General features: G+C 37.3%; 1 protein-coding gene across 1 annotated transcript; it reads left to right on the top strand.

Annotated features, from left to right (window-relative positions):
* Positions 1-28820: 28820 nt before the first annotated feature.
* On the top strand, positions 28821-35559 carry LOC149208993 (uncharacterized). Its single transcript, XM_089396240.1, has 8 exons — positions 28821-29622; positions 29762-30791; positions 30984-31376; positions 31468-31740; positions 31878-33014; positions 33187-33795; positions 33888-34379; positions 34538-35559. The coding sequence occupies exons 1-8, from the start codon at positions 29090-29092 to the stop codon at positions 35285-35287; spliced, it is 5217 nt and encodes a 1738-aa protein (XP_089252366.1). The 5' UTR covers positions 28821-29089; the 3' UTR covers positions 35288-35559.
* Positions 35560-72089: the final 36530 nt, after the last annotated feature.

Raw genomic sequence — 72089 nt, 5'->3', positions numbered from 1 at the left:
CTTGGATCTCTTACTCATCCCTAGGCGAATTCAGGGAGGCAAGTGTCATTGGAGAAGTTTCTAGAATATTCCATGAGCATCCACTCAGCAAACTGTCTCGGACATTTGTCCATTCTCGCTCATCGCACCCCACAAAAGGCCTCTTCAGTATGCATCGCACCCTGACAGTGGAGTAGTCAGTATGGTCTAGTTCTGGCCAGATCTAAGTGGTTTTTTAGGTGGAACTTTTGGGGAATGATGTAATCAGTTGACCATGATCCTTTAGGGTATGAAACAACACTTTTAGGGGTTAAAGAGCCCTTGGTTTATCGACATATAAGATTGGGGTTGAAGTGCCCAAATATGTCTATAACACCTAGGTATATAAACGCTAAGATAAATATTATAAACCCTAAAATAAACATGGTTGACCATGGTGGATTTCCATATTGAGATAATCCTTGTCACAATGCAACGTAAGACCATGGTTGACCATGCTTTACCATCATTGATTTTCATATTGAGACAATCTTTGTCACCATGCGACGTTGGACCATGATTGCTATTATAAACCCAAGGGATTGATATTATAAACCCAAGGGATTAATACTAAAACCCCAAGAGATTATGAACCCAAGGGAATAATATTATAAACCCATGGTATATAAATCCTAATATAAATATTATAAACACTAAAATAAACATGGTTTACCATGGTTGATTTTCATATTGAGACAATCCTTGTCATAATGTGATGTTGGGCCATGGTTGATTTTCATATACTAAAAACCCAAGAGATTATAAACCTAAGGGAATAATATTAAACCCTAGGAATATGAACCCTTAAATTAATAAACCCAAGGGTTTGATAATATAAGCCCAAGGGATACAAATTATAAACCCAAGGTATATAAACGCTAAGATAAATATTATTAACCATAAAATAAACATGGTTGACTATGGTGGATTTCCATATTGAGATAATCCTTGTCACAATGGAACATTGGACCATGGTTGACCATGCTTTACCATGATTGATTTTCATATCGAGACAATCTTTGTCACCATGCGACATTGGACCATGGTTGACCATGGTGGATTTCCGTATTGAGATAATCCTTGTCACAATTGAACGTTGGACCATGGTTGACCGTGCTTTACCATGATTGATTTTCATATCGAGACAATCTTTGTCACCATGCAACATTGGACCATTGTTAACCATGGCTGACCATGTTTGACTGTGGTTGGTTATGATTGACCATGGTTGACATTATAAATCCAAGGGATTAATATTAAAACCCCAAGGGAAAATATTCAGCCAAAGGGAATAATATTATAAACCCTAAGAAAACATGGTTGACCATGGTTGATTTTGATATTGAAACAATTATTGTCACAATGCGACGTTGGACCATGGTTGACCATTCTTAACCATGGTTGATTTTCGTATCAAGACAATCTTTGTCATAATGCAACGTTCGACCATGGTTGATCATGATTGACCATGGATGACCATGTTTAATTTTATAAAACATGGTTGACCATGGTTGACCAAGTTTAACCATGATTGACCATGGTTAACCATGATTATCATATTATGACAATCTTTGTCATAATGCGACATTGGACCATGGTTGAGACAATGATTGATTTTCATATTCAGACAATCTTTGTCACAATGCGACGTTGGACAATGTTTGAGCATCATTAACCATGGTTGACAACGATTGATTTTATAAAAAATGGTTGACCATGATTGAGCATGATTAACCATGGTTGATTTTTATATCTAGGCAAACTTTGTCACAATAAGGCAATCAAACATGTTTGACCATGATTGACCATAGTTGACCATGACTGACCACTGAGTGAACAATGTTGACTATCATTGAGTATGATTGACCATGTTTGACTAAGGATGACTATGAGTGAACAATGTTGACTACCATTTAGTATGGTAAACATATGGTTGATTATCATTGACCATGGTTGACTATTTATACATTGACTGCAAATGTTAAATATCTTTGTCTATGTCTATGTCATCATGATGACTCTAGATATGTGTATATGCTTAATTGTAAGAATTTTAAACATAATGTCTATTAATTATCATGGTTCAACATGATATTCATGTTCACTATCTTTGACCAAATTTATTATGATTATAATGTATGAGCATTTAAATTAATATAGAGATGAGTTGAGCTATTAGTTGCTCTTTTCGATCTAAAGGGAAGAGGGAGCAATTAAGACGGACGGGCCTAAAAAACCTAAATTCACAAAAACTCAAACAAACTTGCATATCTAGCCTAAAAGATATTCATTGATAAAAAATTTGAGAGATCCCTCTCTGGGTCAGTAGGACTAGTTACTGATGAAGAAAAGCAGTATATGTCTCATGTACCATATGCAAATGATGTAGGCAACTTAATGTATGTGATGGTATCTACAAGACCTGAAATTTCACATGCAGTTGGAGTTGTAGGCAGGTTCATGGCAAATCCAGGTGAAGAACGTTGGCGAGCAGTGAAATGGGTGCTTCGATATCTAAGAGGCACAAGTGACCATTGCATCATCTTTAGTGGTAGTGAATGATCAGTTTGCGGATATGTAGACGTTGATTATGCAGGTGATTTAGACAAAAGAAGATCTACTACAGGTTATGTCTTTACTCTTGCAGGTAGAGCAATTAGGAGCCTTTCATAGAAATTGATGTGTGTATTGTATTAATGTTATCAATGCATGCATGTCATATTGATGTTAATGGAGATTACTGGGGTATATCTTTACATATAATTATATATTTAATTAAGTACAAAATGAGCGTGCATGTGTATTCCCTTTCATGGGGAAGAAAATTGTAATTTAAACTAAATAAATAATAATATTGAACGTTCATCGTGCTCTCACTGTTAACTCCAACTAATAAAAACATTTATGACGTCGATGTAATATCACGCATCAGGAGAAAACTATATCATAGGTAACTATATATTAATTAAGTTCAATTAAGCTCAAAAGCGTGCACATGTATGACATTTCAGTTAGGAAAAATTAAATAAATAAATAATAATGAAGAACGTTCAATGGGCTCTCAGTGTCAACTCCAAATAATAAAAGCAATCACCAGGTCGTGTACTATCACGTAACGGAAAAAAAAACTATATCAGAGGAATCCAGTTAGGTAAGGAAAATCTCGATTATTTAAGGGCTTCATAAAGTCGACCTCCATTTTGTCCACGCCTGCTCTCCACAACTATTTGATATTTTTCAAAGTTGGTTTAAGTTGCGTATGGAAATAAATATCAATATCTTAATGCATGAGAGGGGGGGCTGGTGGGCAATTTTCTGGTTTTTTTTTGTTTCACTAGAGTGTTTTACCAGTGGACGAAATGAATATTTTAAGGCGTTCGGCATAGACATGCAACGTTTAACAAACTGACAAGAAGGGATGATGCCACCCTTATCAATTCCCAACTGTAACTGTTTTCAGACCTAAGTAGTATTTATTTTCACGTCATTAAGATTTTGTAGCCCAATCAAATGGTTTACATAGTGAGTTAAATCTAAAAATGTTTCATAGAAAATTGGGAAGAAAAGAGAACAGCATTTTTGCAAGATGACAATGAATGTCGTACTCAAAAGTTCACTTCTGTTTTTTTTTTAAATTTAGTTGATGCATAGTGACTTACAGACAATTTGTATAATAAAGGGATGGATAGATGTTTCGGCCTTTGTTGGAGTCACGATTGTCGTTACACCAAAACCCGCAGGTGTTAGTAAACAGACACATCGCTAGATTTAAGCACATGCCACGAAGCACACGGGGAGCGTTGACCTTCTACACCACCATTAACGGGGAGCCAACAATCTCCCCCCCAACGTGAGCCCAGCGTGTTTCAAACTCGAGACCTCTGGCTCTGATACCACTTTTTGGAGTCATGATTGCCGTTACACCAAAACCCGCAGGTGTTAGTAAACAAACATATCGTTAGATTTAAGTACATGCCACGAAACACACGGGGAGCGTTGACCTTCTACACCGCCATTAACAGGGAGCCAACAATCTAGTATCAGAGCTAGGGTCAAATATCCACTGCGCAAGCCGCTTAGTGCCATCGCCTTACTCTGGCAGCATTCGTTAAAATGTTGGTTGTTACCCCTGGAACTGTCGAAGGATCTGTCCAGGAAATAGCTGAGGAACGTTGGAACTAAAAGACAGTTGCTGCAAGAAAAACAAGGGCATTGACCTATATTGAAACGTGGAGATCCGTACGTGTTGTTGGAGTTTGAAAAGTGGAGATCCGTGGAGATTGGAGTTGAAGGGGAGCGTTGACCTTTTACACACATAACACACAACAGATTTATACTTAGAGACTTAGAAGACAAAAACAGAGAATAATTTCAAAGACAGACAAATGGAGAAACAACAAGATTACTCAATCAGAAACAGCGGAATAGATAAATCAATCACTGGAGAACAGAAATCACTTTGCATTACATAACAGGCTTGGGCCTTGGCTTGCTTTCCTTGGCCAGAGAAATTACAAATTTATAGAGGCAGAAGAAGGATCTAGAATCCTATATGTGATTCAGATGGAGATCTGGAATGATCTAGAAACTAATGGCAGTGTTGAAGAATCTAGAATCCTGCATGTGATTCTAGAAACTACTGGCGGTGTAGAAGAATCTAGAATCCTGCATGTGATTCATGAATTTGGCTTCACACTTAACATTCTCCCACTTGAAGCCAAATAAGAGTCATCAAGTCACACCGAGTCCTACCATGCCTCTACATAACTCATGTTTATTTTGTGGTAGAATCTTAGTGAGCATATCAGCAGGGTTCCTATCTGTATGGATCTTTTCCAAGGATAATTGTTCTTCCTCCAACACATGTCAGATCCAATGGTACCTTAGTCAATGTGCTTGGTTTTTGAATGAAATGTTGGGTTTTTTGCCAAGTGAATGGCAATCTGACTATATTGAAAAACAAGGTCGTGGACCTTTATTGAAACGTGGAGATTCGTACGTATTGTTAGAGTTTGAAAAGTGGAGATCCGTGGAGATTGGAGTTGAAATGTGGTGTTTGTAAGTTTTTTTTACGTCAAGCTTGCACGTATACATCAAGAGTGGAGATCCGTGGAGATTGGAATTGAAATGTGGTGTTTGTAAGTTTATTTTACATCAAGCTTGCACGTATACGTCAAGTTTTTTCTCAAACCAACATATGTATGTGTGAAATGTGAAAAGGTTAAAACATTATATATGTTTTTATATTTATTATGAAACATATATAATTATATGTTGGAAATTTGAAAAGTATATTTTAAAAATGAGCAGGAATTTTGAAAAGGGTATTTTAAAAAGGAGGAAGGTCATTATTACTAAATTTTAAAGAGTAATAATCAAAATTTTATTTTTAAATGGAGTTCTTGTGTTTTGGGGCGTGAATTTGATTGAAAATGGAGACAACAGTTACAAATATGGAGAAGTTGAGCGGGGCTAATTTTGCCCTATGGAAATCACAGATGGAGGATATATTGATTTTAAAGGATCAATATTTGCCGATTGAGGGCATAACAAAGAAACCCTCATCGATGACAAATGAAGAGTGGAATAAGCTAGATAGAAAGGCGATTGCAACAATTCGCCAATATTTAGCAAAGAATGTTCATTTCAATGTGTCTGGAGAAAAGACGGCAGAAGGATTATGGAAGAAGCTCCATGATCTATATGAGAAAAACACGACATCAAACAAAGTGTTCTTGATGAAGAAGCTTTATAATCTCAAAATGAAAGAGGGTGCTTCAGTTGCTAAGCACTTGAATGCATTTAATATTATTACTAATCAACATTCCTCTGTTAAAATCATTTTAGATGATTAAATTAGATCCATATTGTTGATGTGTTCTATGCCAGACAGTTGGGAAAATTTAATTGTAGCTATGAGCACTTCAGCAACTATAGGGACCCTGAAGTTTGATGATGTCAGCAGCAGTTTAATGAATGAGAAGTTGTGACGCAAGTCAATTGCGGAATTTTCTTGCCAATTTCCAGTGAAAAATTTGCCATTCGGACAAAATTGTGGCCTCCATAGACAACGCCCGATTAAACACATACATGACATAGTTCATCCATTTGTAAGTGTGCAATATATGTAAGGTTCCACTTGTCATATGTTTCGATGTGTGCGCACTCGCATGTGCGCAATATGTGCAACCAACCCCATATAGAATGCATATTATATGTAGATGTCGCCCTGCGAGCATTGCGAGATATTACACTCGTCTCCACATACGAATTGATGAGTTTATGTATGTGTTGTTTTGTGAGAATTGTGATTTTATAATACCTTTGTTTCCATGTATAGTTTTACAGTTTTACTTATGTGTTTGGCTTCCAATTATATTGATCAATATACTAAATTTTTTACATATATGTTCTTGGATTACATATTCCTTTGTTTATATTTTTTTTCAAAAAAAAAAAACCAGTTTCTATTAATATAAAAGTTGTTTACATATGCAATATTTCTAAATTATATCTTATATCTCATATAAACTTAATCATGGAATACCAGAAACAAGATCGCAGGGCATGCAGTCCTACCCAAGATCCCCATAGGGAGCACCACAGATGACTCAACAAACATGAATATATAGGGTACATAGGCCCACCAAAGAACCCCATAGGGAGCTCTAGAAATAACCCAAACAACAGGGAACGAAACATTACAATGCAGGTCTGCAAAACCCAACAAAAATCTAATGGCGGTGTTGAAAGAGAGACTAACAAATTGTTGAAGTGTTTAAGAACAGATAATGGTGGAGAATATTGCTCAAATGCATTTAAGGAAAATTGTAACAGGTTTGGCCTAAAGCATGAGAAGACTGTGCATGGTACTCCTTAGCAGAATGGTGACGCAAAAAGGATGAATCGCACCATTATGGAAAAGGTGCGAAGTATGTTGTCTAATTCCGGTTTAGAAAAGAATTTTTGGGCTAAAGCAGTCAGGACCGCTTGCTACCTCATTAATAGATCTCCAACTACAGCCTTGGATGGCGGTATCCCTGAAGAAGTTTGGACTGGTAAGAATTTGAATTATTCTCACTTGAAAATCTTTGGATGTGAAGCATTCGTACATATTCCCAAATAAAATAGAACTAAGCTAGATGATAAATTTATGAAATGCATTTTTTTGGGATATGCAGATGAAGATATTGGTTATCGTTTATGGGATCCAGTTAAATATAAAATTATTAGAAGCATGGATGTTATATTTAATGAGTCAGAAATGTTCAAGAGGACTGTAGGTGAGTTGGAGGTCAAGAAGGTTATTGACAGGTTTGAAAAGCAGCAAGAAAACATACCACCAATACAAGAAAATGAATAGCAAATTCAGGGGCATGAAGAACAACAAGTGGAAAATGATGAACAACAAGAAGAAGGAATCTTGCAGGACCCTTTATAGTAGATTCACCCTGATAATGCACCACTACAGTGGGTTCACAGATCTTCTAGGCCTCATAAGCCTTCACAAAGGTATTCTCCTTCAAACTATATTTTGTTGACTGATGAAGGTGAACCTAATTGTTTTCAAGAAGCTTGTAAAGTGGAGCATAGTAAAGAATGGAAGAAAGCAATGGAAGAAGAAATGAACTCTTCGCAGGAAAATAAAACTTGGGAGTTGGTAAACCTCCCAAAAGGTAAAGTTGTGAGAATATGCCCAGTTTCATCAACGCAGGTTGGTGGTGGCTGAAACTGGGTTATTATCAACAATGTACAGATGGAATGATATAGAGGGGTGGGATGAAACAAAAGGGACAATTATCGAGAAAGGGAGAATGCCATTCAATTAGATTTATTAAATTAAAAATCAAAGAGTGAAAACAGATAACTAAAACATTAGGATTAAGAGTATGAAGAATATTTCGTAGAGATTAAATTTCGACCCAAATTTAAAAATAAATATTTAATATCAAATTATTTTTAAAATAATTTTTAAAATTTTATTATTATTTAAATATTATAGTGTACTATATTAAATTTGAATTATATATAAATAATAATAATATATTCATTAATTACATTGAAAATATTAATATGGTTGATATAAATTAAAGATTTCATTTATATTTATGAAAATATTAATATAGTTGATATAAATTAAAGATTTCATTTGTATTTATATTTGATAAGTATATAATAATAAAAATTATTATTAATATTATTATAATTAATAATAATAATTATTTTTTAATAATAATTAATAATTATTATTTTATTTAATTTTTAAGTCAAAGAATTCTTATTAGTCAAAAAACATATACAAAGATGTCAAAATGCATGTGGTGTCACCCCAACCAGGCTTATTGACTAATGTGATAACCATACATCATAAAAAAAGCAAAATGCCCAACTAAGAGGTCCATAGCTTTAAAGGCCTGACATACTAGAAAACTAGAAGAACAAGAAAGACAAGAGTGATCATAATCAGTGGTCTAAGGTAATTAAAGCAGGATTATCTGGCCATGCACCTAGAGGAGGAGGAGGGCGATACATGCAATTGACATGATGCTCAAAGTAAGCAAGCCAAGCTTCAAACTTTTCAACTTTCTCTGTCAGCAAATTTTCCCTGCGCTAGACAACCACAACCCTTTCACGAACATGGCACTGGAAGTATTGGAGTTGTTCAAGTTTGGCCATGACAACCTCATGCTCCTCCCTTCAGGCTCTATCAAGAGCTTCTAACTGCACTATGACAGATTAAACCAGGTCTATGATCGTCGTGGAAGTCTTGGAATGCGTGGAAGGAGCACGACCTACTAACCTTGGACGACCTTGACTGTTGTGCCAACCCCGAGAGGACATAGCACGACTGCGACCATGTCCTCTTCCACCTCCTCCAACGCCACAACCGCTCTGAATTAACATATTGTTGCTTTTTCCCATCATGGACACGGTCGAAGACCTGAGCCCCCCACGGGTACCACGACCCCCATGCCCAACACCACGCACTGTACCCGTGCCCTGCCTGGAGCTTCCACCTACCATATTTTATGCGCCACCCCGAGCACCTACAAGAGCAAATGAGCCTTCCACCTTTGCTTGGGCCAGGGCACGCAAGGAGCGAGGACTAGGCTTCATGATGTAGATTAGAAGGAAGTCGAGGCCCCAGAGGCAATATCTAAACTGAACCAAAGGCCACCGTAATGAACCCAACACTGAATAGACAAGAATTGGGAGCCCCAACGAACAACCACCTTCCACTAGAAGCCAAGAAGACCTCGCCGTAGATTGAGATTGGAAGAGAATCCAACACAACAATTTCTCCCACAGGAAATTCACCATAAGACAAGAACCGAGTCAGACCAGAACAAACGAATGAATCAACGACAAAAAAGGCGAAAAGGTAAATAAATTAAGCAAAGTCTTTTAGTAGAAATCACATAAGAGAAATTTTTTGGCCGACACGTTTCAAACCAACAAGTGTGGTTCATCATTTAAGGTTAAATGTAATTTATTATAATTTAATTTTAAATTATGTAATAGAAATCAATTATATAATAATAATATCTATTTGATAATAGTAGTAATATTAATAAATAATAATAATCTTCATAACAATAATTATTTATTTAGTAATACCTTGGTAATTTTAAAATACTTATAATAATATTTAAATATTAAATATTAATTATTATTAATTATTATTAATTATTTAATTATTATTATTATTATAAATGCTAAGATAAATATTATAAACCCTAAAATAAACATGGTTGACCATGGTGTGTTTCCATATTGAGATAATCCTTGTCACAATGCAATGTTGGACCATGGTTGACCATGCTTTACCATGATTGATTTTCGTATCAAGGCAATCTTTGTCACCATGTGATGTTGGACCATGGTTGACCATGGTTGATTTTCATATTGAGACAATCATTGTCATAATGCGACATTCGACCATGGTTGACTACGATTGACCCTGGTTGGCTATGATTGACCATGGTTAACCATGGTTGACCATGGTGTGTTTCCATATTGAGATAATCCTTGTCACAATGCAATGTTGGACCATGGTTGACCATGCTTTACCATGATTTATTTTCGTATCAAGGCAATCTTTGTCACCATGTGATGTTGGACCATGGTTGACCATGGTTGATTTTCATATTGAGACAATCATTGTCATAATGCGACATTCGACCATGGTTGACTACGGTTGACCCTAGTTGGCTATGATTGACCATGGTTGGCTATGATTGACCACTGTTGACCATGATTGATATTATAAACCCCCAAGGGAATAATAAACCCAAGGGATTAATGCTGAAATCCCAAGGGATTATTAACCCAAGGGAATAATATTAAACCCAAGGGATTATGAACCCAAGGGAATAATATTAAACCCAAGGGACTAATATTATAAACCCAAGGTATAAACCCTAAAATAAATATTATAAACACTAAAATAAACATGGTTGAGCATGGTTGATTTTCATATTGAGACAATCTTTGTCACAATGCAGCGTTGGACCATGGTTGACCATGTTTAACTATGATTCATTTTCATATCAAGACAATCTTTGTCACAATGCGACGTTCGACCATGGTTGACCATGATTGACCATGGATGACCATATTGGATTTTATAAAACATGGTTGACCAAGGTTGACCATGGTTATCATATTATGACAATCTTTGCCATAATGCAACATTAGACTATGGTTGAGACAATGATTGATTTTCATATTCAGACAATCTTTGGCACAATGCAATGTTGGACAATGGTTTACCATCATTCACCATGGTTGACAACGATTTATTTTAAAATACATGGTTGACCATGATTCAACGTGATTAACCATGGTTGATTTTCATATCTAGACAAGCTTTGTCACAATGCGACAATCGAACATGGTTGACCCAAAGGGAATAATATAAACCCCAAGGGACTAATATTATAAACCCAAAAATAACAACAAAATAAACATGGTTGGCCATGGTTGATTTCGTATTGAGACAATCATTGTCACAATGCGACGTTGGAGCATGGTTGATCGTGCTTAATTGTGGTTGATTTTCATATCAAGACAATCTTTGTCTCAATGCGACGTTTGACCATGGTTGACCATGTTTGACCATCGATGGCCATGTTTAGTTTTATAAAACATGGTTGAACATGGTTACCAAGGCTGCACATGGCTACCAAGGTTGACCATGATTATCATATTGAATAATCTTTGTCATAATGCGACGTTGGACCATGGTTGAGACAATAATTCATTTTCATATTGAGACAATCTTTGTCACAATGCAACGTAGCAGCATGAATGGTCATGATTAAACATGGTTGACCACGATTGATTTTATAAAATATGTTTGAAAATGGTTGACTGCGATTGAATTTATAAAACATGGTTGACCATGATTGATATTATAAACCCAAGGGAATAATAAATCATATGGATTAATATTAAAATCCCAAGGGATTATAAACCTAAGGGAATAATATTAAACCATAGGAATGTGAACCCTTAGATTAATAAACCTAAGGATTGATATTATAAATGTAAGCGAATAATAAACCCCAAGGGATAAAAATTATAAACCCAAGGTATATAAACACTAAGATAAATATTATAAACCCTAAAATAAACATGGTTGACCATGGTGGATTTCCATATTGAGATAATCCTTGTCACAATGCAACGTTAGACCATGGTTGACCATGCTTTACCATGATTGATTTTCATATCGAGACAATCTTTGTCACCATGCGACGTTGGACCATGGTTGATTTTCATATTGAGACAATCATTGTCACAATGCGACATTCAAACAAGGTTCAACATGATTGACCATGATTGTTATTATAAACCCAAGGGATTAATACTAAAACCCCAAGAGATTATGAACCCAAGGGAATAATATTATAAACCCATGGTATATAAATCCTAATATAAATATTATAAACACTAAAATAAACATGGTTTACCATGTTGATTATCATATTGAAACAATCCTTGTCATAATGTGATGTTGGGCCATGGTTGATTTTCATATACTAAAAACCCAAGAGATTATAAACCTAAGGGAATAATATTAAACCTTAGGAATATGAACCCTTAGGTTAATAAACCCAAGGAATTGATAATATAAGACCAAGGGATACAAATTATAAACCCAAGGTACATAAACGCTAAGATAAATATTATTAACCCTAAAATAAACATGGTTGACTATGGTGGATTTCCATATTGAGATAATCCTTGTCACAATGGAACATTGGACCATGGTTGACCATGCTTTACCATGATTGATTTTCATATCGAGACAATATTTGTCACCATGCGACGTTGGACCATGGTTGACCATGGTGGATTTCCGTATTGAGATTATCCTTGTCACAATGGAACGTTGGACCATGGTTGACCATGCTTTACCATGATTGATTTTCATATCGAGACAATCTTTGTCACCATGTGACGTTGGACCATTGTTAACCATGGTTGACCATGTTTGACTGTGGTTGGTTATGATTGACCATGGTTGAATTTATAAATCCAAGGGATTAATATTAAAACCCCAAGGGAAAATATTCAACCGAAGGGAATAATATTATAAACCCTAAGATAAATATTATACGCCCTAAAAAACATGGTTGACCATGGTTGATTTTCATATTAAGACAATTATTGTCACAATGCGATGTTGGACCATGGTTGACCATTCTTAACCATGGTTGATTTTCTTATTAAGACAATCTTTGTCATAATGCGACGTTCGACCATGGTTGATCATGATTGACCATGGATGACCATGTTTAATTTTATAAAACATGGTTGACCAAGTTTAACCATGATTGACCATGGTTAACCATGATTGACCATGGTTAACCATGATTATCATATTATGACAATCTTTGTCATAATGCGACATTGGACCATGGTTGAGACAATGATTGATTTTCATATTCAGACTATCTTTGTCACAATGTGACATTGGACAATGTTTGAGCATCATTAGCCATGGTTGACAACCATTGATTTTATAAAAAATGGTTGACCATGATTGAGCATGATTAACCATGGTTGATTTTTATATCCAAGCAACCTTTGTCACCATAAGGCAATCGAACATGTTTGACCATGATTGACCATAGTTGACCATAATTAACCATGTTTGATTAAGGATGACACTGAGTGAACAATGTTGACTATCATTGAGTATGATTGACCATGTTTGACTAAGGATGACTATGAGTGAACAATGTTGACTACCATTTAGTGTGGTAAATATATGGTTTATTATCATTGACTATGGTTGACTATTTATACATCGACTGCAAATGTTAAATATCTTTGTCTATGTCATTATGATGACTCTAGATATGTGTATATGCTTAATTGTAAGAATTTTAAACATAACGTTTATTAATTGTCATGGTTCAACATGATATTCATGTTCATTATCTTTGACCAAATTAATTATGATTATAATGTATTAGCTTTTAAATTAATATAGAGATGGGTTGAGCTATTAGTTGCTCTTTTCAATCTAAAGGAAAGAGGGAGCAATTAAGATGGACAGGCCTAAAAAACCTAAATTCACAACAACTCAAACAAACTTGCATATCTAGCCTAAAAAATTTGTTCTTTAAAGATATTCATTAATAAAAAATTTGAGAGATCCCTCTCTAACTCAGTAGGACTAGTTACTGATGAAGAAAAGCAATATATGTCTCATGTACCATATGCAAATGTTGTAGGCAACTTAATGTATGCGATGGTATCTACAAGACTTGACATTTCACATGCAGTTGGAGTTGTCAGCAGGTTCATGGCAAATCCAAGGGAAGAACATTGGTGAGCAGTGAAATGGGTGCTTCGGTATCTAAGAGGCACAAGTGACCATTGCATTGTCTTTAGTGGTAGTGAAGGATCAGCCTGCGGATATGTAGATGCTGATTATGCAGGTGATTTGGACAAAAGAAGATTTACTACAGGTTATGTCTTTACTCTTGCAGGTAGAGCAATTAAGAGCCTTGCGTAAAAATTGATGTGTGTATTGCATTAATGTTATGAGTGCATGCATGTCATATTGATGTTAATGGAGATTACCGGGGTATTTCTTTACATATAATTATATATTTAATTAAGTACAAAATGAGCGTGCATGTGTATTCCCTTTCATGGGGAAGAAAATTGTAATTTAAACTAAATAAATAATAAATAATAATATTGAACGTTCATCGTGTTCTCACTGTTTACTCCAACTAATAAAAACATTTATGGCGTCGATGTAATACCAGGCAACCGGAGAAAACTATATCATAGGTAATTATATATTAATTAAGTTCAATTAAGCTCAAAAGCGTGCAGATATATGACATTTCAGTTAGGAAAAATTAAATAAATAAATAATAATGAAGAACGTTCACTGGGCTCTCAGTGTCAACTCCAAATAATAAAAGCAATCACCACGTCCTGTACTATCACGTAACGGAAAAAAAAACTATATCAGAGGAATCTAGTTCGGTAAGGAAAATCTCGATTATTTAAGGACTTCATAAAGTCGACCTCCATTTTGTCCACGCCTGCTCTCCACAGCCATTTGATATTTTTCATAGTCGGTTTAAGTTGCGTATGGAAATAAATATCAATATCTTAATGCAGTAGAAGTGGGGCTGATGGGCAATTTTCTGGTTTTTTTTGGTTTCACTAGAGTGTTTTACCAGTGGACGAAATGTATATTTTAAGGCGCTATGTGGTATAGACATGCAACGTTTAACAAACTTACAAGAAGGGATGATGCCACCCTTATCAATTCCCAACTGTAATTGTTTTCAGACTTAAGTAGTATTTATTTTCACATCATTAAGATTTTGTAGCCCAATCAAATGGTTTACATAGTGAGTTGAATCTAAAAATGTTTTATAGAAAATTGGGAAGAAAAGAGAACATTGTTTTTGCAAGATGACAATGAATGTTGTACTCAAAAGTTCACTTCTGTCTTTTTTTAAGTTTAGTTGATGCACAGTGACTTACAGACAATTTGTATAATAAAGGGATGGATAGATGTTTCAGCCTTTGTTGGAGTCACGATTGCCATTACACCAAAAACCGCAGGTGTTAGTAAACAGACACATCGCTAGATTTAAGAACATGCCATGAAACACACAGGGAGCGTTGACCTTCTACACCGCTATTAACGGGGAGCCAACAATCTCCCCCCCCCCGCAACGTGAACCTAGTGTGTTTCGAACTTGAGACCTCTAGCTCTGATACCACTTGTTCGAGTCACAATTGCCGTTACACCAAAACCCACAAGTGTTAGTAAACACACACATCGCTAGATTTAAGCACATGCCACGAAACACACAGGGAGCGTTGAGCTTCTACACCACCATTAACGGGGAGCCAACAATCTGGTATTAGAGCTAGGGTCGAATATCCACTATGCAAGCCGCTTAGTGCCATCACCTTACTCTGGCAGCGTTCGTTAAAACGTTGGTTGTTACCCCTTGAGCTATTGAAGGATTTGTCTAGGAAATAATTGAGGAACGTTGGAACTAAAAGACAGTTGCTGCAAGAAAAACAAGGTCATGGACCTATATTGAAACATGGAGATCCGTACGTGTTATTGGAGTTTGAAAAGTGGAGATCCGTGGAGATTGGAGTTGAAGGGGAGCGTTGACCTTCTACACACATAACACACAACATATTTATACTCAGAGACTTAGAAGGCAAAAGCAGAGAATAATTTCAGAGACAGACAAATGGAGAAACAACAAGATTACTCAATTAAACAGTGGAATAGATAAATCAATCACTGGAGAACATAAATCACTTTGCATTACATTACAGGCTTGGGCCTTGGCTTGCTTTCCTTGGCCAGAGAAATTACAAATTTATAGAGGCAGAAGAAGGATCTAGAATCCTATATGTGATTTAGATGGAGATCTAGAATGATCTAGAAACTAATGGCGGTGTTGAAGAATCTAGAATCATGCATGTGATTCTAGAAACTACTGGCGGTGTAAAAGAATCTAGAATCCTGCATGTGATTCATGAATTTGGCTTCACACTTAACATTCTCCACTTGAAGCCAAATAAGAGTCATCAAGTCACACTGAGTCCTACCATGCCTCTACATAACTCATGTTTATTTCGTGGTAGAATCTTAGTGAGCATATCAACAGGGTTCCTATCTGTATGGATCTTTTCCAAGGATAACTGTTCTTCCTCCAACACATGCCGGATCCAATGGTACCTTAAGTCAATGTGCTTGGTTTTTGAATGAAATGTTGTGTTTTTCGCCAAGTGAATGGCACTTTAACTATATTGAAAAACAAGGTCATGGACCTATATTGAAACGTGGAGATCTGTACGTGTTGTTGGAGTTTGAAAAGTGGAGATCCGTGGAGATTGGAGTTGAAACGTGGTGTTCGTAAGTTTTTTTTACATCAAGCTTGCACATATACGTCAAGTTTTTTCTCAAATCAACATATGTATGTGCGAAATGTGAAAAGGTTAAAACATTATATATGTTTTTATATTTATTATGAAACATATATAATTATATGTTGGAAATTTGAAAAGTATATTTTAAAAAGGAGCAGGAATTTTGAAAAGGGTATTTTAAAAAGGAGGAAGGTCATTATTACTAAATTTTAAAGAGTAATAATTAAAATTTTATTTTTAAGTGGAGTTTTTGTGTTTTGGGGCGTGAATTTGATTGAAAATGGAGACAACAGTTATAGATATGGAGAAGTTGAGCGGGGCTAATTTTGCCCTATGGAAATCACAGATGGAGGATATACTGATTTTAAAGGATCAATATTTGCTGATTGAGGGCACAACAAAGAAACCCTCATCAATGACAAATGAAGAGTGGAATAAGCTAGATAGAAAGGTGATTGCAACAATCCGCCAATATTTAGCAAAGAATGTTTATTTCAATGTGTCTGGAGAAAAGATGGCAGAAGGATTATGGAAGAAGCTCGATGATCTATATGAGAAGAACACGACATCAAACAAAGTGTTCTTGATGAAGAAGCTTTATAATCCCAAAATGAAGGAGGTTGCTTCAGTTGCTAAGCACTTGAATGCATTTAATATTAGTACTAATCAACTTGCCTCTGTTAAAATCATTTTAGATAATGAAATTAGAGCCATATTGTTGATGTGTTCTATGCCAGACAATTGGGAAAATTTAATTGTAGCTATGATCACTTTAGCAACTACAGGGACCCTGAAGTTTGATGATGTCAGCAGCAATTTAATGAATGAGGAGCTGCGACGCAAGTCAATTGCGGAATTTTCTTGCCAATTTCTAGCAAAAAATTTGCCATTCAGACAAAATTATGCCCTCCATAGACAACGCTCGATTGAACACATACATGCCATAGTTCATCCATTTGTAAGTGTGCAATATATGTAAGGTTCCACTTGTCATATGTTTCGATGTGTGCGTACTCGCATGTGCGCAGTATGCACAACCAACCCCATATAGAATGCATATTATATGTAGATGTCGCCCTGCGAGCATTGCGAGATATTACACTTGTCTCCACATACGAATTGACGAGTTTATGTATGTGTTGTTTTGTGAGAATTGTGATTTTATAATACCTTTGTTTCCATGTATAGTTTTACAGTTTTACTTATGTCTTTGGCTTCCAATTATATTGATCAATATACTAAATTCTTTACATATATGTTCTTGGATTACATATTCCTTTGTTTATATTTTTTTTCAAAAAAAAATCAACGAGTTTCTATTAATATAAAAGTTGTTTACATATGCAATATTTCTAAATTATATCTTATATCTCATATAAACTTAATCATGGAATATCATAAACAATATCGCAGGGCATGCAATCCTACCTAAGATCCCCATAGGGAGCACCACAGATGACTCAATAAACATGAATATATATGGTACATAGGCCCACCAAAGAACCCCATAGGGAGCTCTAGAAATAACCCAAACAACAGGCAACCAAACATTACAATGCAGGTCTGCAAAACCCAACAAAAATCTAATGGCGGTGTTGAAAGAGAGACTAACAAATTGCTGAAGTGTTTAAGAACAGATAATGGTGGAGAATATTGCTCAAATGCATTTAAGGAATATTGTAACAGGTTTGGAATAAAGCATGAGAAGATTGTGCATGGTACTCCTCAACAAAATGGTGTCGCAGAAAGGATGAATCGCACCATTATGGAAAAGGTGCGAAGTATGTTGTCCAATTCCGGTTTGGAGAAGAATTTTTGGGCTGAAGCAGTCAGGACCGCTTGCTACCTCATAAATAGATCTCCAACTACAACCTTGGATGGTGGTATCCATGAAGAAGTTTGGACTGGTAAGAATTTGAATTATTCTCACTTGAAAATCTTTGGATGTGAAGCATTCGTACATATTCCCAAATAAAATAGAACTAAGCTAGATGATAAATCTATGAAATGCATATTTTGGGATATGCAGATGAAGATTTTGGTTATCGTCTATGGGATCCAGTCAAACATAAAATTATTAGAAGCAGGGATGTCATATTTAATGAGTCAGAAATGTTCAAGAGGATTGTAGGTCAGTTGGAGGTCAAGAAGGTTAATGACAGGTTTGAAGAGCAAAAGGAAAACATACCACCAATACAAGAAAATGAACAACAAATTCAGGAGCATGAAGAAGAACAAGTGGAAAATGATGAACAACAAGAAGAAGGAATCTTGCAAGAACCTTTACAGGAGATTCAACCTGATAATGCACCACCATAGTGGATTCGCAGATCTTCTAGGCCTCATAAGCCTTCACAAAGGTATCCTCCTTCAAACTGTATTTTGTTGACTGATGAAGGTGAACCTAATTGTTTTCAAGAAGCTTGTAAAGTCGAGCACAATAAAGAATGGAAGAAAGCAATGGAAGAAGAAATGAACTCTTTGCAGGAAAATAAAACTTGGGAGTTGGTAAACCTCCCAAAAGGTAAAGTTGTGAGAATATGCCTAGTTTCATCAACGCAGGTTGTTGGTGGCTGAAACTGGGTTATCATCAACAACGTACAGATGGAATGATATAGAGGGATGGGATGAAACAAAAGGGACAATTATCGAGAAAGGGAGAATGCCATTCAATTAGATTTATTAAATTAAAAATCAAAGAGTGCAAATGGATAACTAAAACATTAGGATTAAGAGTATGACGAATATTTTGTAGAGATTAAATTTCGACCATCTTCACATTTAATTTAAAAATAAATATTTAATATCAAATTATTTTTAAAATAATTTATAAAATTTTATTATTATTTAAATATCATATTTTGCTATATTAAATTTGAATTATATATATAAATAATAATAATATATTTTTTTTTTCTCAGTAAAACTATGCTAATTGATTATATTATGTACATAAGAACATTACAGGCAGTAAAACAGGTTTCCCATGGCCATCTGTGGCACTGTGGGTTGGCGGCTGGCTTTACCAAAGAGATGTGTCCAAGCCGCCTCAAAACTCATCATAATTTTCCTTCTAGCACCAACATTACCCACGCAGGGGCTTTGACACAAAAATCTGCCCTCGCAGGGGCGACCGTGGACATGAGCAATCGCCCTGAAAAGATTTTCTGACTGAAACAAAGACACATAAAGACCTGCAGACGAACTAAAAGACCCAGACATAAACATATGATTTATCCCATACACAGAAAGCGACCGAGACAGAAGACCTTAAAACTGGACCTGAACAAAAAGATGGTTGACGGAGCTTTCCATTGTCTGCTACTCCTCCGGTTCCTCCTCAATAATCGGGACCCAACCATATTCTTCCGGGAGTCCTTCCCGTTCTTCTCCTGCCTTGGACGTCGACGCCTCCTGCGTCCGAGGATGGGCGGGTGCCTTCTCAGGTGCTCCCTCTGTCTTTTCCTCAGCCCTTTCCGATTGGTCATCGGAGGGCGATTCTCTGCTGCTCGACCCGGCGTCATCCTCCTCTGTGTCCTTGATAAATAGGACTGAAATGTGTGCGCTGAGGTTTCCCAGATTAAACACTGCTGTGCCAAACGCTGGAAGCGCGGGTGGTCCTTCATTTGGGCTACCCGTATCCAAGAACTGTGAAGCCTGCAAGTGGGGAGCTCCGGCTCGTCTGTAACAATAGCAGCAGCAACAATGGTGGTGGGCATCCGCTGCTGGAGGGCGTGAGGAGCCCCCTCGACCAGTGCCGCGTCTGCACGACTGTCTTTCTCTTGGCCTGCCCATGTTGGCAGTGGAACTGGCTGAGTGAAACAGAGCTGCAGATGCAGGGCAATAATAATATATTAATGTAATTACATTGAAAATATTAATATGGTTGATATAAATCAAAGATTTCATTTGTATTTATGAAAATATTAATATGGTTGATATAAACTAAAGATTTCATTTGTACTTACATTTGATAAGTATATAATAATAAAAATAATATTAAAAAAATTATTATAATAAAAATATTATTAATATCATTATAATTCATAATAATTATTATTTTTAATAATAATTAATAATTATTATTTTATTTTATTTTTAAGCCGAAGAATTTTTATTAGTCAAAAAACATATACAAAGATGTCAAAATGCATGTGGTGTCACCCCAACCAGGCTTGTTGACTAATGTGATAACCATACATCATACAAAAAGCAAAATGCCCAACTAAGAGGTCCATAGCTTTAGAGGCCTAACATACCAGAAAACTAGAAGAACAAGAAAGACAAGAGTGATGATAATCAGTTTTCTAAGGTAATTGAAGCAGGGTTATCTGGCCCTACACCTGGAGGAGGAGGAGGGCGATACATGCAATTGACATGATGCTCAAAGTAAGCAAGCCAAGCTTCCAACTTTCAACTTTCTCTGTCATCAAATTTTGCTTGCGCTAGACAACCACAACCCTTTCACGAACATGGCACTGTAAGTATTGGAGTTGTTCAAGTTTGGCCATGAAAACCTCATGCTCCTCCTTCAGGCTCTATCAAGAGCTTCTAACTGCACTATGACAGATTGAACCAGGTCTATGATCGTCGTGGAAGTCTTGGAATGCGTGGAAGGAGCACGACCTACTAACCTTGGACGACCTTGACTGTTGTGCCGACCCCGAGAGGCCATAGCACGACTGCGACCATGTCCTCTTCCACCTCCTCCAACGCCACGACTTCTCTGAACTAATATATCATTGCTTTTGCTCGTCATGGACACGGCCGAAGACCTGAGCCCCCCATGGGTACCACGACCCCCACGCCCAACACCACGTACTGTACCCATGCCCTGCCTGGAGCTTCCACCTACCATATTTTATGCACCACCCCGAGCACCTACAAGACAAATGAGCCTTCCACCTTTGCTTGGGCCAAGGCACGTGAGGAGCGAGGACTAGGCTTCATGATGTAGATTAAAAGGAAGTTGAGGCCCCGAAGGCGATATCTAAATTGAACCAAAGGCCACTGTAATGAACCCACACTGAATAGACAAGAATTGGGACCCCCAACGAACAACCACCTTCCACTAGAAGCCAAGCAGACCCCGCCGCAGACTGAGATAGGAAGAGAATCCAACACAACAATTTCCCCCATGGGACATTCACCAAAAGACAAGAACCGAGTCAGACTAGAACAAACGAATGAATCAACGACAAAAAAGGCGAGAAGGTAAATAAATTAAGCAAAGTCTTTCAGTAGAAATCACATAAGAGAAATTTTTTGGCTGACGCGTTTCGAACCAACAAGTGTGGTTCATCATTTAATATTAAATGTAATTTATTATAATTTAATTTTAAATTATTTATTTTGTAATACCTTGGTAATTTTAAAATACTTATAATAATATTTAAATATTAAATATTAATTCATATTATTATTATTAATTATTTAATTATTATTATTATTAATTATTATTATAAACGCTAAGATAAATATTATAAACCCTAAAATAAACATGGTTGACCATGGTGTGTTTCCATATTGAGATAATCCTTGTCACAACGTAATGTTGGACCATGGTTGACCATGCTTTACCATGATTGATTTTTGTATCCAGGCAATCTTTGTCACCATGTGACATTGGACCATGGTTGATTTTCATATTGAGACAATCATTGTCATAATGCAACATTCGACCACGGTTGACCACGGTTGACCCTGGTTGGCTATGATTGACCATGGGTAACTATGGTTGACCATGGTTGGCTATGATTGACCACTGTTAACCATGATTAATATTATAAACCCCCAAGGGAATAATAAACCCAAGGGATTAACACTGAAATCCCAAGGGATTATGAACCCAAGGGAATAATATTAAACCCAAGGAACTAATATTATAAACCCAAGGTATAAACCCTAAGATAAATATTATAAACACTAAAATAAACATGGTTGACCATGGTTGATTTTCATATTGAGACAATCTTTGTCACAATTTAGCGTTGGACCATGGTTGACCATTTTTAACCATGACTGATTTTCATATCAAGACAATCTTTGTCACAATGCGACCATGGTTGACCATGATTGACCATGGATGACCATATTAGATTTTATAAAACATGGTTGACCAAGGTTGACCATGATTGACCATGGTTGACCATGGTTATCATATTATGACAATCTTTGTCATAATGCAACATTAGACCATGATTGAGACAATGATTGATTTTCATATTCAGACAATATTTGGCACAATGCGATATTGGACAATGGTTTACCATCCTTCACCATGGTTAACAACGATTTATTTTAAAATATATGGTTGACCATGATTCAGCGTGATTAACCATGGTTGAGCATGGTTGATTTTCATATCTAGACAATCTTTGTCACAATGCGACAATCGAACATGGTTGACCCGAAGGGAATAATATAAACCCAAGGGACTAATATTATAAACCCAAAAATAACAATAAAATAAACATGGTTGGCCATGGTTGATTTCGTATTGAGACAATCCTTGTCACAATGCGACGTCAGAGCATGGTTGACTGTGCTTAATTGTGGTTGATTTTCATATCAAGACAATCTTTGTCCCAATGCAACGTTTGACCATGGTTGACCATGATTAACCATCGATGGCCATGTTTGGTTTTATAAAGCATGGTTGAACATGGTTACCAAGGCTGAACATGACTACCAAGGCTGACCATGATTGACCATGATTATCATATTGAAATAATCTTTGTCATAATGCAACGTTGGACCATGGTTGAGACAATAATTGATTTTCATATTGAGACAATCTTTGTCACAATGCAATGTAGGAGCATGAATGGTCATGATTAAACATGGTTGACCACGATTGATTTTATAAAATATGTTTGACAATGGTTGACTGTGATTGAATTTATAAAACATGGTTGACCATGATCGATATTATAAACCCAAGGGAATAATAAATCATAGGGATTAATATTAAGGTCCCAAGGGATTATAAATCTAAGGGAATAATATTAAACCATAGGAATGTGAACCCTTAGATTAATAAACCTAAGGATTGATATTATAAACGTAAGCGAATAATAAACCCCAAGGGATAAAAGTTATAAACCCTAGGTATACAAACGCCAAGATAAATATTATAAACCCTAAAATAAACATGGTTGACCATGGTGGATTTCCATATTGAGATAATCCTTGTCACAATGCAACGTAAGACCATGGTTGACCATCCTTTACCATGATTGATTTTTATATCAAGACAATCTTTGTCACCATGCGACGTTGGACCATGGTTGATTTTCATATTGAGACAACCATTGCCACAATGCGACATTCAAACATGGTTCAACATGATTGACCGTGGTTGACTTTGATTGACCATGGTTGACCATGATTGTTATTAAAAACCCAAGGGATTAATACTTAAACCCCAAGAGATTATGAACCCAAGGGAATAATATTATAAACCCATGGTATATAAATCCTAATATAAATATTATAAACACTAAAATAAACATGGTTTACCATGGTTGATTTTCATATTGAGACAATCCTTGCCGTAATTTGATGTTGGGCTATGGTTGATTTTCATATACTAAAAACCCAAGAGATTATAAACCTAAGGGAATAATATTAAACCTAGGAATATGAACCCTTAGATTAATAAACCCAAGGGATTGATAATATAAGCCCAAGGGATACAAATTATAAACCCAAGGTATATAAACGCTAAGATAAATATTATTAACCCTAAAATAAACATGGTTGACTATGGTGGATTTCCATATTGAGATAGTCCTTGTCACAATGGAACATTGGACCATGGTTGACCATGCTTTACCATGATTGATTTTCATATCGAGACAATCTTTGTCACCATGCGACGTTGGACCATGGTTGTCCATGGTGGATTTCCGTATGGAGATGATCCTTGTCACAATGGAACGTTGGACCATGGTTGACCATGCTTTACCATGATTGATTTTCATATTGAGACAATCTTTGTCACCATGCCACGTTGGACCATTGTTAACCATGACTGATCATGTTTGACTATGGTTGGTTATGATTGGCCATGGTTGATATTATAAATCCAAGGGATTAATATTAAAACCCCAAGGGAAAATATTCAACCAAAGGGAATAATATTATAAACCCTAAGATAAATATTATACGCACTAAAAAAACATGGTTGACCATGGTTGATTTTCATATTGAGACAATTATTGTCATAATGTGACGTTGGACCATGGTTGACAATTCTTAACCATGGTTGATTTTCGTATCAAGACAATCTTTGTCATAATGCGACGTTCAACCATGGTTGATCATGATTGACTATGGATGACCATGTTTAATTTTATAAAACATGGTTGACCATGGTTGACCAAGTTTAACCATGATTGACCATGGTTAACCATGATTATCATATTATGACAATCTTTGTCATAATGCGACAATGGACCATGGTTGAGACAATTATTGATTTTCATATTCAGACAATCTTTGTCACAATGCGATGTTGGACAATGTTTGAGCACCATTAACCATGGTTGACAACGATTGATTTTATAAAAATTGGTTGACCATGATTGAGCATGATGGTTGACCATGGTTGATTTTTATATCCATGCAACCTTTGTTACAATAAGACAATTGAACATGTTTGACCATGATTGACCATAGTTGACCATAATTGACCATGTTTGATTAAGGATGACACTGAGTGAACAATGTTGACTATCATTGAGTATGATTGACCATGTTTGACTAAGGATGACTATGAGTGAACAATGTTGACTACCATTTAGTATGGTAAACATATGGTTAATTATCATTGACCATGGTTGACTATTTATACATTCACTGCAAATGTTAAATATCTTTGTCTATGTCATCATGATGACTCTAGATATGTGTATATGCTTAATTGTAAGAAATTTAAACATAACGTCTATTAATTATCATGGTTCAACATGATATTCATGTTCATTATCTTTGACCAAATTAATTATGATTATAATGTATTAGCATTTAAATTAATATATTATTAATGTATAAATTTATAGATCAATATAATAATATATAATTATTATTATATTAAAATTTAAATAATATTATTAAAGTTTAAAAAGATATTAATAAATTAATAATAATATTGTATTATTCACGTAACAATATTAATAACTAATTATTATTATTATAATAATAATCTAAATCTATTAAAACTATGTATAAATTTATTTGGATTTTTCTTTAAAATTTTCAATATAATATTATAATTTAATCTTATTTTTGTCTAATTATTTATATAATATTAATTTTAATTGAAAAATATTTATATAGGAGGTATATTAAATCTTATTTTTGTCTCCGTAAGAAATACATAATAAATGTTAATAATTATTTATATAATATTAATTTTAATTGAAAAATATTTATATATGATGTATATTAATTTAGATATATTAAATATGATTTATAATTTTATTATGAAATATCGATTTTATTAAAAATAAAAACTTGATGATGATGATGGTGGTGGTTATCCGCTGAGATCAAATAATGGTCTATCGGACCTAAAGAAACAAATTATCTATTTTGATTTAAGATTTTATTCCTATGCTCAAAAAGGTTGGAGAGAAGCCTCCCGAGCTCACTATAATTTTGACATTGTAAAAGGCTAGGAAGGTCAGTATTGTAACAAAGATTGTGAAACTGAGATCTAATGTGGTTATAACGGGGCACTCTAAGAGGAAGTGGTTTTCATCCTCGATGTTCCTATTTTCACATATATGGTAGATCCTTTCCGTCCATGGCGTTTTAGGAACTGCCCAACGACCTGTTTCACTATGGAGCTCATGAGAATTCGTTTTAATCTTTGTTATATTATTTTTTGGTCTATGTAAAAAATACATAATAAATTTTAATAATTATTTATATAATATTAGTTTTAATTAAAAAATATTTATAAATGAAGTATATTAATTTAGCTTTACTAAATATAATTTATAATTTTATTAGGAAATAAATATAATTTATAATTTTATTATGAAATATTGATTTTATTAAAAATAAAAAGTTGTTAATACTTTAATAAATTAAAAATAAAAATAAAAACATAAAGATACAGTTAAAAATTTAGAGTTCAAGGTGAGAAAGTCTTATATATTTATAATTTATGAAAAATATTATAAATTGTCAATTTTAAGTTATCTTATCAATTAAAAATATAAAAAAGATCATTTCCTTTTCTATAAGTGTGGAGAAATTAACTACTTCTATTTGGCTTCAGATGGACAAACTTGTTAGTTTATATTATAAAAGCCTCCAACATATTTTTAAAGTAATTTACATTTCATTGAAATAACTAATTATTTTTAACAAACATTTTTATCACATTATTTATTAAAAAATAATAACCAATAATAATTATGTCGGTTCATTCGGTTGATTCAATAAATCAAAAGGCACACAAATACCATCCTGACATATATCTAGTAGTTAAAAGTACCCACCCAAAAACAATTATCAAATGTAACATAAATATATTTAAATATGTTATTTATTTTTAAGATTTTTTTTTTTATTTTTTTTTTTTATTTTTTATTTTTTATTTTTTTTATTTTTTAAATTAATACGATATAGTGGATTTACAACAAATTATATAATAATTAAGGTTAAAATTATATAATTTATTTTTAATGTGAATTTTTGGAAGTTTTTAAATTTAATTTCTTTAAAATCTGGAGGAATTTATTGAAATCACAAGTTTGATGGTAATCCTTGCATAATCAAAATTCTCTAAGAGTCTTTCAAGGTACTGAATTCATATATACAACGAAACAACTAGTTCAAATAACACAAATCAAAATTTCACCTTAATTTTTTTATAAAATCCAAACACCCAAAAATCCAAAAAATCACACTAAAAATAACTTCCATAATTATATACTCATCCCACGATTAAAAAACCAAATGCCGCCAATAGTCTTCATAAACTCTCTTACCGCTCATCCCTAAAATTTGCGTGCACAACATTTTCCACGTATTTTCCTCATCAAATCCGCCAGGTTTTAGGTGGCATATAGTAATGTGCCACATGGCGGAGACAACGCACAAAAGGAGATGGCGGAGAAGGCACAGACATCGATTAATTTCCTAGGAAGCATATTTGAAGGAATATCAAATCTCGACCATTGGTTAAAAAGTTAACCTGGTTAATCCACATGAGGTTAAAAGAGGGAGTTTTCATATTATTATTATTATATTTATTATTAAATTTATAAATAAACAATATATTATTATTTAAATTAGTGTAGATATATAGCTTAAATGATTAGTAAATTTGGATAAATATAAATTTATGATGAACATGAAAACACTTATTTTATTATGCATCTCACATTATTAAAATTTTAAAAAAATGATAATAAAAATTAACTATGATATAATTGTATTTTAAATTTATTATTATTATTAATTATAAAAATAATTAATTTATAATGTTAGATTTTAGACTTTTGTGATCTATAATAATAATGAGATTGTCTTTCAGATTAATCACACCATTAAAATTTGGTGGATGTTACAAACCATCAATGTGATTCATCCTAAAAATTAGATGGTTCGACACGTCCAACAAATCTTAATGATGTGATTAATTTGAAAAACAATATTATTATAATTAATATATAAATTAAAACTATATACATTTAAAGATATATATAGCAAAATTTTAAATTATGAATATTCATTGTATTTTACTAAATAAATTTTGTTACAATATAATGGATCAATATTATAACATATTAATATAACATACTAAAAAATCCCAACATTTTTTTTAATCTATTAATTTATTTAAAAAACAAAAACATACATACTTTTGAAATAAATATAATAATCTTTAATACTATTACTTAAAATCCCTATCATAATTTATCCATTATTAAAATAAAAATAAAATTTTAAAAATCCTAGTAACTTTTATAAATTGCAAATACAATGATACGTGCACCCTATTCACATTCACATAATATAATATTAAGAACTTTTATAAATCTCAAATACAATGATCCCCTATTTGTTCACTTCTAATTTCAAACAACACCAACCCAAAAAAATTGAAAAGGAGGAGTCACCCGGTTAACCTACCCTATTAATCCTGGATGATGATGTCACATTTCCATCGCCAATACTATTCACTTTTTATATCATGGTTTTTCAAAGATTATTTCCACTCGCGGTGGACAACAATAATGTAATATTTCCCATCACGAACAACTTTTACTTTATCGTTTCAGAGAGCGTACGGTTTGCTTTTACTTTTTTCATAATATTGTTTTCAACGGTTTACTCTTCCATGTTTGCAATGTCGTAGACAGATCGCTCACGGTGGAATCCAACCTTAACCCTAGATCAGTGGTCACTCGCTGATTCCTTGTCAGTGCGAGGAAGTGGGGTTGCAGGGTTCAAAGAATGTGGGATGCAGGACGCAGAAAACTACACTGACCATTCTCATATCTTTATATGCTTAATTTTCTCGCTTCACTTTGAAACACCCTGATTCGTGATCTTCGTTGGTTGTCTCCTTCGTCCCTGTGTACCAGTTCGTTTATTTTCCATATCCATGGCCTTGAGACCTTTCCAGTCTGCCTCCTTTCCTTCAACAGTGGAATTTCCATTTCCAAGTCCATCCGCCACAAGCTGTCAATCTGTATATTATGACGTTTACATCAACCACCATGGGGTCGATGTGAACAAGACGTTCGCCAGCTTCCTTTTCCGTTCACTCCGACGTAAGGGTTTGCGCGCGTTTCTCGACTTGGAAGAATTTGATATGCAAGATTCCCTATCAGATAAAATACAGCAAGCCATACTTTCTTCTTCCGTTCACATCGTCATTTTCTCCAAGAACTATGCCCATTCTCCTCGGTGTTTGAATGAGCTCGTTTTCATGTTGAAAACTAAAGCAAGGATCCATCCAGTGTATTATCATGTTGAACCAGCTGAAGTTCGTTTCTGTATTGAGGGTTCTTATGCTGATGCCTTTACCAAGTATGAAGTCCAGGGCAGGTACAGCGAGAAAGAGATTGGCGATTGGAAGAAAGCTCTCTGGGAAGCTTCCGAAATCGATGGATGGGATTTGCATGCGTTTAACCAGTAAGGATTAATAATAGCCGTCTTTATTTGATCCTCGATGTGGTGCTGCTGTTTGTCCTTTTATTTTCCCTCTTAGTCCCAAAGTTTTCTTTAAGTTTGCAGATAATTAGATTTCTGACTCTACATTTTAAATGTTCAGTGATGAGGGGAAGCTGTTGGAGAAGATAGTAAACAGAGTATTCAGAGAGGTGAAGCCAAAACAAATTGCAAAATATGCAGTTGGGCTGTTTGAAGCTGTTGAAGATTTTGAGACAAGAATAGCCGAGATTGCGCATGAGAGAAAGAAGAATGCTAAACTTGTGGCTATAGTGGGAATGAGCGGGTCTGGTAAAACAACTTTGGCCAAGCAATTGTTCCACCTCAAGAGCTCTGCATATGATGCCTCATGTTTTCTATATCATGTCCACAAAACATCTGCTATAAACCAGTTACCAACTCTCCAAAGAAAGTTGTTAAAAGACTTGCTGCAGCTGGATCACAAAATTGACAGCACGAATCAGGGAAAGGAGATTCTCAGATCTTGTTTTGCAGCAGTTGGGACGAATTCTAGGTTTCTTGTAATTTTAGATGACGTTGATCACAACGACCAAGTAGATGCACTCCTCGTGGAAAATCTCCTTCGAACTGATAGTCTGTTAGTAATTACGTCCCGTGACAGGCACCTGTTTGAAAGCCAACCTGAAACCATACTCTACGAAATGAAAAGATTGAACGAAAACCACGCCAGAGAGCTCTTTTGTTTGCACGCCTTCCACCGGCGCCGCCCAGTTAGGGGATTTGAAGATTTGGCGGAATGCTTCTTGAGAGCATGTGCTGGCTTACCTTTATGGCTCATAGTGTTCGGTAGACTTTTTTCTGTAATATTTGAAAGCTATGTATGGGAATCGGAACCTCATAAGTTGTCCAGGTCAGGACTTCAAAAAGAAATCGAAGGCTTTTGCATCGGCTACACGGGAAATACAGCCATACAGATTTTATGGAATGCTTTGCGATGGAACGGTGAGCAGGGCATTCAAACCCTTGAATACAGGAGCTTTAATGAAGTAGAACATGGACAAACCCTACCCCTAAGAATGCATGATCTGCTCCAATATTTAGCAAGCTACGTAGTAGCGGCTGATCTAAATGTTCCCCGGCGTCTGTGGAACCTCCTGGATACAAACCCTTCGGTATATTTCTCTTCTCAACGCTAAGTCTGTTACAAATAATATATTCGATACCTTAAATTTTCAGTCTACAGGTTTAATTTATTTAAAAGTTCGAAAGTTATTATATCGCTATGGCTTCAAATTCAATTCAGTTACCTGCCACACAATTCTACACTGTTTTCTGAGTCTGGTGGGTTACCTTTATCGCTCAAGGTGTTCAGGGGACATTTTGGGGAGATATTCGAGGAAAAAGAATGGGATATAGAACAGCGGAACTTGACCGAAGTGCCGAATAAAGAAATGAAACACAAATTTCAAATAGGTTATGATGTCCTGGACAGGGATGAAAGAACGGTGGTTCTTTCAGAGGATGCCCAAGACGCTTTTCTGGACATTTGTGCCTATTTTGGTGGCTGGGAATGGGAGACAGTAGCATCTATTGTGGGAGAGAAAGAGCTTCTTACCCTGGCAGAAAGAGATCTCGTGACAAGAGTCTTTGACGAAGTAAAGGTGCGCGATACGGCTGTAGAAATTAGTGCTAATGTAAGTAAAGGCCTCCGAATCAAAACCACAGAAGACCTGTCTTCTGTTCTTGAGCAAGAACAGGTATGCCCTGACTCCAGTGTTTGGGATTCAACTTTCAACAGTTATATTGATATATTCGTTTGATAATATAGACTTCTCTGATTTTATGTAGGACGTTGCTGAAATAAAAGGGATATGGTTGATGGATAATAAAGTTCGATTTGAACTAGCAGCAGAAAAACTAGATCAGATGCATCGATCCCTACGCGTTCTTGCGCTAGGCGATTGGACAGTCATAAAAGGTACATGTAAGAACAGATTCCAGAACCTGAGATTTTTACAAGCTGGAAATGTGCCCTATTTGCCATTCAATATAGCCAATCTCGACCAGCTTAGGCTCTTACAGAATGGATGTGGCCAAGAGATGGGTTTCAGTGCGGCAGAGGCAAGTCTTTTTAACATACGTTCGTGCTGTAGATGTATTGGTAATAATTATTATTTTAGGAGACTCAAAGTCTTGTGCTGGACTATTTATTGAAGAGGACTCAGGAGGTTAATGGCATTCATTGTGTGTGCTCACAGAATATACCTCCAACACTGAGAAAGCTCGAGTTGTGTCAAAGACATAATTGTGCAGGTCTCGTATTAACTTCACAGGTGGTTATAAATCTACAGAACCTGCGAAGTTTGGGGCTCAAAGAATTTGTAGGACAGTTCATGCTGCCAGAAGAATTTCAACTTTTAAGTCAGCTGACAAGACTGGATCTGACTGGATGCAGTGTGCTAAAACTTCCGAAAGGTCTTGGTCAATTAAATGCGCTTGAACATATGAATCTTAGTTGGTGTGTAGGGCTGAAAGAATTGCCGGAAAGCATAGGGCAACTGCAAAGTTTGAGGACTTTGAACTTACAATTTTGTACAAAACTGAGTCATATACCTGAGAGCTTTGGACTGTTGAAGCTTCTGAGAATTCTTAAACTTAAAGGTTGTCGCAGTTTACAAAAGCTTCCCCAATGTCTCGGTGGATTGAGCTGTCTTGAGGATCTTAATTTGTCCGGATGCGCAAATCTCAGGTTACTGCCTAGCACATTTTTCCTGCTTTCATCCCTCCGAACTTTGAATTTGAAGAAATGCCAGAGTTTACTTGATATCCCGCACAACATTGGTAACTTTCCCTTGATTTCCTTTAAGCTACAGAAATGTTCCAATTTGAGAAAGCTTCCTCGGAGTATGGGACTGCTTTCGTCCCTCCAACACCGCAGTCTGTCCTTGAATGGTTGTTCTTTATTAAAAAAATTGCCCGAAGAATTCTGCCAACTCAAATTTATCACAAGCCTCGACTTGAGCTGCTGTGCTACTTTAGAAGGGATTCCCCATCAATTCATGGAATTGGTGAATCTAAGATATTTGAACTTGGAAAAGTGTGAAAACATTGTCGATCTTCCGGAAGGTTTTGGCAGCCTGAGCTCACTGGAAGAATTATATTTGAATTCCTGTCCTAAGTTGAAAGAATTGTGCGGGGACTTCGAGTGTTTGTCATCGCTAGAAAAATTGATTCTGAGTAATTGCGAAAACCTAGAGGGCGAATGGATGGATACGATTGTCAAGATCAGGTCATTAAAATTGCTGGACATTACCGAAAGCTGGAAGCTGACCGAGCGATGGATAGAAATCGGATTGGAGGAAAATGAGTCGGATTTGATTGTCAAATTCTATCAGGTACCCATAACATCTCAGAATTAAAAAGTGCTTTTGAAAATTTGAAATTTCCGTGTCCTTACACAGGATCATCTGGCTAACAGCTATAATTAACCTTCTTCCTGTGCTTTTGTATTGTCATGACTGTTTACTTTGTTAATTCACCTGTTTTCTTTTTATTTGGCAATGAAAGGCTGATGGCGATGCTGAGGAAGAGATGATCAGAAAGGCAGCATCTATGTTTTTCAGTGACGAATGTCTCTTGTTAGATGCTTACGGCTGCGAAATTAGGCCATCCACTTTAGCTCCAAACACCACGTTGGTTGTTGTTGTTAACCGTCATCTTTCAAAGGATTTATGGAAACAGCTGGTGGAAAAGATTAAGGCACTTCAAAATAATTCATTAGACCTGCGAATCATTCACTATATCCCCAACTTATCCTACTCAGACAATCAAGAATACCTGCTGGAGCCTAAAGGCACAACCCTGAGTTTGTCTTTTAAGAGCAATGCAGTTCTTTGGGCTTTTCAAAGGATACTTTCTGCAGTTGTAGGCTCTTCTAACTTGCACGGTGACTACGTGGTCACTACAACTGTGGAGGCAGACAACAAGGGCATCAAGCATTTTTCTAGATGGAGAAATATATCAGGTTTGCTCAAACAAATCCACTGCAAATCAGAGAATTGTCTCCATATCAAGAAACAGCTAGACCGATCCCCACAGGAAAATAATCTTGAATTGCTAAGAGCATTGCTGGTGACCCATGGCAGAGATTTTCTTTTACATAATCATACAGAACAGGTAATTACTTGATTACCCTTAGATTTTAGCTAATTGAAACAATTTTTTTTTGGAACAGGACAAACAATGTTATTTATCTGATATAATTGCAGGTGGAGGTTGATGTTCTGAGAGGATTAAAATTGGTTCTGCTGTTAATCTCAAGGATCGAAATTGATGAAATGGAGATTTCGATTTTGAAAGAAATCTATACCAAAATGAGGAATAATCGATATGAATTCGAGGTGGTCTGGATGCCCATTGTAAATTTAGATGATGATGCTACATGGGGTTCGTATGTGAGATCTGCATCATCTATGCCATGGTTAGCAGTTGATGATCCCTGGTCAATGGCACCAGGGGTAATAGAATTGGTTAAACAAGATTGGAACTTCGGCCATGACAGCTCGTGTATCTTGGTAGCGGTTGACGAGAAGGGAACAATCAACAACAAAGACGCAATGGGAATGGTGTGGAGGTGGGGGGTGGAAGCATATCCATTTGCTGGAGATGCCTGGGACGACCTCGTGGAGACAGAATGGGAGCAGTTAAAGAAAAAATCAAGCCTAGAATTCCTCTTTCAAAATCTGGACAATTCAAGCACGGTCTGCCTCTGTTTTTCTAGTTAATTCATACGAAATATTGATAGAAATAGTAGGTTCTATTTTTTTAATTTAGTATAGTTTTTTAATGTGAAACTATTGATAGAAACATTAATGTTGGAGCTATTGCTAATGACAAACTTTAAATTAATCTTTTGCAGGTGGTGAAAGAGGCCATGCTTCATGGGCAAATGGTCTGGTTGTATGGCGGGGACCCTTTGGATATTCCAGTTTTCACACACGCGTTACATAGTGGGTTGAGAGAATTGGATGTCTGCAACATCCAAATCCTATACATAGGAGGGCCATCTTTTCCATCATCAATTGAATTAATGAATACCCAGGAAACAATATTCCATGAGAATAACTTGCAAAGCATATCTTGGCCAAGCTTATCGTTTCCGGATGCATTACGTTTCTGGCGCCGGGTTGAATGTCTGTGGTGGGAACTGAGAGATAAGGGAGGCCATGAAATGTTTAAAAGACTGAGAAAACTACTAGTCTCTCTTCTTTCTCTGAACAATATTTCACACTGTCAACCAGAGGCAACTGTGTGGATGGTTGCTATGGATGAGAATGGGGAGATGGTGACAGCCAGGGGAAAGGAAGTGATAAATACTTTAGCCAATCCTCCAATTCATTCTTTAAAGGAATTAGAAACGAGAGAAGAATTAATTGAAGCGAGTAAAAGAGGTGAATTGAAACAGGCAATAAAGAGAAGATTTCAAGATGGTGTAATGGCTTCTCAACACCACTCACAACATCATTTGCTCCCCTTCCAACTCGGACATTATCCATGGCCTGGTGTGATATGTGATGTTTGCGACAAGGAAATTATGGCGGCATTATCATTTTTCAAATGCACCATATGTGAAGATTTCAACGTCTGCGAAGCTTGCCTGCACCGATGACGTTTCCATGAAGATAATGCACATCATGTAACATTTTCTTCCCCATCCTTATAAGTGGCAATTATCAGTCACAAATATCAGATGTTAAGGACGCGGCAGCGTTTCTACCCTGTAGGGCACGACACATCAGAGCTGTTCAGGTTAATATTGGATTTGGTATACACGAGCGCTGACTATTGAAGTTAATCTCATACCAAATGTTCTCAAAGGGCACACCATTGTCCTCTCATATATCTTTAGAGTGTACTGGAATAAAATGGTGTCCTCTCATATATCTTAGAGTGTTTTATGCGTGTTACATGGTGCATTGATTAATTATTATCCCTGAGAATAGGGTATAACGCATTCAAAAATAGGTTGATGTTGTTGATTTTTCAATTAAGTTTATGTTGACTAAAAATCTGTGAATAACATGTAAGTGAACATTAGAACTTATAAATAATTTATTTTTTATAATTATTAATTTAAATTAATTTAATTTGTTTTATTTAAGGGATTCTTATTTAATAATGATTACTTCAGATCATTAAATAATGACAATTCATTTGCACCATGTAGAAAATGATAAATGACATAATATTTTATTGTAAATATTTTTTATAACTATTTATAAATAGATAAATATATGTTTTAATAGCTATCTATTTAAATATGCATAAATTTTATATACATTAGACATTATTGCACCATGTAGAAAATGATAAGTGACATGATATTTTATTGTAAATAATTTTTATAACTATTTACAAATAAATAAATATATGTTTCAATAGCTACTTATTTAAATATGCATAAATTTTATGTACATTAGACTTTATTGCTTCTTACTATGAAGTTAATCTTTAGTACAATTAAACAAAGTTATATAAAATCTATGTAAGATATAAAATTGAATTTGCAATGTGTGAAATCATATCATCGATTACAAAGCAATTAGTTTTCATTGTCGTTGGTTATTGCGAATTAGGTTCTGAGCATCGAGATGGATTTCAGCTGCAAGTTGTCTTTGGAGGTAATCAATTTGTTGATTAAATGCAACTCAAATATAACTTTCACACAACCAATCCAAACCATCTTCAATTTTTGCACCTCCTTAGCAAGAAATGAAGCAAATCAATGAAATCCGCTAACTAAGAAATTAGCACGAAAAAAGAGTTCGAAAGCGACTCGATTAAATAGCTGCGCATGTTTAGCAGCAAATGAAGCAAATCAATGAAATCCGCTAGTTACGAAATTAACAAGAAAAAAGAGTTCGAAACTTACAGTATCATAAAGATTTCAGGATTTAATGAAATGATTCTCCTAAACAAATTTGGTACAAAGAGTTCAAAATCTAGTGATGCAGTATCCTTAGAAGATTTACAACTTTAATGAAGTGATTCTCCCAATGTATTTCAGAGCATTGGAGGAAACAATTATTAACTTAATCATATGGCCATGTTAATATTTTGTCCAAACACATGGAATGCCAATTAATTGAGGTACATTACTCATAAATGCACTTCTTTGCTCTTTGTCGCCTCTGGATCACTGTTTATGGTTCCTCCTGTTTAGGTATACATATTGTTGGCTGAGAGAAAACCATGCTTAGAAGGAATTGGTGAACATTCCATTCCAAGCTGAAAGAACCTGGTAAGCGTTAATTTTATTTAGCAGCGGCCGAAAAAAATCCAGTAAGCATTCATTTTATTTAACAGAAAAAAGAGACGCATGGCCTCTTCCATTGTGGGTTATTTATGAAGTCTTTTTGGTTTTATATCCCATCCCTCTTTGGCTATGTATTTGAACAGAAAATTTGAAAGTGACGTTGAGTCTTCTGCATTGTGGGCGAGCAAGAATTTGGTAAGCACTCATTTTATTTAACAAAAAATTCAGAAGTAAGCACTCATTTTATTTAACAGAAAATTCAAAAGTGACTTTGAATCTTTTGCATTGTGGGTTCATTTATGAAGATTTTTTTGTTTTATATTGTAGCTCTGTAAAATATGTAACATCAAACAGAGAAACGTGGTCACGGATTGTAAAAAACTAGAAGCAGAAAAAAAGGTTTTAGGTGTTTACCATCAGAGCGTTTTTAGTCGAGTAGCACATAAAAGAGAGGATTATGATCCATTTCACATTAGAGAGATTTTTGTTAAATAGCAAATAAGAAGAAAGTTTAGTGTTTCGTTTACCATCACATAGTTTAGTGATTCGTTTACCAGCACATAAGAAAAGAGGATAGTGATCCAGAACCTTTGACAGGCTCAAAACAACAATTGACAATGCACATTCTTTGACTCGATTTGATTTATTGAACTCTTAGTCATAAATTTGAGGAAATGAGTTTTGTTTTCTAACATCAAGTCCCTTAATTTTATGGATATCCAATTTTTTTACAAGAAGCAACAATCATGGATGACTCAACATAAATTTAAACTTTCATGAAAAAGAAGGGTGCAATAAACCTAATATGAAATACATTCATTCTACGTCTCTACTGCAATATTGGTGCAACTTTTTTTAATGAAAACAAATCATAAATGAGCTGCAACGGTGGTGCCGTGGTCACTATATGGCGGGTAGTTATTGCATAATTATTTTTTGTAAATTATTAAGATGATATGCAGAGTTAGCTCACTCCTTGGGGCAACATGTAATTTCAAACTTTCTGGTATTTATGATATCAACGAGTTTTAGGGTCAATGTTTGATTTTGATTTAGGCATTTAGTGAGGACATAGAGAGACAAGATTTTTTTAGTGTCCCCAGCTTTTACATAATGGTGGTGTCCAATATTCCAGAGTATGCAGAGTATCTCAAGTCAATACTCGCCATACTGGCCAATAATTTTCCCACATTTAAACAAATTTGTTTTGCATATATTTTACACTGCGAAGTATAAGTGAGCTGAATTACTTGGCACACAAAGTACATACAACTCACTTGCATTCACAAGCATTTTTGATGATATGTCGTTCGAAGCACATTCTGGCACTAGTTTTCTTGATTGATTCTGCTTAATTACCTTCTTATATCGTGACTTTTTAAGCAACACCAAAACCACACAAAGTACTAAAGTCGCCACACCTCCAATAGTTGGCCCTACAATCCCAATTAAAATGTTTTTATTTTTATTGGTTCTAGGATCCTCCTTGGACACATCAGCAGCCTCTGCAGCCTGGCAATAGTAAGAATACTGCCGAGGTTGCACATTGGTCACTAAACAATTTCCTGCGAACTTAACATTCCTCTAACTGGACTTGGGCATTAGACACGAAAGTAACTATCCTGTCAAATAATTTGCAGTACTAGATCTTACATCTGGTATAAAGATTAGAGTGGGCAACGCTAGATGTAGACAAAGCCAAACAAGATGAACAGACTCACCAACTTGATAACAGAGGACTTTCAACTTCCTCAACAGAATAGCCGCATGGTTTAAGTGTTCAAGCTTTGTCTCTCCATTTTTTTAAGAAATATTGATGAAGATGAGCTCGACTGCTAATTCATTCTAGATGTATCTGCCACTGCTGCTTAACAATCACTGGCAACAAGTTTGAGCTCCTATATAACAAATTCCGGATTTCATCAATATAGAAAAGCATTCAAATCGATCGACGTAGCTGCTACTGATCAGGGTTGTGGATAACTTGGGACACTTGTGTTGTTCATGCAAAACACAAACTTGAAACTGTACACCTCATCTTCAAAGAAGAATAGCTGGCTCGTCTCCACTCACATAAAGATATTTACTTTTCGATTCCATTCAACAATTTTTTTTCTAGGACTTCATTTTGAGGTAAGTGGTAATTAAACTTACGAAACAAAGTACAAATGTAGTATATTTCGCAACTAATTTGGGACACTTATGTTGTTCATGCAAAACACAAACTTGAAACTGTACACCTGGTCTTCAAAGAAGAACAGTTGGCTCGTCTCCACTCACATAAAGATGTTTACTTTTCGATTCCATTCAATAGTTCTTTTTCTAGGACTTCATTTCGAGGTAAGTGGTAATTAAAATTACAAAACAAAGTACAAATGTAGTATATTTCGCAACGAATTTGATTAATGTTGTACTTGAAGTCAACATTAATACCAAACTGTTGATATTTCATCTTTATATATATATATATATATATATATATATATATATATATTAATGCTCATCAAAACTGTGCCCATGCCTTCCCGAGGCTTCTTGATCTGCTTCGCTACCCTTTGCACGCCGCATTTATATTCTTGCTACGACATTTCTCTAGACACTATGCTACATGGTTGTGGCTTTACCATTATTCAACATTTGTGGTGTAGTTGGTTGTTTTTGGAGGTCTAGATTTTTCAATGCACGCACTTTGTTGAAAGCTTGTGGGGAAGCTTCTTTCACATTCCCCCTTTACTATAAAATTCTCACACTTCAACCCTCGAAAATGATTTTACCTTGGTGTGTCCAATCACATTTAGGTGATTGCCTACCTTTAGAATTTTCATTTGAATTAGGGTAAGCAATTTATAATGGAAGTAGGAAAAGGAAAACAATAAATGTAGAAAAAAATTACAAGCCTTACTTTGAAATCAATGATGAGATACTACCCTTTCAGCGTGAAATGGGCTATGTTGATGAGTTTAAGGAAAATTTCCAATGCTCTTTTAAGTGGTAATGGTACCCTTGGGGTAGCAAAATAGACGGGAAGCTTTGCCTCTGTTTTCTTTGATATTAGTGGTTCTACTCATTCTATATATGTTCAACCATTAAAACTTAATCTTAGGCCTTAGCATGCAATGTATACATATATTTAACATCTTAGAATTCATTAGTCATGTGTAGAACATGAAAACCCTAGCTAAAAAAAGAGCATATCCTTGACTACAAGGGACATAATTGAATGACCATCTAATGCATTGATTCATAGATGATTCCTCTATGAATCAATGGTCCATGATTTTGGTCACCAACATTAGTAGAGATGAAATGCATTCCAAATAAAAAAAAAACATTGAAATTAGAACATATAATACATACAATTACGATCTCATGGATTATCTAACATTTGAAGGAAAAAATGTAGCTGTAAATTACCCTTTTTCCTTCTGTCCTTTTACTTTATCTACAACTCATATTAAGGAAAAATACAAAAATGAAGGAAAAATACAAAAAATAAGGAAAAATACAAAAAATTAGGAAAAATAAAATTATCAAACATAAGCTGACTTAATTAAATATATTTTGTATTCATATGGTTGATAAATACATAGTTCTTCGCATCGGGAAGGCAATTTCTTCTTACCAAACGTAAGTATTCCTGGATATGCATTTAACATGGATTCTTCGATTTCTATGCAATGTGTTAATACGATTCTTAGATATGCATTTAACATGGAGGTTTCGATTTCTATGCAACGTGTTAGAATGATTCCTTGTTGCTCAGGCTGATCGACATGGGAGGGTCCTAGCGTTCTAATTACATTTAACCAAAACTAATTACATCATAGCAATACAAAATCAATTAGTAGCTAAATTAAACTAAGCAGTAGGGAACGCTAGCTATGCGACCTTGTTGTATCATATCATGAACATATTTCAAAGCCAAAATAGGGGATAAAATAACTTGTATCATAGAACATATTTCAAAACCAGAATAGGGATTGATTAAAAGAATTAATGGCATATATGTTAGAAATGAAAATGTCAATTTTTTTTAATTTGTTTGGCACATGTGTTTTTAAATTGGCCTTTTGGTATGATTTATTCATTTTAGATCGTATTTTTTTTTTAATTAAATTGTATTTTTAAGTGTGAAAATAGATTCAACATTTATAAGAATTGGTTGGTTATCTAACTCTAATATGTAAATCTCACAAATTTTTATCTCAATCAAAATTAGTTTAAAAAATACTGAAAAGACAGAAAAGTAGAAGAGTTAAACTATGCATATATATTATATACTGTAAATACATTTATATTCTATGTGAAGAATATACATGTTTTGATATTTGAAGGATTATTTATTTTTCAGCGATTACATCATAGTTCATCTCATGTCACTTAGAAGAATTGAATCTCCATAGCGAGGGTCCCAACCATTCCAAATAAATCATATATATTGATAAAAGCCTATTAGGTCTTTTGGTGCAATTTGTGGATTGGATTATGGCATGTATTACATCAATAATTTTTTTGTATTCATTGATGAGGTGCCATATAGGTTCTTTAAGGCTTTTAGAGACCTTCAACAAGGATGTTCCCTCTCCCGACTTCCATTTTTGTTGGTTATTGATGGGATGAGCCTTATGGTTACTACTGCTCACTGTCGGGGTTCTTTTCAAGGGGTGTGGATCACAAAACACTATTCCATCACCCACTTAATGTTTGCGGATGATATATTATTTATGGGTAATGCTTCTTTTGGGGAATGGAAAAATCTACATCAGATTATCTCTGGTTTTGGGTATTCCTCCGATCTCTATATGAACCATTCAAAATCCATTCTAATAGATGTTTCTTCTGACACGGCCTATGTTGCTACTATTGTTGACATCTTTGAGGTCAAGACTATTCCCATGTACATCGATTTTAAATATTTGGGCTTCCATCTCAAACCACACAAGCATGGTATTTAATATTGGGAGTGGTTGTTAGGTAAATTCGATCGCAAACTCTCTAATTGGTCTTTTAAGTGGTTGTCACTAGGTGGCAGTTGTCACTAGGTGGCAGCTTGATTCTGGTTCAGTATATTCTTCAAAGCATTTTTATTTATTGGATGCACTTGTATATGTTGCCACACAACATCATAAAGAGAATTAAGTCAGTCATCTCCAATTTTATTTGGATTGGTTCTAGAAGAGGGAAAAAAAATTATTTGGCTAGTTTGGATGATATCTCTATGGACAAAGATATTAGTGGTTGGGGCATCCCCCATATCAAAAAAATTAATTGGGCTATCGGGGTTTAGAGCCTTTGGCTCTTTCTTTGTGGTTCTAGCACATGGAAAACCATTGTCAAGGAGAAATACCTTAAATATTTATTGATGTCTAAATGGATTAAGGATGGGGCAAAGGCCCCAATTACGATGTCCTACATTTGGTAAGGGTTGACGAAGATCAAACATTGGATGATAGGCAATATCAGATGGGATATCGGTTTAGGTACATAGGTTGAGATCGAGTTGGATCATATTCATGGTTTTTTAGGGGATTATACGTTTCCTATCTTGCTCATCGAACATTTACACAATTTGGGCATTTACTAGTTGAATCAAATTATGATGGCACAAGACCCTGTTATTCAATTTCCAACATGGCTTAGTTTGTGGGATCTAAACATTATTGGACATATGGCGTTGTGCTAGGACATTTTTATCAAAAACCTTGCAGTGGCTAGTATATTTCTCAAAGATAAGGCGAATGTTTTTATATGGGATGGTAAGATGGTGCAAAGTATGGTTACTGTAAAGGAGGTTTATAAACTCATTGCACAACACCAATAGGTTTCTATCGAGTGGGAATGTGTTGGCTTAAGGGGGCTTGACCCAGGTTTAGAGTTATTCACGCCAACCAACAAAACCCTAACTGTTGGCCCTTTCGGCAACAACCTGCGTAGTGCAGGTTGTAGTCTCACCCGAAGCAGTATTGGGGGATGCTAGAACCAGGTTTCTGCATCCAAAGGCCTGTGAGATGATCTTCCTAAGGATGTTATAGTTTAGATCTACCTTTGCGCAGATCTATTCCCTTTGATTGTCAACTACTGTAACTCTATCGAAATGACCTTCATACCTTCGCGAAGGTATTTGATTGTACTTAACATGCATAAAAGCAATAGATTCACTACCAATAAACTGTATATTCTGAAGCCCTTATGACCTAGATGTTGGGTCTAGAGCCTGATTATCTTCTATATTCAAAGGTTTCAGCCGGATGTATACCCCAGGAAGACTGTACACCCCTCCATGCGTGGGGGACTTTCCCCCCGCGGGGGTTCGGGGGCAGCGCCCTCGAAGCTAAAAATAGATGTAAAATTGCCTTGTAAAAGTATAGTAATTTCTAGTCAATCTAGGCCGTTCATTAGGAGGATGATTTGACAGTAGAAGTTATGTTTAATTTAGGGTTTTTTTCCCTAGAACGCAACCCCTCGCTATATATGAGGGAATTGTATTGCGTCTATGTATATCTGTATTCAGAGTGAGGAAAAGGGAGGAGATTGAGAGCGAAGAGGGAGTTACAGCGGATCTGTTGTAGGTTGTATCTCTTCAGTTTGTTGGATAATATAATAAAAGAAGGACTGGTTGTTTCTTCGTGGACGTAGCCCAAACTGGGTGAACCATGTATATCTGTGTCTCTCTTGTTTTATGCGTTTTCTGTGTTTATATTTCTGAAATATTTTATGTGTTTCATTGCTTTGTAATATATAATTTTCTAACAACTGGTATCAGAACTGAAGGTCTATTTCACTGATAAACTCGCAGGAGCGAAGGGTTCCTGGTTCGAGTGGGAGCAATGGCGGAAGATGGTAGGTTTAGGGTCGAAAAATTTAACGGCCAAAACTACCAGCTGTGGAAGATGCAGATGGAAGATTATCTGTATCAGAGAGATCTGTAACTACCATTGAGTAGAAAGACAAAGAAGTCGACGAGTATGACAGAAACAGAATGGAACATTCTTGACAAAAATGCACTTGGAACAATATCGCTGTGCCTAGTGGCGTCGGTAGCGTTTAATATTTCAAAGGCAATGACAACAAAGGGTTTAATGTTGACATTGGCCAAACTATATGAAAAACCCTCGGCCTCAAATAAGGTATTTCTTATGAAGTGTTTGTTTAATATGAAGATGTTAAAAGGTGGATCTGTTGCAGACCATTTAAAATATTTTAATACAGTTACAAGTCAGTTAAGTTCTACAGGGGTAAATTTTGATGATGAAGTTAGGGCTTTGTTATTTCTGTGCTCATTGCCAGAAAGTTGGAATGGCTTAGTTATGGCCATTAGTAACTCTGTCTTTGGATCTAGTACTTTAAAGTTTAATGATGTTGTCGGTGCAATCCTTAATGAGAAAATGCGACGGAAAAGCTCCGGTGAGACATCAGGCAATGCTTTGACTGCAGAGACTAGGGGAAGAAAAATGGAAAGAGGAAAGAGCCCAGGATATCACAGTAAGTCAAGAAAAGGTAGATCCAAGTCTAGATCAGGGATAGTGTGCTGGAAATGTGGGAAGAAAGGACACTTGAAGAAAGATTGCAAGTCTTGGAAGGGAAAAGAAGGAGACGCGCAACAAGAAACTAATCATGAAGAGAATGTAACAGGTGATGTGTTGCAAGATGCTTTGATCCTTTCATTAGAAAATATTATTGATGCCTGGGTGGTAGATTCAGGGGTCTCATTCCATGCCACACCTGATAAGAAACATTTTCATGATTATGTTCAAGGAGATTTTGGACAGGTTCAATTGGGTGATGATGAACCCTGTAAAATCGTTGGAATGGGTACAGTTTTCATAAAACAACAGAATGGAAATCAATGGCTATTGAAGGAGGTAAGGCATGTTCCAGATTTGAAGAAAAATCTGATTTCAATAGGGCAGTTGGGAGGTGAAGGTTGCGTAACTACTTTCATAGATAAAACCTGGAAGGTCACTAAAGGATCCCTGGTAATAGCGAAAGGAGGAAAGGTTGGTACATTGTATTTATGCAATGGTATTTCTAATTCTGTTAATGCTTTAACCTCTACAGAAGAAGATACGACATTGTGGCATCATAGGCTCGGGCACATGAGTGAGAAGGGGATGCAGATTCTTCACTCAAGAAATTTGTTGCCAGGTTTGAAGCATGTTGATTTAAAATTCTGTGAGAATTGTGTTTATGAAAAATAGAAGAGAGTCAGATTCCTTAGAGTTGGGAAGGAAAAGAAGAGTGAAAAATTAGAGCTTGTGCATACAGATGTATGGGGCCTTGCTCAAGGATTATCTCTTGGTGGCTCTCGTTATTATGTTACTTTTATTGATGATGCAACCAGAAAAACTTGGATTTATTGTATTCGAAATAAATCTGATGTATTTGATACTTTCAAGAAATGGAAATCTTTGGTTGAAAATGAGACAGGAAAAAGGCTGAAGTGTCTTAGATCAGATAATGGAGGTGAATATTGCAGCAAAGAGTTTGATAGGTAATGTTCAGAGAATAGAATTCGTAGAGAGAAGACAGTTCCAGGAACACCACAAGAAAATGGTGTGTCAGAAAGGATGAACAGGACAATCATGGAGCGTGCAAGGTGCATGAGATTGCATGCAAGATTGTCTTTACAATTTTGGGCAGATGCTATAGATACTGCTGTTTATCTAATAAATAGAGGGCCTTAAAGTTCCTTGGATGGTGGTATTCCAGAGGAGGCATGGATACGTAAAAGGTAAACTACTCTTTTTTAAAGACTTTTGGTTGTGAAGCCTTTGTCCACATTAACAAAGAAAATAGAACAAAGCTTGAGGCAAAATCAAAGAAACCTTTATTGGATATGGTGTTAATGATTTTGGTTATCACTTTTATGATTATGAAAAGCACAAAATCATTAGGAGAAGAGATGTCATATTCAATAAAAAGGTTTTGTATAAGGATCTACTATAGGAAAAGAAACAAGAAAAAGAAAAAAGAGAATACACAGTGCTTGACAATATCACAGGAAAAGTGATGGTGCCTAAAAATCATAATGATCAACAGCCATAACAACAACCACAACAGCAACAAGCACTTCAAACACCTGAAAGTGGTGTTAGAAGATCTACTAGGATAAGTAGACCCCTGAACGATACTCTCCTTCATTATATTATGTATTGTTGACTGATTCTGGTGAACCAGAATGTTATGAAGAAGTAGTGCAGGTAGAAACTAGGAAGAAGTGGGAGCGAGCCATGAAAGAAGAGATGGACTCCTTAGCACATAACCAGACTTGAGACTTAGTCAGGTTGCCTACAGGTAAAACAACATTGCAAAATAAATGGGTTTACAAGTTGAAGGAAGAAGATGGATGTAGAAAATGGTATAAAGCTAGACTTGTGGTGAAAGGATTTGCACAGAAAAAGGGTATAGACTTTGATGAGATATTTTCTCTTGTTGTGAAAATGACTTCAATCAGAACTATTCTAAGTCTAGTAGCAGCTGAAGATTTGCATCTTGAGCAGTTAGATATAAAGACAACCTTTCTCCATGGGGATTTGGAGGAAGAGATATATGCAGTAGCCACAAGGATATGAGGTAAAAGGGAAGGAGAAACTAGTGTGCAGGTTGAAGAAGAGCTTGTATGGCTTAAAATAGGCTCCACGGTAGTGGTATCTAAAATTTGACAGGTTTATGCCTGAACAAGGTTATACTAGATGTCACTCTGACCATTGTGTTTATCTAAAAAGGAAAAATGATGGCAGCTATATTATATTGTTATTGTATGTAGATGACATGCTTGTTGCAGGTTCTAACATGCAGGAAATAAATGTCCTCAAAAGGAAATTGGCAAACTCATTTGCAATGAAGGATTTGGGTGCTGCAAAACAAATCCTTGGTATGAGAATAACTAAAGATAGGAAGAATCACAAATTAACATTGTCTCAAAGTGAGTACATAGAAAAGGTGTTGAAAACGTTTAATATGGAGGATGCAAAACCAGTTAGTATACCTTTGGCTAGCCATTTCAAATTAAGTAAGGAGGTGTGTCCCAAGACTCAGGAAGAAATGACTCATATGTGTAAAGTTCCATATGCATCAGCAGTTGGAAGCTTAATGTATGCAATGGTCTGCACAAGGCCTGATATTGCACATGCAGTGGGAGTTGTAAGCAGGTACATGAACAATCCAGGAAAAGAACATTGGATGGCGGTGAAGTGGATTCTCAGGTATTTGAGAGGTACCACAAATCAAGCATTATGCTTTGGTGGTTCAAACATTTCTCTATAGGGATATGTTGATGCAGATATGGCAGGTGACAGAGATAACAGGAGGAGCACTACAGGATATGTATTTACTGTAGGTGGAACAACTGTTAGTTGGGTTTCAAAAATCCAAAGTGTTGTTGCACTTTCAACAACAGAAGCAGAGTATGTTGCTGCTACAGAGGCTAGTAAAGAAATGATTTGGTTACAAAGGTTTCTGGATGAATTGGGTAAAAAGTTGGAGTTGGGCAGGTTATACAGTGACAGCCAGAGTGCCATACATCTTGCAAAGAACTCTGCATTTCATTCCAAGACTAAACATATACAGCTCAAGTACCATTTCATATGGTCAACATTGGAAGATGGACAGTTGAAGCTGGAAAAGATACACACTAGCCAGAATCCTGCAGATATGTTAACAAAAGTTGTAACCAGGGAGAAACTGAGAATCTGCTCAGTTTCAATTGGTCTTCAATTATGATGAAGAAGATGAGAAATAGTCAGGTCCAAAGTGGAGTCATTGTCTAGCAAATGAAGCAGCAGTGGAGTTGCTATAATCAGTCTCCAAGTGGGAGATTGTTGGGTGTGGAGCCTGATTATCTTCTGTATTTAAAGGCTTCAGTCGAATGTATACCCCAGGAAGACTGTACACCCCTCCACGCGGGTGGGGGGGGTGTGAGGGGGACTTGTCCCCCCCCGCGGGGGTTCGAGGGCAGCACCCCTGAAGCGAAAAATAGATGTAAAATTGCCTTGTAAAAGTATAGTAATTTCTAGTCAATCTGGACCATTCATTAGGCGTATGATCTGATGGTAGAAGCTATGTTTAATTTAGGGGCTTTTGCCCTAGAAGGCACCCCCTTGCTATATATGAGGGAATTGTATTGCGTCTTTGTATATTTGTATTCAAAGTGAGGAAAAGGGAGGAGATTGAGAGTGAAGAGGGACTTACAGTGGATCTGCTGCAGGTTGTATTTCTTCAGTTTGTTGGATAATATAATAAAAGAAGGATTGGCTGTTTCTCCGTGGACGTAGCCCAAATTGGGTGAACCACGTATATCTGTGTCTCTCTTGTTTTATGTGTTTTCTGTGTTTATAATTATGCAATATTTTATGTGTTCCATTGCTCTGTAATATATAATTTTATAACAACTAGTATCAGAGCTGAAGGTTTATTTCGCTGATAATCTCGTAGGAGAGAAGGGTTCCTAGTTCGAGTGGGAGCAATGGCGGAAGATGGTAGGTTTAGGGTCGAAAAATTTAACGGCCAAAACTACCAATTGTGGAAGATGCAGATGGAAGATTATCTGTATCAGAGAGATCTGTACCTACCATTGAGCGGAAAGACAAAGAAGTCGACAAGTATGACAAACACAGAATGGAACATTCTTGATAAAAAGGCACTTGGAACAATACGGTTGTGCCTAGCGGCGTTGGTAGCGTTTAATATGTCAAAGGAAACGACAACGGAGGGTTTAATGTCGACATTGGCCAAACTATATGAAAAACCCTCGGCCTCAAATAAGGTATTTCTTATGAAGCGTTTGTTTAATATGAAGATGTCAGAAGGTGGATCTGCTGCAGACCATTTAAATGATTTTAATACAGTGACAAGTCAGTTAAGTTCTGCAAGGGTAAATTTTGATGATGAAGTTAGGGCTCTCTTATTTCTGTGCTCATTGCCAGAAAGTTGGAATCGCTTAGTTATGGCCATTAGTAACTCTGTCTCTGGATCTAGTACTTTAAAGTTTGATGATGTTGTGGGTGCAATCCTTAGCAAGGAAATGCGATGGAAAAGCTCCGGTGAGACATCAAGCAATGCTTTGACTGCAGAGACTAGGGGAAGAAAAATGGAAAGAGGAAAGAGCCCAAGATATCGCAGTAAGTCAAGAAAAGGCAGATCCAAGTCCAGACCGGGGATAGTGTGCTGGAAATGCGGGAACAAAGGACACTTGAAGAAAGATTGCAAGTCTCGGAAGGGAAAAGAAGGAGACATGCAACAAAAAACTAATCATGAAGTGAATGTAATAGGTGATGTGTTGCAAGATGATTTGATTCTTTCATTAGAAAATATTATTGATGCCTGGGTGGTAGATTCAGGGGCCTCATTCCATGCCACACTTGATAAGAAACATTTTCATGATTATGTTCAAGGAGATTTTGGACAGGTTCAATTGGGTGATGATAAACCCTGTAAAATCGTTGGAATGGGTACAGTTTTCATAAAACAACAGAATGGAAATCAATGGCTATTGAAGGAGGTAAGGCATGTTCCAGATCTGAAGAAAAATCTGATTTCAATAGGGCAGTTGGGAGGTGAAGGTTGCGTAACCACTTTCATAGATAAAACCTGGAAGGTCACTAAAGGATCCCTGGTAATAGCGAAAGGAGGAAAAGTTGGTACATTGTATTTATGCAATGGTATTTCTAATTCTGTTAATGCTTTAACCTCCACAGGAGAAGATACGGCATTGTGGCATCATAGGCTCGGGCACATGAGTGAGAAGGGGATGCAGATTCTTCACTCAAGAAATTTGTTGCCAGGTTTGAAGCATGTTGATTTAAAATTTTGTGCGAATTGTGTTTATGAAAAACAGAAGAGAGTCAGATTCCTTAGAGTTGGGAAAGAAAAGAAGAGCGAAAAATTAGAGCTTGTGCATACAGACGTATGGGGCCCTGCTCAAGGATTATCTCTTGGTGGCTCTCGTTATTATGTTACTTTTATTGATGATGCAACCAAAAAAACTTGGATTTATTGTATTCTAAATAAATCTGATGTATTTGATACTTTCAAGAAATGGAAAGCTTTGGTTGAAAATGAGACAGGAAAAAGATTGAAGTGTCTCAGATCAGATAATGGAGGTGAATATTGCAGCAAAGAGTTTGATAGGTATTGTTCAGAGAATGAAATTCGTAGAGAGAAGACAGTTCCAGGAACACCACAAGAAAATGGCGTGTCGGAAAGGATGAACAGGACAATCATGGAGCGTGCAAGGTGCATGAGATTGCATGTAGGATTGCCTTTACAATTTTGGGCAGATGTTGTAGATAATGTTGTTTATCTAATAAACAGAGGGCTTTCAAGTTCCTTGGATGGTGGTATTCCAGGGGAGGCATGGATAGGTAAAAAGGTAAACTACTCTTTTTTCAAGACTTTTGGTTGTGAAGCCTTTGTCCACATTAACAAAGAAAATAGAACAAAGCTTGAGGCAAAATCAAAGAAATGTACCTTTATTGGATATGGTGTTAATGATTTTGGTTATTGATTTTATGATTATGAAAAACACAAAATCATTAGGAGCAGAGATGTCATATTCAATGAAAATGTTTTGTATGAGGATCAGCTGCAGGAAAAGAAACAGGAAAAAGAAAAAAGAGAATACACAGTGCTTGACGATATCACAGGAAAAGTGATGGTGCTTGAAAATCATAATGATCAACAACCAGAAAAACAACCACAACAGCAACAAGCACTTCAAACACCTGAAAGTGGTGTCAGAAGATTTACTAGGATAAGTAGACCCCCTGAATGATACTCTCCTTCATTATATTATGTATTGTTGACTGATTTTGGTGAACCAGAATGTTATGAAGAAGTAGTGCAGGTAGAAACTAGGAAGAAGTGGGAGCAAGCCATGAAGGAAGAGATGGACTCCTTAGCACATAACCATACTTGGGACTTAGTCAGGTTGCCTACAGGTAAAACAACATTGTAGAATAAATGGGTTTACAAGTTGAAGGAAGAAGATGGAGGTAGAAAAAGGTATAAAGCTAGACTTGTGGTGAAAGGGTTTGCACAGAAAAAGGGTATAGACTTTGATGAGATATTTTCTCCTGTTGTGAAAATGACTTCAAGAAGAACTATTCTAAGTCTAGTAGCAGCTGAAGATTTGCATATTGAACAGTTAGATGTAAAGACAACCTTTCTCCATGGGGATTTGGAGGAAGAGATATATATGCAGCAGCCACAAGGATATGAGGTAAAAGGGAAGGAGAAACTAGTGTGTAGGTTGAGAAGAGCTTGTATGGCTTAAAACAAGTTCCAAGGCAGTGGTATCTAAAATTTGACAGGCTTATGTCTGAACAAGGTTATACTAGATGTCACTCCGACCATTGTGTTTATCTCAAAAGGCAAAATGATGACAGCTATATTATATTGTTATTGTATGCAGATGACATGCTTGTTGCAGGTTATAACATGCAGGAAATAAATGTGCTCAAAAGGAAATTGGTAAACTCATTTTCAATGAAGGATTTGGGTGCTGGAAAACAAATCCTTGGTATGATAATAACTAGAGACAGGAAGAATCGCAAGTTAACATTGTCTCCAAGTGAGTACATAGAAAAGGTGTTGAAAATGTTTAATATGGAGGATGCAAAACCAGTTAGTATACCTTTGGCTAGCCATTTCAAATTAAGTAAGGAGGTGTGTCCCAAGACTCAGGAAGAAATGACTCATATGTCTAAAGTTCCATATGCATCAGCAGTTGGAAGCTTAATGTATGCAATGGTCTGCACAAGGCCTGATATTGCACATGCAGTGGGAGTTGTAAGCAGGTACATGAACAATCCAGGAAAAGAACATTGGATGGCGGTGAAGTGGATTCTCAGGTATTTGAGAGGTACCACAAATCAAGCATTATGCTTTGGTGGTTCAAACATTTCTCTATAGGGATATGTTGATGCAGATATGGCAGGTGACAGAGATAACAGGAGGAGCACTACAGGATATGTATTTACTGTAGGTGGAACAACTGTTAGTTGGGTTTCAAAAATCCAAAGTGTTGTTGCACTTTCAACAACAGAAGCAGAGTATGTTGCTACTATAGAGGCTAGTAAAGAAATGATTTGGTTACAAAGGTTTCTGGATGAATTGGGTATAAAGTTGGAGTTGGGCAGGTTATACAGTGACAACTAGAGTGCCATACATCTTGCAAATAACTCTGCATTTCATTCCAAGACTAAACATATATAGCTCAAGTACCATTTCATACGGTCAGCATTAGAAGATGGACAGTTGAAGCTGGAAAAGATACACACTAGCCAGAATCCTGTAGATATGTTAACAAAAGTTGTAACCAGGGAGAAACTGAGAATTTGCTCAGTTTCAATTGGTCTTCAAGTATGATGAAGAAGATGAGAAACAACCAGGTCCAAAGTGGAGTCATTGTCTGGCAAATGAAGCAGTGGTGGAGTTGCTATAATCAGTCTCCAAGTGGGAGATTGTTGGGTGTGGAGCCTCATTATCTTCTGTATTCAAAGGTTTTAGCCAAATGTATACCCCAGGAAGACTGTACACCCTTCCACGTGAGGGGGTGTGAGGGGGACTTGTCCCCCCCACGGGGGTCCGGGGGGCTCATCCCCCCAGCTGGGGGGTCCGGGGCAACACCCCCGAAGCTAAAAATAGATGTAAAATTGCCTTGTAAAAGTATAGTAATTTCTAGTCAATCTGGGCCATTCATTAGGCGGATGATCTGACGGTAGAAGTTATGTTTAATTTAGGGTTTTTTGCCCTAGAACGCAACCCCTCACTATATATGAGGGAATTGTATTGCGTCTATGTATATCTGTATTCAGAGTGAGGAAAAGAGAGGAGATTGAGAGCGAAGAGGGAGTTACAGCGATATGTTGTATCTCTTCAGTTTGCTGGATAATATAATAAAAGAAGGACTGGCTGTTTCTCCATGGACGTAGCTGAAACTGGGTGAACCACGTATATCTGTGTCTCTCTTGTTTTATGCGTTTTCTGTGTTTATATTTCTAGCTTCCCCTCATACATTCAACAATATTGAATCTGAGACACACAATCGTATTATTCTCTTTGCCTTCCGATCCAACTTCTTCCATTCTTCATCGGACACTCCCATTGGTTTAGTACCCGGATCTACCGCAATCCACTAATCTTTATCCACCAAAAAATCCTCCATCTTGAGTTTCCACAACTCAAAACTCTGACCATTAAATTTCTCGATCTCTATCTTTCCATTGCTCACCATATTCTTTCACCACCAGAATCGATCCCGCAGATCTCCCACTAAATAGGGTCTACCACAAGCATGAGCGAAACCCCTCTGCAACAAAGGCGTCCCCTTGAAGCCAAAACAACTCTGATACCAAATGTAGGTTTTAACCCTGTACATAAATTACCTCCATACGAATTCTAAAACACAGAAAATAAACAATGCGAAAGCATAACACATAAAACACATATACACAGAGATTTTCCCCTGGATCCCAAAACCGGGACTACCAGCTTGATTTTTCATTATGTTCCTTTCAATGTTACAATACATATTTATACATGCCAAAGCATCCAATACCATGGACCGAAAACCATCGCGTCCAAAACCATGGACCGAAAACCATCACGTCCAAAACCTTGTGCGAAAATCATGCACAAAACCATAGGTAGGTCCGCCCAACCTAATATGGGGTCCAAAAAACAAAATTTTTTGGGGCGCTGCCCTGGACCCAATAGAGAGGGGTTACCTGCACCCCTCAAACCCCCTATGAGCCCCCTGGTACGTAATCGTCGCAATGAAGGGGGGGCTCCGTCCCCCCTCTAACCCCTCGGTTAACTTCGTGGGCTAGTCATGGCAATAATATAACACAACCCAACAATGCTTGTCAAAGGACAAAGAAGCCTTCGTGAAGGGATGAGCTGCGCTTAAACCCTCAAGTTTCTTTACAAGTATTTGATAAATGGGAAATTCACTTTGTAGGTCCAATACAACCACTAGGAAGAAAGACAGGCATGCGGTACATTATTACTGCGACAAAATACTTAACCAGATGGGCAGAAGCGTAGCCAGTAAAGGATTGTACTATTACTACCATTGCAAAGTTCCTGTTTGAATATGTCTTAACGCGGTTTGGGTGCCCTAAAGTATTGATGAGCGATAGGGGTACGCATTTCCTGAATGAAACAATCAGCGCAATGCTCGAAGAGTTCCAGGTATACCATCAGAAGAGTACGCCCTATCATCCAGAAGCTAATGGTACAATGGAAGCATTCAATAAGATTATGGAGAATACACTGACAAAGGTTTGTAACACGAAAAGGAATGATTGGGATGTACGCATCTCAGCGGTTCTATGGGCATATAGGACAACGAGCAAGAAGTTGACAGGCCAAACTTCGTTTAGATTGGTTTATGGGATCGAGGTGGTGATGCCTATGGAATATATATTGCCAAGATTATGCATTGTGGCTTTAACGGAGATGACGGATTGTGAGACCTTGGAAGAATGGCTCATGTAGTTGATGGAGTTGGAAGAAGACCGATTCCTTGTAGGATTTCACCAGCGAGTACAAAAGGAACGTGAGAAGGCTTGAAATGATAGGCATATTAAGGTGCACACATTTAAGGTGAACGATTTGGTTTTTCTCTATAATAGTAAGTTCACAAAGTTTTCGGTTAAATTTCAAATGCACTGGTTGGGACCTTATGTCGTCAAGAAAGGATGGTGGCATAGTTCAACTCGCAAAGCTGAATGGTGGATTCTTCTCAGGAAGAGTGAATGGAAGTCAGTTGAAGTTGTATACAGGTATACAGGGGATCCTACCCTTGCACAATGACTATATGGTAGCAGGATAGTCTTAGCGCTCCAGGTAGCTGAAAGGGAGAGTGGGACTATAAACTACATTGCCCGAAGAAGAGGAAAATGTAGTACGGAGGTTGTGACTTACAACCATGTCCAAAACTAGCCATTGCATTCATTGTTCATGATTGGATAGCGAAACTCCTGTTAGGAGGCGCAGGTAGGTGACATTTATGGAAAAAACCTTTGGAGATCTACCGCCAAAGATGCATTTATGGTCAGAAAATGGAGGGAATGGTCGGATATGAATTCCAAGTCGCCTATAAATCCAGCATGTTGGGCTACCAAAAAATAATTTGCTTTTTGAGAGATTGGTATAAGCCCTCTTGTTTTTTCTCTAGACTTGGGAGGAATTCATTGCAAGCCTAGCCTTCATGAACCTGTCTGAGTATAGCCATAATCTTATCCTTGAACAAATGTCTTCTCTAGTAAGTTCTAAAGCCGCGGTCTCTCAAGTAGAGACCCCTGAAGTTGTGTCAATGGAAGCTACACTATCCATGACTATGGCGCCGAGGTTGCCTAGGCCAAAGCAATTGGCTGCTAAGGAGAAATATAAGAAACCACAACCTGTACCGATGAGGAAGTCACTGAGGAAGAACCTGAAGGTGCGACAGAAAGAAAGGAAGGACAAGGCAAAGCATCTAGAGGAACCTGTGGATTTGGAAGCAGAAGAAATCCACGATGGAGTTGAGGAATTGGATGCAGAGGAGGGCGAGCTGATCACAAGGGTCTCGGCGTATATCCCTCCGTTGAACGGGAAAAAAATATAACTAAGGACTCAGATTTAGGAAAATTCATGGTCTCTACGCCACTCTTACCGTAAGAAGTAGTTTTTAAAGGTGCGCTCTTAGCACATATCTCGGTGTTAAATATGGAGGATTGGGATCTCACTGACCATGAGAAATTCCCTCTCTTGGCCACCACTAAATACATGACCAAGCTTTATTATGAAGAAACTGGGGTCACAAGGCCAGAACCGATGAAATGGGTTAAAGGTGTCGAGCAGGATGGATTACTACATATGATGTGTGTGCCACACTTCCACGGATCAATTATCAATATTGTTTGTGTGTGCTAGTTTCTCGCGCTAGTGCATGATGGGTGTTTGTGGTTAGGCAAACCCATCCCCATAACAAATATGTTGATCCATCAAATTACGAAGTTTCCCTATAAAGGGGCAGACCCCGCAAAGGAGTTTGGAGGCAAGAGCAAAGAGAAGGAGCTCGTGGATAAAATGAAACTGAGTTTGGGCTAATCAAGAAGTCGTGTAGATATTCTATCCACTCAATTCAAGACCAAGTGGTGTAGTTTGCCACTCAAATTTTAGTTGGGAAGATCATGAGAAAATGTTGTGTGGACGAGGTTCCGGTGCCAGTAATTTTGTTGGCTGCACAGTGCACGAAGGGGGTGCAGTACAATTAGGCACAATACCTTTGCAAGGAGTTCTCAGCAAACTATCACGATGCGCAGGAGGAGAGAAAACAATTTCACTATGCCTGGCTCCTGTTATTGATTACATTAGTTGCATGGCGACTTTTGGAGGATAGTCAGTTCCCTCCGCATGAAGAAGATTTACCAAAGGCAGTGAAGTTCGCTTTGCTATGGGCGACGAAGGATCCAGAGAGGATCATGGAGTCAAAGGTATTTTGGATATTGGTCGAAATGGACCTCCGCACAGTGATAAGTCAGTGGCCAAGTTTGTCTCCAACCTTGTTCGAGCAGGTAAGGGCCTTCACAGAGTTTAAGGCCAACTTTCATAATGTATCTATCTAGGTAAGGCGAGACCCTAAGAAGACATAGCCAACAGACCTTGGTGCAGGAACTAGTAAAGGAGGAGAGAGCTCCTCCGCGCAGAAAACAACTGAGCGGAAGAAGAAAGAAGTAGAGCAAGAAGCAGTGCACGAGAAGGCCACTTAAACGAAGAAAGACACTGTTGTTAAGGTAACTGCTAAAAAAGAACGTGCTGAGAAAGAATGCGCCGACAAAAAGGACATGGTGGAAGTTGAAACATCGACTTCCCAATGTACTAAAGAACAAGAACTGTCCGAGCAGGAAGGAGGCGGGGGTGACGCGCAAATAACTCCCTTCAAGTTGTCGAAGTGAAAAAGGAGACAACTGCCAAACCAAGGAAAAAGCACAAGTCATACAAGCAAGCACACATTGACCCAATGGTCCTCACAAAAGGGGACCTTGATGAAATCGGGGACAAGGTACGAGATACCACAACGGAGCTGTGGAAATAGTTCGAGCAACAATACATGCAGACGCTGGGAAGCATCCAGAAGGATCTGCATGAGTTGCAGATTCAAATAGGCAAAATTCAGGCAAGTGTTGGACAAGTGAGCAGGGTTCAAGCGAGCCTGCAACAAGCGAGCATGAGCGCCTTGGAACTAGAATGGACTCTGAACCTCAGAGTCATTTCCTTTCCAGAAGGAACATTGCGCGCGAAGTCAGAGGAAGACAACACCCATCTTGGAAAGATCAAAGGAGTGGGTATGAATTTAGTCATGTTTCCACTTCAGTCCCTCCACGCGCTTCATGAGGGGGTCTCTGATGAGCTTCGGATGAGAGAGAAGCGCACACTATCGGTGATAAGAGAATTTAAAATGAATAATGAGCATATGTTTGTTGAGAAGGTTCAAGCTCTCAAGGAAAAATAAGAGCTCAAAGCTAAAGCCTAGAAGAAACCATTACACAAGCGTGTAACTCGGTACCAAAGCTACACATTCCAGAGGATGCAGCCGCATCAGCAAAGGTTAGAAAATTGGCCGCTGCAGTGCGACATTCCAAAGAAGAGGTAGACCAAGTTACTTTCTATTTCTAGATGAAGATCTCGAAACTACAATTAAAACTGCAGCTGACTACTCCACCAGAGGTCAGGGAGCAGCACGACGTAGCCATCAGGGAACATATGGCTACCTTGGATAGTGCAGTATCAAGCTACAATTATGTCTTTGAACATGCAATGGAGTTATGGACCACTTTGCAGGAGGACTCTAACTTGTAGAGATTAGGTACAAAAGTTAGAGAGACACAACATAAAGTCGATGAGATCAGGGTGACTGTGGATACATTGGTGTCAATCCATCGCTTCACATGTTTACGGGAAATGAAGGTGCTACAGGCATAGGTTGAGGAGCTACAGCACAAAGAAAAAGTTTTGAAAGCTCAACTTCAACCATGGACAAAGGAAGAAAGCCATGTTACTCTGACTATCTAAGAGAAGTTGAAGGCATTCCAACAGACACACAAGACCATGTGCCTCGCGATGGCGGGGCCAACTACAGAGAAGCTGGTCGAAGAAGTGAAGCGGGCCGCAATACAGAGCATAGCGGACCTTGAAGTACTGAAGGTGGAGTTCAGTGAACTCCACCACAAAGTGGAGAAGCCAGCCAAGTGACTCGAGGGCGAGTCACCATATTTTTGTTGGGGGCCTATTGGGATAAGGTCCCTAGGGTCAATTTTTGACTGTTTTGTAATAGTTTTATAAAAGAATGTAAAGTCTTCACGAAATAAGGAAGAAGAGCACGAAGCTAAGTAAGAGTCAAAGGAGCATTAGTCCCTTGTATGGGTAGGTGATAGGTCAGTTTTGAGACTCACCCATGGGCCGTGGGCCATGGTATTGTAATGAAAAAAGCTATATATAGTTGAGTCATAGCGAGTCTAAATATTGAACTAAGGGTAGAGAATCATTGTAAGGGAAAAGTGCTGAGGTAGGAAAAGTATGTTTTCTTGCCCTTAGGTTAAAGGGGAAGGCTCCTGTAGCTGAGTGTGCAGAGACCTTGGTAAGTCCGCAGTTGAGTGAGCGGGCCCTTGCAGCTGAGTGCGCAAGGCGGAAAGAGTCTGCAACTGAATGATAAATCTAATAAAGACCATTTTGGATTGAATATAATACATTTGTGCTTTGTTCTTATTCCTATTTAAGTTTATGCATCTTCTCTCAATGATCTAATTTATATGACTTAATGCTTTATTTTTGCGCAAAAATGATATATGTAATGTTTATGCATGATAGGAGTAATTAACTACCTATGTGAAGTATTGTATAGATCTGAACTGATCAGAAAGTGTAGGTCTACGCGATGGCAGATCTAAGGTATCAAGGCTGCAAAATACCTAGTTTATTGTGCAAAAGTAGTAAATATGTATGCTTTATGCCTATTAAGTACAATTGAATACCTTCGCGAAGGTCTGAAGGTCATCTCAATAGAGTTGCAAAAGTTGACAATAGGAAGGGATAGATCTGCGCGGAGGAATATCTAAGCTATAGATCCTCAGGAGGACTATCACACAGGCCTTTGGATGCAGAAAAATGGTCCTAGCATCCCCCAACATTGCTTCAGGTGATACTGTAGCTTGTGTTATGTAGGTTGTTTCTGAAAGGGCCAGCAGTTAGGGTTTTTTTGGTTGGCGCGAATAACTCTGAACCTGGGTCAGGCCCCCTTAAGCCAACACTATCACTTACCCATACAAGGGAATAATGCCCCTTTAACTCTTACTTAGCTTCAATCTCCACTTCCATATTTCGCAGAGACTTTATATTCTTTAACAAAAACTATTACAAAAATTGACTTAACTAACAAAATTTGACCCCCGGGACCTCATCCCAACAAGCCCCCAACACAAATATGGTGACTCACCCTTGATTCACTCATTTGGTTTCTCCAATTTGTGGTGGAGTTCATTGACCTCCATCTTCAAGACTTCAAGGTCTGTTGTGCTCTGTACAGCGACCTACTGCATTTCTTCAACTAGATTTGCTATAGTTGGCCCCTCCACCGCGAGGCCAATGGTCCTTTGTGTCTGCTGGAAAGTCTTCAGCTTCTCTTGGATAGCTAGAGTAATCGGGCTTGCGTCCTCTATCCATGGTTGAATCTAAGCCTTCAAAACTTGTTCTTTTCACTACAGCTCTGCAACCTGTGCCTACAACACCTTCATTTCTTGTAAACGTACGAAGTGCTGGACTGGCGCCAAAGTGTGCGCAGTTGCCTTGATCTCATCGACTTTCTATTGTGCCTATCTAATATCTATACCCAATCTCTGCAATGTTGAGTCCTCTTGCAAAATGGTCCATAGCTTCATTGCATTTGCAAAGAGACAATTGCAACCCGTTGTTGCATTATCCAAGGTATACATGTGTTCTCTAATGGCTGCACCACGCTGCTTCCTGACCTCTGGCGGAGTAGTCCCAGAAATGGAACCATTTGTTGGCTTAAGGGGGCTTGACCCATGTTCAGAGTTATTCGCGTGAACCAACAAAACCCTAACTGTTGGCCCTTTTGGAAACAACCTGTGTAGCGTAGGCTGTAGTTTCACCTGAAGTAGTATTGGGAGATTCTAGAACCAGGTTTATGCATCTAGAGGCCTGTGTGATGATTTTCCTAAGGATATTATAGCTTATATTTTCCTTCACGCAAATTTATTCCTTCCGATTGTCAACTACTGCAACTCTATCGAAATTACCTTCAGACCTTCACGAAGGTATCTAATTGTACTTAACATGCATAAAAGATACAGATTCACTACTTTCGCGCAATAAATTGTATATTCTGAAGCCCTTATGACCTAGATATGTCATCGCGCAGATCTACCCTTTCCGAATAGTTAACTAAATAAGATCTATCTAAAAACTTCTCGATCTCTGCGAAGGAGGTTAATTATACTTATTATGCCTAAACATCACAGATCCATATATTTTGTGCAAAATTTAAGCATTAATTCACATAAAATAGATCGTAGAGCGAAGACACTTAAACTTAAACAGAAGTAAATAAACAAGGCATAGATGCACAAATTCGGCTCAAAGCAGTCTTTCTTAAGATGTAAACGTTTAGATACAAACTTCTTATCCCTACGCGCCCAGCTACAAGGGCCCACGCACTCAGCTGCAAGAGCCTTCCCCTTTTCCCTAAGTACAAGAAACAGACTTTTCCTGCCTTAGCACCCTGCCATTACAATGATTCTCTCTCAAAATTTATCTCTTTAGACTCGCTATGACTCACTATATATATCCTTTTCATTACAATACCATGGCCTACGGACCATGGTTGAATCTCAAAATCCATCCTATCACCTACCCATACAAGGGACTAATGCCCCTTTGACGCTTACTTAGCTTTGTGCTCCACTTCCATATTTCGTGGAAACTTTACATTCTTTAACAAAATCTATTACAAAAATTGTCTTAACTGAAAAAATTTGACCCAAGGGACCCCATCCCAACAAAATGGTTTAAAAAATTGATGGAAGATCCCTCTCGAGATTATATGTTTTGGTTGGTTGGCTCGCAGAAACAAAATTTTGACCTCGGATAATTTATGTTGTCATGATTTTATTGGACCGAGTTGGTGCATTTTATGCAAAGGTGCCCAGGAGGATGTGACCCACTTTCTACTCAATTGTCTGGTGGTGGTTTCTATTTGGAGGTTTGTTTTGCACATTTTGAATATCAATGTAGATTGGGATTCCTCATTTGTGGTTGCTTGTATAAAGCACTGGATGTATAGTTATTAAAAAATTCAATCGGTGCCTTTCTATGTCATATGGTGAATCTGGAAGTGCAGGAATATATGCATTTTTTAGCAACATCTTGTGGACATCAATAAGACCTATATAAATATATGTTCTCTCTTCAATGAGGTTGGCCCTTTGGAGGTAAATAATTTGATGAGGTGCATCAAATTGGTAGATATTTGGAGTCGCTACCCAATGTGGTTTTTCGACGAGGCTTCAAACATGAATAAATGTGGGAGTGGTGCATTTATTGCTCTAAATCCTCGACATTTCTATCATTTCAGTTGGTTTAGTGGGATGGGTACCAACACAAGGGTGAAGATAATAACACTTTGAGGTGTTTTCTATTGTACTAATCGGTTATCCATTAAGGTTATGGATGCATTTGGTCATTCAAAAGCAATGATTCAGTGAGCAACATGTGAGACTCCTTAAAATCCTTACATGCTTTCTTTTTGGATGCTCATGATTAAAAATCTTATTGGAATTTTTGGTAGGCTGTGATTTTCTTATATATTTTGGGAGAAAAATGGGACCTTAGATGCTTTATCAAAAGTTGGCCGTCATTATCCTCTTGGAGAGATCAACTACATTGCATATTTCAATGACAACTATCTTGAATTTAGGAAAATTTACCATACTTGACATTGTGGGGGACAACTTTTTGGTACATTTTTCATAGATGTAATCTTTGCTCAATATATGTTGGGGATTATATGTGGATGGTGTGTATAATTTTTTCGTAAAAAGTTGATGATATTATATTAGGATTATTTTTGTTAGATGCCATACGGGATACATGGGTCATACTATTTTAACTTGGGATATGCTTGGCAATAGTTGCTTGGAGGTTGGATTTTTATAATACATATAAACAATTTCCATTAATAGAAAGTATGTTGTTTTTTCCCTACTCAGTATGTATGTATATGTATATGTGTATATATATATATATATATATCCAAGTTGTTTGTTAACTTATGTTTTGTATAATTAAAAGGCAACAAATTATAATGGGGGGAGTTGTAAAACGTCATGCCACACACCCCCTTAGTAGGTTTTATAATGATGCATGTTTTGGTGACCACTCCCTCTTTAGCCCTTCATTCACTCCTCACTACATTGGGATTTCTTCTCGACACAGGACACCTTCAAGTTGTCATTTCAGTCATTAATTATTGTAGTCATGGCTCAAAGCAATAAACCACTTGAGTCTCCTTCGTTTGGTCTCTATCCTCAGCGCTTAAGGTCCCTCACATGGGTGCATCTATTACCATTCCTCCACTAGCATTATCCTCACCTCCCTCTACTACTCTTCCCTTGGATTATAACCACCTACACCATCTTGAATGACCCCATTCACATTTCTAAGAATCACTCTTGCTCCCCTGTCCCATCATCTGAGTCGGAATGTCATCCCTCGCGTCACTCCTGTCGCACCTCGTCTCGAAGGTTATGGAGCATGGGTTGCAAGGGCCACATAAGTAAGGAAATGTTTTCTTGAGCTACCAGGGTTGAAAGAGACGCAACCAAAGTGACCATGGACTTTTATACACAACTACTACTAACCAACAAAAGCAAGGAACCAGAAAACTAAACCATCAGACCAGAGAACTTCGTCAACTCATGCATCATGAGCAACTCGACATTGAGGTGGAAATCTATATGCAAGATCCAAGTGTAATAATTTCCTCTAATTCCCATGATACCAAGATCCAAAAACCAAAAGAATTGTACTGGCACACCAAGACTATGGTGGCCCAAGCAATCAACGATGTAGAGGCATGACAAGGTTTGATGGAACTCTTGGATTTTCTGAAGAGAACCATTTCAACACCACATTGTTCCCTTGGTTGGTGAAAAAGCACGAGGTATTATATGGGTTTCTCCTCCTAATTCGTCCAAGGAAGCTCCTGGCTCATCAAAGGAAGCTCTTGTCTCTCTTTTGGAGGACGTCCCCAAGGAAATTTCCTTGTAATGGTTCAATACTAGTCTTCTCTTCCCTTTGGATTATAATTCATATAATGTTAAATTTGCATCACAAATAGTCTGTTAATGTCTGTAGGTTATTTTTGAAATGGTTTAGGTTTGTAGTTTGGTGGTATAAACAATGTAATTTCCCCTTTTGAGCAGCCTCATGGTTAAAGTCTCTATGTCATGGATGTCAATCCCCTACTATTAAACCCTGGATTCTCTCTTGCGCAAGGCATGTTAACTTTGATAGAAGTGGTTGGAAAAGTCAAGAACTAATCGATATCAGGAATGATCTTTGCAACAATTCCTTGCAAACCAATCCTTGAACCTTGATCCTCGTTCTTGTTCTCAATTATGCCTTAGCTCCATCTCTCGATTGAATGTCTCAACGTCATGTCGACACTAGTAGGCCCCCCCTGGCCACTCCATCCTCTACCATAGCTCTTACTCATCTGGCATCCCAGACCCTCACCAATCCTTGAACCTGCCGCTCTCTACCAAGGCTGACTCACTCAACTCCAAATTTGTTGATGCAATCCTTCTTCATGCCATGGAGAACACAAAACTAGAATAACCTACAACCCCTACACAAAGAAACACCAACACCTGCATTGCGAAATTTTTAATGGTTCCACGAATTCATGTGCCCCTAGTGAGATTAAATAGAAACATACATTTTGTGCAAGATCATGCCCTGATCTATAAATTCCTCAAGATTTGGCCCACTGAAAAAATTATTTTGCACTAGATTACGTAGCCCTGGAAACTTATGGCATGCTATGACATCAAACTCGGTTCCAAGTGATCCTTCATAGTGATATTCACAAGCCAAGAAGACTTGAAAGTGGTCATGGAGGGAGGTCACTACTTCTTCAACTCTGCGAGTCTTTACACGCAACAATGGATAACAAGGTTCAACCCGAACAAAGAAGACTTCTCCTGGGCCCTTCTCTAGATTTGTATGTACTCCCTCCCATACGAATATTGGGACCCATAAACCCTTCAAGATATAGGAAACAATGTTGGTAAATTCGTCTGTCTCTCTAAGCAAACAAAATAGGGATTTTAAACCTCCTACGCCAGAATTTATGTCTGCGTGAACACCTCTAGCCCCCTTCCTTAAGAAATAGCCCCAGAATCCAAAAATAGAGACTGGGTCCAGATCCTAGAATACAAGCATGTTCCTTTTCGATGCAGGAAGTGTCACCAGCATGGGCATCGCTTTAGGGATTTCCCCTTGAATGATTTAAACCAAACCCTAAATAATCCAACACAAAAGACACAGATGGATTTACGAAAATCTGAAAATCCCCTCCAAGAGACATCATAATAAGAAATATGGCACCTCTGCTGTTATCCTCCACAATATCCCAAGGCTGAGAAGGGAAATTGAAGGAGGTAACCTCAAACCACTTGAGGTTCAACAATTAGCCCTTCTAAACCAGAGAGGTATCTCTCTATGAATTCACAACCAATGATGACTAGAATGGGAAAGGATTTTAGGCTAGATATGTTAGGCTCAAGTAGGGTTTTGAAAGTTTTAGGTTTTGATGCCGGACAAGGGATGAAAACTAGGTAGCTAGGTCAAAGGCTCAAAGGGTTACAACAACAAAGAGATGTAGGTTTTAATCCCGTACAAAAGTTACCTGCATACGAATTCTAAAACATAGAAAATAAACAATGCGAGAGCATAACACATAAAACACATATATTTCCCCCTAGATCCCAAAACTGGGACTACCAGCTTGATTTTTCATTATGTTCCTTTCAATGTTACAATACATATTTATACATGCCAAAGCATCCAATACCATGAAACGAAAACCATCGCGTCCAAAACCATGTGCAAAAACCATGCACAAAACCATAGGTAGGTTCGCCCAACCTAATATAGGTTCCAAAAAAAGTTTTCCAAGGGCGTTGCCTCGGACCCCGTAGAGGGGGGATACCCGCCCCCCTCAAACCCCATGGACAGGGGGGGCTGTCACCCCCCCTGTGAGCCCCCCACTGCATAATCGGTGCAACGAAGGGGGGATCCACCCCCCCTCTAACCCCCTGGTTAACTACATCAGCTAGTTTTGGAAAGAATATAACCCAACACGACATTCTCCCACTTGTTGTTTCCTTTCCATAGGGGGCAACATGAGAGCTTAGTCATTTATCCAACCGTAAAATGCACATTGTTTCTCTACACCAAGATAACTTCTCAGAGCTCACAAATTTTGTCAATGCATCTGCAGTATTCTTCAAAGTGTCCACCTTTACCAGCAACACCATTTTGTCTTCTATCATATCCCTCACAAAGTGATACTGGACATCAATGTGCATTGCCTTTGAATGATAAGCATGGTTCTTTGCCAAGAAAATTACACTTTGGCTGTTACATTCTATCCTTATAGCTCCTTGCCACCAAATTGCTTCCTTGCTTGCATGAGTGGCTACCATGTATTCTTCCTATGTAGTTGATAATGCCACTACATATTGTTTCTTACTCATCCAATTGACTGCACCTCCAAATAGGTTAAACACATGCCCACTTGTAGATCTTCTCTGATCCAGATCTCTAGCCCAGTCTGCATCAACACAGCCATTGATATCCAAAACTCTGTCCAATTCTGGTCTTCCTTGGTGGCACAAACCATAATCACTAGTGCCACGCAAATACCTAAAAACCCTCTTTACTGTTGCCCAATGCTCCTTTCCTGGTTTTGATAAACCTGCTCAATACTCCCACTACATGTGCAATGTTTGGTCTAGTACAGACCATCACATACATCAGGCTACCAACTGCACTTGCATATGGAACATGGGACATGTCCTCTTCCTCTTCTTGTGTCTTGGGACACCATTCAGCAGATAACTTTACACCTACAGGAATAGGAACCTTCACCGGTTTACTATCCTACATATTAAACCTCTGTAGTATTGTCTCAACATACTTCCTTTGATTTAACCAGAGCTTCCTCTTTTCTCGATCTCTTTTAATTTCCATGCCCACAATATAGTTTGTAGCACCAAGATCTTTCATGTCGAATTTGGAGGACAATTAGGTCTTCAAATCCTGGATAATTTCTTTGTCATTTCCAACCAACAACATATCATCCACATATAAGACCAGATAAATAACACGGTCACCAATTAATTTAAAATACACACAGTGATCTGCTTTGCTTCTGGTGAAGCCAAGTCCCCGTATAAATGTATCAAATTTCTGATACCACATCCTTGGTGACTGTTTTAACCCATACAGAGACTTCTTTAACTTGCATACCAGTTATTTCTTACCCTTCACCACAAAGCCTTCATGTTGCTTCATGTATATCTTCTCTTCCAGATCCCCATGAAGAAATTTTATCTTCACATCCATCTGTTCTACCTCAAAATCAAAAGCAGCAGCAACAGATAGAAGTAATCTAATAGAAGCTACCTTGGCAACAAGAGAAAAAATATCACCAAAATCAATTCCCGACACCTGGGAATAACCTTTTGCTACCAACCGAGCTTTGTATTTCTCCACCTTTCCTTCTGCATTTGTCTTCTTCTTGAACACCCATTTGTTGCCAATGGGTTTCCTTCCAGCCGGTAACTCCACCAGATCCCAAACCTCATTTTTGTGCAAAGATTCCATTTCATCAACCGTGGCCTCTTTCCAGAGTTTTCCATCCTCTGTATCTACTGATTCCTTCATAGTTCTGGGATCATCATCAGTAATAGATAAAGGAAAATTTGAATAGAAAGCAGATAGTCTATACCTTTCTGGCTGCCTTCTTTCTCGAACTGATCTTCTCACACCTGGAGTTTGTGGCTCTTCATCTTCTGATTCCTCCTCTGCTTTAGAGTCTAATTCTTCCTCCTTTAGCTCAAACTCTATCTTCTCAGGTTCCTTTGATGGGACTTCATGTTTAATAACATATTTCACCTCTCTGAACACCACATCTCGGTTGTACACAACCTTCCTTGTTACTGGGTTCCAAAGCTTATAACCCTTTAAACCATCCTTATACCCAATAAAGATGCACTTTTCATATTTACTATCCAACTTGGTTCGTTTCTCCTTTGGAACATGTACATATGCATCACATCCAAATATCCTTAGATGTGAAAGAGAGGGTTTCTTACCAGTCCATACCTTTTATGGAGTCTTATCCTCCAACGCTGATGAATGTGTTCTGTTGACTAGGTAACATGTTGTCTCCACCGCCTTTGCCCAGAATTCTTGTCCTAACCCGACACCACTGAGCATGCTTCTTGCCCTTTCCATCAACGTCTTGTTCATTCTTTCTGCAACTCCATTTTTCTCAAGTGTATATGGAGTAGTCTTCTGTCGTGCTATACCAGACTTCTTACATAATTCTTCAAATTCCTTACTACAAAACTCTGCACCATTATCTGTCCTCAGCACCTTTATCTTCTTCTCTGTCTGGTTTTCCACCAGAGCCTTAAATTCTTTAAACCTGTCAAAGACTTTAGATTTCTTCTTAAGGAAATATATCCATGTATTCCTTGAGAAGTCATCTATAAATGATACATATTACATAGACTTACCCAGTGATGGAACCTTCACAGGTCCAAACACATCACTGTGCACAAGCTCTAATATATGTTTCGCCCTCTTACCACTAGAGGAGAAACTTACCCGATTTTGCTTCCCATATACAAAATTTTCACATAAATCAAAATCTAGAGAGCTATTACTCATACCTTCTACCATACCTTTACCATGAAGTATTCAAATGTCCTTCTCTCCAATATGTCCAAGCCTTTGATGCCACAGCATGGTCTTCTCTCCAGAGACCACTAGATTTTATGCTCCACTTTCAGGAACCATGGAACTGTTGCACCCATCAACAACAATTCTACCTTGTAGCTTGTACAAAGTTCCAATCCAAACTCCCTGCATCAATACCAGTGCTCCCCGACCCATCTTGTAGGTACCCTTCTCGAACATTGTTTTTACACCTGCATCATCTAGCTTACATTAGATTTCTGGCCAATGCAATAATAAGTAGAACACCAGAAGTGTTCTAACCCTTCCACCTTGAAACTTCAACTTTTCTTTCCACGACCAATGATTCTAGACTTCCTATCATCCCTAAGAAGACATCACCACCATCGTATTTCTCATACTTGCAAAACCACTCTCTATGGGGAGTGAAGTGAAAGGATGGACCTGAGTCAATCAACCATGCCTCATGATCTACATGTCTACTTGAAGAATCCAAGTACACATCCCCACCTTCATCTGAGGTGGTTTTCGCCTCTGCAGAAGGAGCATCGTTAGATCCCTTTCCTTTGTAGTCCCTTTTGTAGTGCCCTTCCTTTCCGCATTTCCAAAAAACTACCTTTACAGGTTTTCCTGGAGATTTAAATCTCCCTCTAGATTTAGATCTCCCACTAGATGACTTATTTTTGTTTCTGTTCTGGGACTGTCCTCGTATAGATAAGGCATCACCATTCTGGCTCTCCATATTTTTCCATATCATCTCCTCCATCAACAAGGATGAGACTATTTCATCAAACTGTAAGGCAATTGCATTGCTACCTATTGCAATAACCAGACTATCCCACGAATCTGGTAGAGAACACAACAAACTGATGCACTTATCTTCATCTAAAATTTTAATATCAATAGATAATAACTGACTTACCACAGTATTAAATGCATTCAGATGCTCTATCATCGAGTCTCCATCTTTCATCCTCAAGTTATACAACATTTTCTGTAGGAACAGTTTATTCACTAGAGACTTAGATTGGTACAAAGTCCCTAACTTGTCCCACAAAGCCTTAGCCGTAGCTTCCCCTGATACATTTAGCAATACTGAATCTGAGACACACAATCGTATTATGCTCTTTGCCTTCCGATCCATCTTCTTCCATTCTTCATTAGACACTCTTGTTGGTTTAGTACCCGGATCTACCACGATCCACTCATCTTTATCCACCAATATGTCCTCCATATTGAGATTCCCCAACTCAAAACTCTGACCATTAAATTTCTCGATCTCTATCTTTCCACCGCTCACCATCTTCTTTCACCACTAGAATCGATCTCATAAATCTCCCACTGAACAGGGTCTACCACAGGCCCGAGCGAAACCCCTCAGCAACAAAGGCGTCCCCTTGAAGCCAAAACAACTCTGATACCAAATGTAGGTTTTAACCTCGTACATAAATGACCTGCATACGAATTCTAAAACAGAGAAAATTAACAATGCAAGAGAATAACACATAAAACACATATATTTTACCCTAGATCCCAAAACCGGGACTACTAGCTTGATTTTTCATTATGTTCCTTTCAATGTTACAATACATGTTTATACATGCCGAAGCATCCAAATACCATGGATCGAAAACCATTGTGTCAAAAACCATGGACCGAAAACCATCGCGTCCAAAACCATGTGCGAAAATGATGCACAAAACCATAGGTAGGTTCGCCCAACCTAATATAGGGTCCAAAAAAAATTTTCCCATGGCGTTGCCCCGAACCTCGTAGAGGGGGGCTACCCACCCCCCTCTAACCCCCTGGACAGGGGGGTTTCCGCCCCCCTCTAACCCCCTAATTAACTACGTTGGCTAGTCGTGGAAAGAATATAACACAACCCAATATGATATAGAGGAGAAAGGTAGCAATAACTTTGTGATGGCTTTAGCATTTGTAGGTGTAGTGTAGTGTTTGAAATAAGAAAAAGGTCTTAATGAGCATGTGCACCATGAATTCATTAAGAATGGAGGAAAATTACGCAAAATGATATTCCCATAAAAACAAAGCTTTATGAAAATAATTTTCCTTATAACCTTTAGGGAAAACCACTGAAGAAATAAGATATGAAAGGAGAGATGTATATCATTCAAATAAAACTAAAACAAAGAAAATACATCATCACAAACTCACTGTAGATGAATTCCTAGATAATAGTTGCAAATTGCTCCTTTGGTTTCCTGAATAAAATGTCCAAGTACAAGCTACACGTGTTTTCTTCTCTAATGTCCAACCTGTTCCATGACTTAAAAATACATTCATATATACCAAGAAACCATTTCCCCACTCTCAGGGGTCAAATCCCTCAATGTAGCATCAGTTACATGAAAATCTCAACCAAAACCCTAAAGACTAGGGAGGTTCAAACAAACCCTCCATTTAGTAAAAATGATTCTTTTGACCTAAAATCAACCTTTAAGAGCATGCATCAAAGTCAAAAATATTCTACCAAATCCTATTTACCAATAATTACATCATTAAAACATAAAAATATCAAAATTACATCAAGTTCGAAATCTGTTGAAAACTATTGAAGACAAGCTCACATAGGGATATGCGCAGCGCCGAGATTGTATGAGGATTTTGGAGGTCTTCGTGTGATCCAAATTCTGAACTTGATAGCTCATTGGAAATATCTAGATCTCTAGTTGTCTTTTGACTCATCAAGAATGTGATTTGGACACTCCAGTAGGGAGAAAATTTGATTTTCCCAATACTACTCCTATATGTGCAGTGCCTGTCTCAAAACAGTGGTAGAAAGTGACTTTTTGACCCCTTTTTTGACATTTTCTCTCAATCTGTCTGCTAACAATTCTGCAAAAGTGGATCCCTGATATGCTTTGGCCATTATCTATCCAATGGTGGTGATTTCTTGGCAAAATTAGGCCCGAGGAAAAAGCGTAGCACCTAGGCACTGCACATATAGTTGTTTTTGAGTTTCAAAATAGGCTAAAAAATACCAAAAATTCCAAAATGACAAAAAAATCTCAAATTTTTTCAAAATTTCTTAGTGAATTCATCATAAAATATGTCATGCCATGAGAGAGGCCTCACCAAGTAAATCAATCTTTTCTTTGTCCTTTTGGCTAATTAGGGCTTCCTTAAGCTTTTTCTTCAATTGCTTGATTCTGATTTGGGACACGATGTCCTTTGTGTAGTAATGCATGTCCATGTGTCTTTGTAAGTTATTGTCCCTCCTTGCCTTCTCGAGGAGCTTATCCAAGTGGCTATTGACCTTTTCAAGCCAATATACTTTGTCTGCACTGATCTCTTTAGCAATTAAGTCATCCACAGTGATTTGACCTCTAGGTGGAGAAACTTCTTTTTGCAGCTCAAGGGCTCTCTTGAGACCTCTTGTTCTTGGTTTCCCTAGTGTGCTTTGCTCTTATTTATCCTCTGAATCATCCATCTGAACCACTGCTTTTCCGTTTACATCTTCCTTCTTCAAATTTTCTATGTGCTTCTTTTGGAGCATTTGGTCTAATTTCAATTGCATGTTTTCTTGCAGTAAGCATGCTATTAAAGAATTTTCCTTTGTCAACCTGTCTTCCAACCTGTTGATATCAACTTCCTTGTCCATTATGATTTTCTTGGCAACTTTGTCCTCATGATCTTTCTCCAAATATGTCACATTGGTGCCTGAATCAATAAATTCCTCATGATGTGGGGATGCTCTTGTTCACCTGTTGTAGGTTTGGCCCTTTCAACAATCTCTGGAGAAAACACAAGCCTCTTGCCTCTGGAATAAGTCTTAGTCACTTCTTCCCTAAAAATCCTCTTGGTAGGTCTACTTGAAGAAGCTTCCTCTTGTTGTGCTGGTGAGTTTAGAGGTGTTGATTCACTACTATATGTAGTTGGAGAATCTGGGGGAAAAGTTGAATTTTCAAAGCCATCCCAAGACAAATTTACCTGTGCCAATTGATGAAAAACTAAAATTTTCACCAAGCCATGATGAAATAGACTAGTATGATGATTTTCTCCCATATTTTGTACCTTCTTTGTCATTTTTGTTAGACTTCTGTAAAGATAATCAGGCAAGTCAAGTAGCTTCACACCGGTG

Source organism: Pinus tabuliformis, chromosome 1_2 (genome assembly GCF_031772625.1).
Source record: "Pinus tabuliformis cultivar Carrire ecotype Pingquan chromosome 1_2, CPIR1, whole genome shotgun sequence".
Taxonomy (NCBI): domain Eukaryota; kingdom Viridiplantae; phylum Streptophyta; class Pinopsida; order Pinales; family Pinaceae; genus Pinus; species Pinus tabuliformis.
The sequence above is the reverse complement of the archived record's forward strand: the minus strand, read 5'-3'. Positions and strand labels throughout refer to the sequence as shown.

Excerpts from the sequence above, each read along its gene's own strand:
- LOC149208993 (XM_089396240.1), top strand. The coding sequence starts at position 29,090 with ATGGCCTTGAGACCTTTCCAGTCTGCCTCCTTTCCTTCAACAGTGGAA. Across the intron at positions 29,623-29,761 it reads GATTTGCATGCGTTTAACCA|TGATGAGGGGAAGCTGTTGG; the intron begins GTAAGGATTAAT and ends TTAAATGTTCAG. Across the intron at positions 33,015-33,186 it reads TGATTGTCAAATTCTATCAG|GCTGATGGCGATGCTGAGGA; the intron begins GTACCCATAACA and ends TGGCAATGAAAG.